Source organism: Peromyscus eremicus, chromosome 19, assembly GCF_949786415.1.
Source record: "Peromyscus eremicus chromosome 19, PerEre_H2_v1, whole genome shotgun sequence".
Lineage (NCBI taxonomy): Eukaryota > Metazoa > Chordata > Mammalia > Rodentia > Cricetidae > Peromyscus > Peromyscus eremicus.
The window spans coordinates 48,431,823-48,502,984 of NC_081435.1; the positions used below are offsets into that span (position 1 = coordinate 48,431,823).

The window sequence follows — 71,162 nt, forward strand, 5'->3', positions numbered from 1 at the left end:
TTTTCCCAACAACCCCACAAGGAAGGTTTATCCGGCTCTTTGTTCTAGAAGACTCTGACTCATCCAGGGTCACACAGCTATTGTGGAGAAGAGCTGGATAAGAACCCAGGTCCTTCAGGGCACCTGAAGCTGGCTCTGTGCCACTGACTCATTTTCCCACCACACCACCCTCTGCGGCAGGATGCTCTCGCTGGCTTTAGAGGATATGGAGTCTTGGAGAGGGTAGGTGGTCACCCCGGTTATTCAGCAGGGAGGAGTCTAGTCCACCCGTGTTCCTGCCTCCCCAGAACCCTCTGCCTTCTACCTCACCTCAGCAGTTCATCACACCAGAAAACACCACACAAGCTCTCTCCCCTGCATGGCACAGTGGTGCCTTTCCTCCAGACTCAGCCTTGCCCTGTGTAAGGAAGGGCACCTCTCTGCTGGGTTTAACATTGAAGGGCCTGTCTGGCTTGGGAGCACAGTATAGCATGAGGGATCCATTGTCCCAGAGAGCTCCTGTTGTGGACCTAGTCCCACCCACGGAAGGTGCTGATCCTGCTTGGTCAGGATCCAAAATCACTGTGTATGCCTAGCCTCAGGCTGCAAGATCACTTAGAATAGGATCTGCATGCCTGAGAAACCAGGGCGATTTCTGGGGCTAAGCTCTGAACTGGAAGGGTCTAGGTGCAGCCAGGCCTGTGGTCAGGGCAGGCTGCGGTCTGGCTTAACCACCCACCCCTTCCGGTGGGGGCCTCAGCACCAGGGGAGGCAGCCCTGTGAACAAATGTCTCACTGTGTTCTTGGCTAATTCAGCTACACCTTACACCACTCCCTACTCACCCCCATGAATCACATGGGCTCCCAGGCAACCTCCGAGCTCCCTGCCACAACACAGAGGTCAGGACAGGGGGTCCTGAGCCTGGAGATGAGGGCTGGTGTGTCAGCAGAGCTGCTGCAAGCATCCACCTAACCTTCTCCTCAGCCAGTAGAGTGCCACCTTGGTTCAGCCACTTCGAACAGGTCCCAGTCATGGTATGGGGAATAATGAGAGAGGGCTCAGAGAAGATGACCAGCTTGCCTTTTGTCAAACAGCCTGGGAGCAACCCAAGCAGAAACAAGGCCAGATCCGTGTGTACCCAAAGCCCACGGCATTATCCACTGCACCCAAATGCCCTTTAAAGTCCTGAAGAAATCATAAAGGCAGGGGCTTCTGGGGTGCTGTGTGGAGATCTCAACATACACATACACACCCATTCCTGGGAACCAGAGCCTGCCCACAGTCTGCCTTTTCCAGACAGCTTTGGAGAGGCCCCTGCAAGGTCCTGAGGTATTCTAAGCCCAGGGCTCCACCTTCACCTGGAGAGGGCCCCTGTCTCCCACAACCCAGCCTGACCCCAAGAGCCCAGCTCAGGGTCCCATTGGTATGCGTCAGGGGGTAGGAGTTCCAGTCCTGTCCCAGTGCATTCTCGGCCTGATAGGCCCGTGGGTCACCAGCCCCTTCCCCCAGCCCTCAGAGCCTCAGGCCCCAGGCCAGGCCTGGTTTCCGGAGCTGCCGCCAGCAGGGCCAGCCATACCACACATGGTTTCAATCAGTAGCCTGCCTGAATGAATAGTGCCTTGTGCAAACGCCACGGGGCTCACCTCCAGGGCAGGGCAGGCCAGGTAGGCCGCCTCAGGGAGGAGGGTGGAGTGTGAGGAGACCTCAGGCGAGGAAGGGAGGGAGGTTGGCGTTGGAGGCAAAGTTACTGTGCAGCACAAGACTTACGCGCCAGAGCCTGTGTTCAGACAGAGGGGTGAAGTTCCGGCCCTGCCACCCACAGTCTGGGTCTAGGCAGCTCAGGAAACCTCTGAGCCTCGGCCCCACCCTGGCACCCAGGACTGAAGAGAGCGCCTGGCAGGGCTGTGAGAACTGTGAGAAGTGACACAAGGCACAGAGCAAGCACTTCACACCTGGAGTCCAGGCCAACATGTTGGGGGACAGGGGTTGGGGACTCACAGGCTTGCTTTACTACGGGAAGTGGTGCTTAGAGCAAGGTCAGGGAGGTAAAGCAGCATTTGTGAGCAGAGGGGCTCCAGCTACCTCTATGGTTCCACTGTCCCACCCACCCCCACCCCCACCCCCACCCCCGTCCCTGAAGCTCCCTGCTCACTTCCAAAGCCTGGTAAAAAGTGACTTCAGTCAGTGACAGGCCAGCTACCCTCCTCTGCTGCAGCCCGAGCTTAAGTGACAGGAGCTAATGTCTGTGACTACTTCCTGGGTGCAGTATTTTCACTCATGCTATCCTGCTGGTTAGTCTTTTGTCAGCTTGATGCGGCTGAAGTTACCTAAGAGGAGAAACTTCAATTAAGGAAACACTTCCATCAGACTGGCCTATAAGCAAGCCTGTGCAGCATTTTCTTGATTAATGATTGATGTGCAAAGGCCCCGCCCACTGTGGGTGGTGCCACCCCTAGGCAGGTGGTCCTAGGTTACATAAAAAAAAGCAAACTGAGCAAACCATGGGGACCAAGGCGGTAATATTCCTTTGCTCCTCCTATTGGCATCTGTTTCGGTTCCTGCCTCCAGGTCCCTGCCTTGAGTTCCTGCCTTGGCATCCCTCAGTGGATTGCAACCTGGGATATCTAAATGAAATAAACCCTTTCTTCCCGGTGTCACATTTGGTCATGACATTTTATCACACTAGAAAGTGAACTAAGACCCACGTTAGGCCCTTGTCTCGGGTCACCTTACATCTTTGACCACTGGCTCTTCTTGCATATGATAAAGCAGAAAAAGGTAAGCAACTTGGTCACAGCCTGGATGGCAGCTCCAGAGCACCACCCACCCGTCAGGGAGCATCAAATCTGCACCCCCACCCCCACACACATGGGAGTATAGAATGCCTTTTCTATGGACCTCCAATGGCTGACTGTTTACTCACTGAGACCCCCTGCCTAACCCCCTTTCTGTGCACAGGGCTTCCGATGGAAAGGCCAAGGGCCGTGGATTTGTACTTTTCTTCCCATCTCACCCTAGCACCCCACAGCCTGGTAGAGAAGGGAGTCCTGGGCATTAAAAAGGGAGTCCTGGGCATTAAAAAGGAAAAGGCTCTGGAAGATTCAAACCTCACGCATCACTCCTTACCGGGCCAGGGTTGGAAGAGGACATACAGGCTCTGTGCCCCCCTCGACCCACAGGCTCAGCAAGTCCCCAGCTCCTCATGTCCTTCTCTGCCTTCCCATAGTTACCGCTATGCGGCTAAGCCATGATGCCGAGCTCACACCTCCAGCTTGGCTCAGTGGGCCCCACTAGCTCCCCCCACCCCGCCCTTGCTAACTGTCCTTCGAGGCCCAGCCAAGCACATCATGCAATGTGATTCCTGATGGTCAAGGTTGTGGAATACTGTTGTAGGACGTGCTACATTGGTTTGCGTTGTGGAACATGTGCTTTAATGATGCAAAGATGTGTTACGTTCTTTTATGGTGCAGTTGTTTAACTCTGTGAAGCTGTGTTACTATGCTTGTCTAAAACACCTGATTGGTCTAATACAGAGCTGAATGGCCAATAGCTAGGCAGGAGAAAGGATAGGCGGGGGCTGGCGGGCAGAGAGAATAAATAGGAGAAAAAGGAGGCTTGAGGAGCAAGAGCAAGAGAAGGAAAGAGGCATCAGGGGTCAGCCACCCAGCTACACAGCAAGCCATGGGGTAAGAAGTAAAGAAAAGATATACAGAAATAGAGAAAGTTAACAGCCCAGAGGTAAAAGGTAGATGGGATAATTTGAGAAAAGCCAGCTAGAAATAAGCCAAGCTAAGGCCGGGCATTCATAAGAATAAGCCTCCATGTGTTTATTTGAGAGCTGGGTGGCAGGCCCCCCCAAAGAGTAAAGAGCAAAGAGTAAAATAAACAACCAACTACAATGTTCTGACTGGGTGAAGGCCCTCTGTGTTCCACAGGTTTCTCTTTCTGGTAGCAGAGCCCAAGGCTCCTCGGAGCTCCCTGGATTCAGAATCCATTTCTGCACAAGCAGGAGCTGTTCTTCCATCCAGTAGTGAAGAGATGCCACCTTTACAGAGTGGCCTCTCTTGTACCTGTTCTGACCCAGCAGCAGCCAAGCTGGGGGTGACATGCCCATGTCCCTTGAGTGTCAGCTAGGTCTTAGGCTCTCAGGGATCTCTAAGCTCAGTGAGAAACTATTTAAAGAATAAAGTGTGTCACTCTCTTCTACATGATTTGGACATCCCTCTGGTCATGGTGGCCCTGTAAGAATGGGACACATACAGCTCTTCTGGGGCCCCAGAGTCACCCCCAAGTTGCCTGGCTCTTGATGCGATGGGTCAGTGAAAGCCAGGAAAGAAAGCATCTCTGGAAATAGCTGCAGACACACTCAAGGGCTTGACCACAAGAATGTTCAGCATGCCTTTGTTTACAATCCAGAAAAATCTAAATTCACCCACACAGTCAATGGTTAAAGTCTGGTGCCTTCACAAAACCTAATCCCACAAAGAGGGTGTTACATGACATTAAGAGATGGTCACAATGTGTCTCCAAGTTGGGGGGGGGGGGAGTAAGAATATAAAGTTCATGGGAAAAGCTGACTCCAGGCGATTCTGTAAAGGAAGCAAAGGGTGAAGAGAGGGGTGAGAGGGGGTTGGGTGGGGGATGGAGGCCACAGGCAGATCCACCACCTCACGGCCAGGGACTCTGGGAGATCTACCCAGATGCAAAAGTCCAGGGACCACCTGCAATATGGGGAGAGCACAAATGCCTGGTTGGTGTGTGCACACCAGCCATAACGAGCAGTGTGGGAGGCATGAACTAACCCAATTCGCACACCAGTGTGAGCAGCTCTGATCCCACACGGTGGGTCATTTTTATCTCCTTATGTTTGTGTCCTTGGACTTCCAGAATTATCTGCAGTGAAGGTGTAGCACTTTTATATAAACTGTGTTTCCAGACTACAGGTTGACAACAGGTGTCCCCCTCAATCACTCTCCACCTTTTGTTTTTGTTTGATTTTTTTTTTTTTTTGAAACATTGTCTCTAACTGATACTGGGATTCACCAGTTCCAGCAAGCCCCGGGGGATCCGGGGATCCATCTGTTTTCTCTGGGATTTGGGGTGCATACAGCCATGCCTAGCTCCGTCTGTTTTCTCTGGGATTTGGGGTGCATACAGCCATGCCTAGCTTTTACCTCAGTGGTCATGGGTGGTGGGGATCCAAGCGGGCCTTCACGCTATGCAGCAAGCGAGACATCTCTCCAGCCCTCTTATACTTGAGATTTAGAACTGACGTAGTTCTTTTACAAGCTTGTATTTCACTGAAATGGGAATAACATCATTTGATGAGGCAGAAAAAAAAATATTTAATGCTACGTAAAGATTTAGACAAGTATTCTGATTAAAGGGAAGCTTGCAAAACACAGTGGGTGGGCCAGTGAGAAGAAGGCTTGGCAGGTAAGTAAAGGCACCTGAGTTCTGTCCCTGGAACCTACATGATAGAAGGTAGAATCAGCTCCTGCAAGCTGTCCTGTTACCTCCACTTGCACACGACAGCACACTCATTCACACACATAACATAAATAAAGGAATAAACGTGTTATCTTAAAAAAGCTTTATTTAGGGGCTAGAGAGACGGCTCAGTGGTTAAGGACCTGAGTTTTAGTTCCCAGTACCCATGTCAGATGGCTTACAACCAACCACCTGTAACTCCAGCTCCAGAGGATCCAATCCCCTTTTCTGGCCTCCTCAGGCACCAGCACACACGTGGGCATATGCACGCACAGAGAAATAAATAATGATAAGCAATGTTTTTAAAAGCTTTATTTTTTTAAAAAAAAAAATACAGTGTATGTTCTCTTACAGAAACAACTCTCTGCCTCTGAGCAAAAGGCAGAGAACAGCGGTCATCTCAGGGCAGGAGGATCTGGACATTAACGTGGTCTTATTTGTCTGTATGTTTTACGTTTTCTACAACGGATATTTATAACTTTGGGGATTAACATGTACATATGTGAGCATGAATATTCTTAAAAGGAAGGAGTTGGCTCAAGTTTTTGCTTGTGCTAAAAGTGCCTCAGTTATGGCAGACTGCATTTCCAGGTTCCTCCTTGCCTCCACGCTCTCGCTCACTTATGTTCACACCTGCTTTCAATTTACGCCATCTTGCTGTCCTTCCCAAGTCCTTATAAAAGATCTGAAGTCCGTGTTGGAACCAGACAAACAGGCCTTGGGCCCAATCCACCGTTCCTATCCAGTGGGCGCCCACCACCCCACATGGCCTCCTGGGATACTGTTCCAATTACTGAAGACTCAAAGCAGATCCAAAGACAGAACTATAAACACACAGGCAGAGGCCCATAAACATCTGGGTAAGTGACTCCAGCTGTGCAGATGGGCCCTGGCCCTCATTCACACTGGGACCAGAGGGAACTGGCTGGTCATGACAAATGCCCTTTGCCTCCTCCTTAGACCATGAACTACCAAGAGTCACAGACTTGGAGGGCTAAACTAGGTGAAATCACATCCAAGGGAGCAGAAGTATGGAGTCCATAATTTGAGCTGCATTACCTATGTACTGGGGCCACAATTTACCTGTCAATAAAATGGGGAAGCAAGGACGTAACAGACTAGACGGTCATGAGCTCTAGTACATTATGAATAATTCATAAGTCAATGACCTAGGCATAAATGCTCACAATTTCTTTGTCCATACTATACTAAGTATATATGAGAATTTGGCAACATAAACATATGCTATCTGTTTAAAATAAATTATTTAAAAAAATTTTTTGAGACAGCATCTCTACCTCCCAAGTGCTGCAATTATGGGTATGCAGCATCACAGCCTAGCTTACTCTTATTATTTTTCTACGTTGATATAATAAGCATCTCCATGTATGTGATGGAAGGGTATATACACACAAGCCAGGAGGACTTCCTGTAGGAAGGGAGTTATAAGGCCTATGAGTGACAGGCAGATAAAACCTTCAAAAGCTCCTAGTGTCAGGTAACAGAGATCTAAGGGTTAGAGTCTTCCTAGGACTCTTTGGGAGAGATTCATCAAGCACCCTGGACTAAAATGACCTTGACTCACCAGCCCTGGGAGCTCCTAATCTTGCCTATACAACAGAACCCTTGGGGAGTGAAGTAAAAACCTAACTCACTGCATGCAACCTGGAACATCTGAGCCCAGCCAGCAGGACCTGAATTTCTGACTGTGTAGCAGTCGCGTGCTGGGTTCTGAGGAGAGATGTCTGGCATGGTGGGCATTTGGGAACCTCTGATCTGTGGATAGCTTGTGGAGTAGAGGGCTACCCATGATTCCTGCCCAAGTCAGATCCTCTGACCTCAGGGAACAGCGAATGTCAGGCAGCTGGAAACTGTCCCATGTTTGGGGCCTGATGGAGCTGGGAGCCCCTGGGAAGCTCACTAGGTAACCAGGGTTCCAGGACAGCCTTCTGAGTTCAATGCTAGAGGCTGGAAGTTTCTCAGCAGTGCAGCCCAAGAGTGGGTACAAGGGACCTCAGAGCAATGAAATGGCAGCTAGGGGCCCAGGCAGAGCTCACAGATTCAGTGTTTGCCTAGAAGCACAAGGCCCTGCATTCCATCCTCAGCCGTAAAATCAAATAGCATCAGCCAGGCAGTGGTGGTGCACACCTTTAATCCCAGCACTCGGGAGGCAGAAGCAGAAGGATTTCTGTGAGTTTGAGGCCAGCCTCATCTACAGAGTGAGTTCCAGGACAGGCTCCAGAGCTACACAGAGAAATTCTGTTTCGAAAAACCAAAAACAAACAAAACCAAAACAAACAAACGAAAAAAAAAGATGGGGGGGTTCTACTGTCTCTGGCTTCCAAGCGCTGGGATTAAAGATATGCGTGACCATGTCTGGCAAAAAACAAAACAAAACAAAACTTTATTTTAAAAACTATATTAAAATGAGAATTTGGAAGATGCTACAAAATAAATGAACTTTAAAAACACCATGGGTGTTTGCCATGCAAGCCTGATGACTTCAGTTCGATCCGTGGAACCTAAGGAAGGAGAGGACCAACTTCACAAAGTTGTACCGTGATGGCCACATACATGTGGTGGCATGCCTGTGCCTGCACTTAAACATACATCATGCACACACAAACTAAGTTTAAAAACTAAAAACTTAAAAAAAAAAAAACTTAAAAAAAATATGCCACATCAGATAGAATTCCACTCATGTGAAATGTCCAGTGTCAACAACCCACACACACACAGCAAGTGCTGGCCATGGTGGTACACTCCTGCCTCAGTTCTCTGGAGGCAGAAGAATCCCAAGTTCAAAGTCCACCTGGGCTCTATGGACAGACCCTGTCTCCAGAAGGAAGAAAAAGAGGAAGGAAAGAGGGGGGAGGGTGTGTGTGGGGGAGTGTGGAAGGGAGGGCGGAGGGAAGGAATAGTTTCATGTTGGGAGGAGAGAACAGACGTGGAATTAGAGATGATGGGACACGGCTCTTAGCACATGCTGGAGAAGCACTCTAATAACTGCGCTCCATTCCCAGCCCCACTAGTCTTTGTCTGGCCTTACTATTAAACGGTGCTGACCTCGGGGCACGAGTCCATTCCTGTTCCTACCGCTTCCATCCTCTCTAAGAGTTCATCAGGGATCGGTACTGCTGCCTCCTCGGATGCTGGGGAGAATCCGAGGTGACGTGTCACCTTAGCACTCAGCGGCTCTTTGCTGGGAGGTTTTAGGATGTTTTGCTGGGTTTGAGTGTGAACTGGGGATGGAACTCCGCTGGTAGAGCCCTCTGGAGCACGAAGCCCTGGGTTCAATTCCTTAGCATGACAAAGTCCAAGTGAGATGGGGCACACCGGCAATCCCAGAGGTGGAGGTAGGTAGATCAGAGGGACGAGGTCATCCTAAGACAGTCAGCTCAAGGACAAATCAAGAATCGTGAGACTCTATCTAAAAGAAAAATGAAACAATCTCTTCTCCGCCTTCTGGCCAAGACCAAGTGTTTGTCTGGTTGGTTGGTCATCTGGCCAGCCAGATGGATGACAGATTTAGGAGGAGAGGGAGAAGGTCTTGCCATCTAGCCCAAGTGGGCCTCAAACTCATGGGAATTTTCCTGCCTCTGTTTCCGGGGTATATGCCAGCGTGCCTGGCTCCGGCTGGGAGTATTTTGATCTCTGGTTCTCTTTCCTGGCTCTGTCTACTGGCTGACCCACTGCTTCTGGGCATCTCTAGGAATCTGTCCCCTTCACCTGAGTCCTCCAGTGCGTTGGTGAGCAGCTGTCGTATTCCTGCAGACTCCCAAGCTCCTTTTCGGTGTCTGTGCTGGTCAGCAGCTGCATCTGTATCTTAAGGATTATTCTCAGAGGCCCAGATCACCAAACCCTTCCATTCCAAGGGCCCTGGGGAAAGCACTCAAATGTGGTGTTCCTGTGCGGGACGGGCTCTCGGGACAAAAGTGGCAGTCTGCTTCAGGCTCAGACATGGGGCCGTGTGGACTGGACAGCAAGAACTAGAAAAGGCTCGCTCTGGCACACTTCCTACACGGCAGGCTTCTACAACGAGTTCTTCAGGTTCAGAAGCCTCACCCTTCCCAGAAGGCTATTTCAGCTTCTCTTACCCAAGACACATTTTACGGATGGGGGGGGGCCCAAGTCACCTGCCCTAAGCTACGTGGCCAACATTTGCCCAGATTTGAGATCAGATCTACCCTCCTGGAATGTTTTGATGGCTACGCTAGAAGCTTACCCTCCACAGGATTGAGTAGCATCCCCTAAACGGGGCAAAGGCTGGGGGGGGGGGGGAGGTTCCAGCTTCTCCATGCTCCTAAAGGTGGAGAGAGCAGGGCCTCCCCGGGTACCTCCAGTACAGGAGCCCCTCCACCTGCCTCCATGCCCGGAAGCAGACTGCCCTGCACTCGTGCCCAGGGGCTCTGTGAAAAAGAACGGAAAATACCACGAAGAACACAGACCAGTGGGGGATGTCTGTTGACTTCGCTCTTCCCACGTGCCAAATAATTCTGGAAAGATCTACAAAAGCCAGGAGTGGTGGTGGGCTTGCACTGAAGCAGGGGTCTGGGGATGAGGATTGGTACATCCTGCTAAGCTTTTGGTGGTTTTATTTTAGGCTCCAGAATGTATATACTTCTAAGGACCCGAGGCAGCTGGCCCATCCCAGGACTGCCTGGCCAGCCCTGGGAGGAACAGAGCCAAGCACAGGGGATTGTTCCACTCTGTCCCAAGGACACTGCACAGCACTGTTTCCCAGCCTCAGCCCCAGGAGGCAGGGCCAGAGGGGACTCCATCCTGTTAGCCATCCTTGCAGTTACCTAACCTCAGATTTTGGATCTGCCATAGAAAGGTGAGAACATCCTCCCCAAGGCCTCCTTACTGAGAGGATAGCTCCCAGGAGCAGAGTGCCTGGCCAGCAATCGGGAAGCATCTTTTCTTATTTTCCTACTTGCTTAATGTCATGTCGGCCTTAGTGTCATGCTGCTTCGCCTCACATTAACCACAAGCCCCATCTGGTGAGGAGCGCAAAACAGTCTTCAAGAAACTGAGCTGAGAGTGCCCCCTGGTGGGTATATTATAGACTGCACCCTACATGTATCAAAATTCAGCTTGCTTTCTTCCTGTTACTCCTAAATGCGAAATATTTCAGTGTGTACTTACTATGTAGCCCAGGCCGGCCTCAAACTCACGACAATCCTCCTGCCTCAGCTCCCAGGTGCAGTGTGACAGATATGAGTCACCACGTCCAGCTTCAGTGTGTACTCTTAACAATGACCAACTCCTGAATACCAGCATAAGAGCCAAACTCAAGAGAGCTTAACTTTGAGAGAACACTATTCCCTTGAGTGCACAGTCCAGACTCACAAATTCTCCTTCATAGCTAATTATCTAATGGTCCAGGTTCATTTCTGGGGTCGTCTGTGGCATCTGAACGCCAGGTCAGTAGCCCTGAGTCCCCGAGCCATTACTCAGCCTTGCCATGATTAGTTTCAGATAGTTACTTGGCAAAATGTCCTGATAAGGACCTATCTCTGGTTTCCTCTTGGAATCCACAACGCTGACTTCACAGGTGGATAGCCAGGTCCCCAGGGCAGCTCACCAGGAGCCACACAATGTCAGCCTTTTCAATGTTGGTGACTCTAATGCCCCTGTAAGAGTGGGGTCAATGCCAAGGGGAGCTGGCTTGCCTGCACTTAGTCAGGCTCTTAGCCTAGGGGACTCGGCAAGTATTCAGGACCAATGATTTAAGTCCTCCACCAGCACTCTGGACCTGCTCAGAACCTTCCTAGAAGGAGCCTGAGGGCCGAGGGGAGAGCAACATTGGCCCCCAACGCACCATCCCCAGTCAAGCTGTCTCGAGCCCCTTTTCCTGCTTCTGCTGGGGTTTTGATTGTGCAAGTGACATCTCGGCAGAAGCTAAGGTCCCCTTAGGAAATGCTCGTCTCCCAAGTTTATTCTCTCCCTCCTCCAGAAGCAGCCACTGTGGTTGTCTTGGTAGGGCACACATTTAATATTCCCAGGAAAAACACTCGTGACACTCACGTTACACAAACGGTCACAAAGAAATTGCCCAAGACTTGGGGCTGAGGCAGTTAGTGTGCACGTGTGCCAATGTGTATGCAGATGCGTGTGTACGGTGACCAATGTGTATGCAGATGCGTGTGTACGGTGACCAGACACAATACCAGTGTTCTCCAGCTGCTAGCCACCCTGTCTTTGGGGGAGTCTCTCATTAGTCTCATGGCCAAATAGGCGAGAACGGCTGGTCTGCAAGCCCCTGGGACCCGCCTGTCTGTGTCCCCATCACTGGGACCGCAAGCATATGCCACCATGAGGGTCTTTGTGTTTTTTTGTTCGCTTTAAATCGTGGGTTCCGAGGATCAATCTCAGGTCCCAGCGCTTGCCTGTAACATCATACGGATCCTCTATCAAGGACTGTTCCTGATATGCTCTTATGAAACACATTACCTGTGCTGTTAGTTTTTTGTCAATTTGACACAAGCTAGAGTTATCTAAGGACAGGAACCTCTTTTTTTTTTTTTTTTGAGAGAGAGACTTTGGGTCTTTTAAAGAGACTGAACTTTTAAAGACTCTGAGACTTTTAAACGTTGAAACGTTTTTATACTGTGGTATGAATATTAACATGACATCTTCGGGACAAGAAAGGAAAGGCTATGACTGAACAGGGATGTGTCTGTGTGTCAAGTTTTCAAGGGGTCAGTTGTGTTGGTTGGCTAGCTCTTTTGCCAACTTGACACAAACTAGAATCATCTGAGAAAAGGGAACCGCAACTGAGAAAGTGCCCCTCTCAGACTGGCCTGAGTGGGGCCAGCCTGTGGGACGTTTTCTTTATTGACGTTCGATGTGGAAGGGCCTAGCCTGCTGTGGGTCCTGCCCCTAGGCCAGTGGTCCTGGGGCATGTACGTAGACCGAGCAAGCCTGGAAGACCACTCCTCTATCATCTCCACTTTACTTCTTGCCCTGCTTCCCTCAGTGATGGACTATAAGGTGTGCTGACATGAACACTTCCCTTCAAAGTTGCTTTTGGTCATGGGGTTTATCGAAGCAAAAGAAACCAAACTAGAAGGCTTTTTTGGTTTTTCAAGACAGGGTTTCTCTGTGTAGCTTTGCACCTTTCCTGGAACTCACTTTGGAGACCAGGCTGGCCTCGAACTCACAGAGATCGGCCTGCCTCTGCCTCCCGAGTGCTGGGATTAAAGGCGTGCGCCACCACCGCCTGGCCCCGAAGGCTTTTCTAAGGACTTGTGTCCTGTAGAAGCTTGGGGCACCTGGTTAACTGGTATCCCGAGTGGGTGCCTCACAGTCAAGGGTAGAGGATCTGAGGGACTTCCACTCACTGGGCTGTTGGTATTGTACAACTCTTGGTTACTCTGCCAACAGCTGGGCAAGGTTTTTCTATTTCAAGGGATCTTAGAATTCCAGAATAACATGAGGAGGAGCCGAGCTGCTCAGAATCAACCTCACCCTTGCTCCCAGCAGGGCACACCTGCCTTGAGCCGCCTCCATCTGCACCATCCCTTCTGGGTGTGCTCCTGGTAGCACAGACTCCAGCAGTTCCGGACCGTGGTGTCTCATGGCCCAGGCTACGCTTGCTGCTGGCCAACCCAAGGAGTTTCTACAGGTTGGAGCTTGATGTGCTCACCTGGGACCTGGGCTCTCTTCTCCCCACAAGTGTGCCCAGAACATCTGTCCTCTTTCCAAGGTGTGTGGGGGAGGCAGGGAGGCCTCTGGCATACACTTGAGAGCTTGAATTAATGTTCCCAAAGCTTTCTGAGCATCAGAGAGTTTCTTTTCTTTTCTTTTTTTTTAATTTTCCGAGACAGGGTTTCTCTGTGTCGCTTTGCGCCTTTCCTGGAACTCACTTTGTAGACCAGGCTGGCCTCGAACTCACAGAGATCCGCCTGCCTCTGCCTCCCAAGTACTGGGATTAAAGGTGTGCGCCGCCGCCGCCGCCACCACCCGGCCCCAGAGAGTTTCTTGAATACACACTGCTTGATCTTACTCCTGGAAGTTCTGGGTGAGTGGTTTGGACAAGGCACCTGGAATGCCCACTTCCCAAAAGGATTCTGGGATTGGGCCTAGACTTCTTTCTGCCTTGCAGACATCAAGACAAAATCTCTCTGCTAGTTAGACTCTGGTCCTCACTAGGATGTTCTCAAGGCATGTTCTTAGTAAGCTGATAGGGGTTACGTGGTGGTGGTGGGGGCTTGACAGTTTGACAATCGGTCACTCATTTTACCTAGGGTTTTCTTGGATAGTGAGAAACTTATAAAACCTGTCTAAGCCTGAATCCCTAGAAGAGTTTGCTCAAAATGTCCTGTCCATACCTGTTGGAGGTCAATCTCTAAAGCCAGGGCCTGGGAATCTGCATTCCAAGCACATTCTCTAGGTAAGGCCACTAAGTCCAACTCATTTCACATCCTAAAAGACAAGGGAACTGCCAATCAAAAAGTCAGAGTGGCGTGTCCCCAGTCATGAAAGCAGAAAATGGCAGAAACATCTCTAGCCTCGGAGGGTCCTCTGGGGACAGTGCCACACCTAGCACTGACAACCCTGTGCTCACAGGCTCTTGGTCATCTGAGACACCCCAGGGCTGCCCTGGGGCAGGCCTCCACAGCACTGAAAAGACTTCAATCTAGAATGCCGGGGAAAGGGTCTGTCTTGACCAAACCAAGATGCAAACTGAGCACATGTGGGCCATGATGAAAGCCTATCTCCACCTTCCCTAGCAGGGAAAGGTCAGACACAAACACAGCACCAATATGTACAAACAGAATCCCATTTTATTAGCAGTTAGTTCGAGATTGTACATTAATGGAGGAAAGTTCCCACATTTAACACAACCCAAAACGGCTGGTTCAAGAGCCCTCTTCAGGTGAGCTGGGTAGCATGCCCTCTGCCCTCTGCCCTCTGCAACCCCTTCCCACCCCCCAGGGAAGGAAACTCTGCCTGCTTCCCAAACGTGCCCCCCACCCCACTCAGTCGGCCCTCTTCTCTCCCCGGGAAAGAACATGAATTTCATGCACAAATTATAAAAGAGCCCTCTCGCCCATAAGAAAAGCTAGCTCAGTCATAGAAAACCCCTTCCTCTGGCGGCCTCCTCCGGGCCAGGGAGAGAAGAGGGAGGAGAAGTGAACTTCTTAAGCAGAAACACTGTGGGGAGTCTCCCCTGGCCTTCACACTGGCCCTCAGCAGAGTCGACACACACAGTCAGTACCCAGCCTGCTCAGCGCTGGCAAAGGCCAAGCCCAGAGCCAGACAACCTTGACCCCAGCACTGCATGGAAGGCCTGGGGGTGAGGGGTGAGGGACAAACTCCTAACCTCATTTCACACACACTGAGGCCTGGGGAGGAAGACGGTCACATGACCACCCACTGTACCCCGTGCTCCTCATACCGCAGCCTAGAGGAGGCACTTCTCCATCTTCCCGTCATAGCCTGAGGTCTTATTTCTGCTCCAGTGCACACGGACCATCTAAAAAGTGAAGACCCCAGAACCACAGAACAGAAGCAGGGAAGCCAGAACAAAGACAGAGAAGGGAAGAGGTGGAGAAACATGGATGCTGTGTTCGGCACGGGGCAGCCTAGCTCCTCAAAGCTGTATACACTCATTCTGACAACTCCATGCCCAGCCTGGCCTCCCTGGGGCAGTTCAACGGTCCACTCCACCCCGTAGTACCCTCAGACCCTCCCAACGTGATGCTGCCTCTTCAGGGAGCCCTCTCCCTTCCTCCAGGCTGGTCTGGCCCTTGCTACAGGTGGTAGTGGAAGGAGCCACACCTTAGGCAGAGGGAAATGCCACATTAGCACAAAAAGCACAGTCACCCTTGAGGAAACACTGGATCTGGAATGTGGGACTTCTATATGACAACAGACCCTCTGGCCTTAAAAATAATACCTTTTGGGGGCTGGGAGTGGTGGCGCACACCTCTAATCCCAGCACTTGGGAGGCAGAGCCAGGTGGATCTCTGAGTTCAAAGCCAGGCTGGTTCATACAGCAATTTCCAGAACAGCCAGAGTTACATGGTGAGACTCTGTCTCAATAAAACAAACAAAATACTATTTTGGACTGGACCTGGTAAGTGCACACATTTAATCTCAGCTCTTGAGAGTCAAGTGGATCTCTATGAGTTCCAGGGCTAGCCTGGTCTACACAGAAAATTCCAGGCTAGCCGAGACTACATAATGAGACCTTGTCTCAAACAAACAAAAACCAAACATTAAAAAAAAAAAAATCAAATGGGCAAAGGGAGACCTTTTTAGCATTCAAAGGAACTTTGTAATAAGATACAATGTTCTTGCCCTGACTGGGTCCAATACTAAAAGCGGGTATAATTGCCAGGAGGTCGGGGGTGGGGGGTGGGAACCTTTGGGTACAGACTAGACAGCAGCTGTTAGTGGCTGTGTCGGCTGTGGCACTGGCTGGTCTGGCAGAAGGCCTTTATCTTTCAGGGCAACAGTAGGGATCAACAGTCCCATGGTACCTGCAACTTATAGGTTTTACAACACGTCCACGCACAGAGAACGAAGACAAGCTGGCAAATGCTGACCTCCTTCAGTCCAGATGGAGGGTGGCTGGCACTCACAGGCCAACACTGGGTGGGATGGTTCTGAACCCGCTCTTCCCACTGACATATCCCTGGGGCTCCAGGGTGGGACAGGCCAGCAGTTTTCCTCCGCTGGCCATCAGCAGACCCGGAAGCATTAACTGCTCATCCATCAGGCTGTGAAAAGGTCCATTTCAACCTCATGCTCTCTGAGGTGCCTGCCCCACAGAAAGCTCTAGAACCAGGAATGACTGAGGCAGTTGCAGATGATCTGCACCCATAAGGCAAAGGCTTCTGGTAGAGACTGCAGAAGGGACAGGGGAGTGGCCTAAACAACTGAAGCGAATTCCCTCAACCTTCTTTTGATTTTCCAAATGCTTCCAGTCATTCTAGTTGAGAGGTCCTAGGACAAACTGAGCTACTTTCCAAGACCCAGTATCTGCAAGCTGGGCCAGAGTCTGGGTCCAGTAACAAGAAGGGACAGAGTAGCAGCAATAACCTACAGGCTTAGAACAGACGGCAGCCCCCAGGGTCTTAGAAGGAAACAGACCCCAGAGTATCTCCTGTCTGCCAGGGTCTCCAACCTGCCTGCTTCCACCTGAGGCCAGAGGCAGAGGCTAATGGAGCTGCATGCTGTACAGGGGCCACTCCAAGCACCCTAACTCAGCTCTCACAGGGTCTCATATAGGAAGCAACTTTCAGAATACAAGAGCCACCCTCATGACAGGTGGGAAGTGAGGCTAAGGACACACACTCTGACCAACTCTGAGTCTGGTTACAGCTTGCTGGCAAGACGTTTGAGCATACCCAACCCTGTCCTCAGGTACTCCACAGGCTCCAAGACCCCAATGAGAAACATGACATGACATGGCTTTGCACCCCGAAACCACGCATGCAGGCTCCCCTGAGCACCCAACACTCTCCACAACAGTGGAGAACTCAAGGAGAGGCCAGCTCAGAATGAAGACAGCCCTAGCCACCAGGATGAATGAAGCAAGAGAACACAGCAGGAAGAGCGGCGTGCAGGTCTCGGAAGGGGAAGGCTCAAAGGCACCTGGCTGGGAAAGAGTGGTTTGTCCCCGTGTCCTGGAATGACCACAGCTGTGACTGAGGGAAAGACAGGAACCTGAAACACTGGAGGGTCCCGAGGACAGGCTCCGAGGCAGTGTGGTATTGGAAGAGCACAGGGCTCAGAATCAGGGGCCTGAACTTAGCTCTCGGTACTGTTTCCAATGCCTCGGTGACATTGACCAAGGCCACCTCCCATTCCTGGACCCACTTTGTGCCCATCTTGGGACCCTTCCAAGCCCAGAATGCCAGAATGTCCTGGACGCCTGGTGGACAGTTGAATTGGCAGTTGGGGGGCGGGGCAGAGAAAGGCAACCCAACCTCAGTCACTTCACATTGTTAAAAGGGGGGCAGGAACAGAAACCAAGCAGAAAACAGCCAGAGACCCTGTGTCTGCAGGGACTGGAGACAATTCTGTGGGTCCCTGTGGGCGTCCCACTCCAAGGCAGCTCCCAACCTAGCACCATGTGACGGGGGGAGGGCAGCCCAGGGGTCTCCCACCCCAGCCCAGCTTTTCCCTGTGGCCCAAACACCCCAGGGCCACTAGGCTTGTAAACCCAGACTTTCTGGAGAGAGTCGCTCTTCCTTTCCATCTTACCGTCTCTGTCCCCTCTGTGGGACAAGCCATCTCCCTGAGGCCTAGACTCTTACCGGAAACACTTGCCTTCCCTCCCAACTCCTTCTCTAGCATTAAGATATGACACCCTTTGAGGTTAGGGCTTGCCACCATTGTGTATGACTGAATTAAAAACAAACCCAACCAAAAAAAATATAATATATATATACACATTATATATATATATATATAAAACACAGTGCGACCCCAGCACCCAGGGTATAAACTCTGGCACCAAGAAAAAAAAACACAAAATATTAAAATACTTTAGCTTCTTAGTATTTGGGAGGTTAAGGGGTCTCTGGGGACCCTCGGCCACAGGTTGCTGGGCAAAGCAGTGGACAGCAGTCTTGCTAACTCTGCCATGTCTGCTGGGCCGAGGCAGTGGCTGTAAAATGATGTATGTACACGGGAGCATGGACACTGGCAGACTCCTGACTCGCCTCAGCCGTTACCACAGGAAACACCACAGTCACATCCAGGTGAATAGGACAGGGCTAAGGCCCAGATCTCTAGGCCCAGTGGCATGGCAGTGGCCCAGGGCCTACAAGAGACCATGAGCACTAGGTGGATACTATAGGGACCAGAGAGTCTCTCCCCCAAAGAAGAGATGAGATGTGATAATATTAACCCAAATACAGAGGTCATAAGTCCTCTCAAGATGGCCACCCTCACATCCAATCCAATGCGTGATTCCGGGTGCCCAGCTAAACCCTGGCAGAGCCTGGCTCAAAACCCTCACGGACATGCCCAGTCTTTCTCCCTAGTTGAGCGAAAGGCCCAGCTGCACTCTTCTCCCTTACTGTCTGGAGGACAGGGAAATATGGCAGCTAACACTGAGGGGACACCCTGCCGGAGCAGGGGTGGCGGTGTGACAGAGGGAAGGGCACGAGTGGGCAGCACACAGTGAGGGACAGGAGAGAGTCTCCAGGACTCCTCTCACCAGGGAACGACGTTCCACCAACAGGAAGTGGTCTCCCCAGGCAGGGAAGCTGCGAACGGAATGGACCTCCGGTATCAGAGAGGTCCCACAGGCCACACATCCAGCGGCGGATGCTCTGAGGCGCTTGCAGACCTGCCTGGGCTTCCGGCCCCACGGGCCTTCGCAGAGTATTGCTCGTTGCTTTTGGCTGGCCTGGCCCAGCACCCTTCGGCAGGTCAGTCTGGCTCAGTGTGAGGCAGGACATCCCTGCTAACACAAGCGTTCTGTCTGGCTGTGGTAGCCGAGGCTACCTGGTGTTCTGGAGGTCCTCCCGCAGCCAGGTGGGCAGTGTCTGGCCCATCTTATACAGCAGCTTAGAGAGCTCGATGTTGTGGTCCCGGTAGTAATCCTTTAGGAAGGCTCGGGACTGCAATGGCAAGAAAGCTCAGGTCAGGGGTGACGTGCCAGCATGAGCGTGACCCCCTCCATAACACCAGACTCTTTCTTATCCCAATGATCTTCTAAAAAGAAGCCTCCAGAGAAAATGCTCCCGAAGGAGGAGCACCAAAACACAGTACCCAAGGTCAAAACCCATGAGAGAGAAGAGAGCATTCGTCAAAACTAAAGGCAAAAAGGAAGAGGAGAACAAGGACATGCCAGCTGTGGCCATCCAGCTGTGGCTGTCCCGAACGTGCTTTCGTACAGTGTTCTCCCTGCAGGGTGGCCTACTTCTCCCTTTCACAGGTTCAGATCCTGGGGCATGGCCCCCAACTCTACGCCCTCTATCCCACAACCACACCCCTTGTGTCAGCACCCCTGCCTTGGACTCTGCTTCCTGTGTGTGGAGGCCATGCACAGCATCTGCTTTACCCATGGAACCCCCAGTGCGACCCTGGCTAAAAGGTGATAACACTTGACTAAAGTGATGCTGACCTCCAGGCCCAGCCTCTAGTTTCCTCTCTAGAGAATGACTACTGTGCAAGACGTCCCAAGACCAGTGCCATCGTCAAGAGGAAAGGTTTAAAGGCCTCCCCCGAGACGGACCCCTCCCACTTAGCCCACTGTCATGGGAACAGATCCCCCACTTACATCCAAGTCCATCTCTGGGTATTTCCGTCCCTTGCTTTTGCCCAGACACTTGGTTTTTCCGCCTTCAAGCAGTTGGCACCAAAATCCTTTCTTTGGGTCAAACCTGAAGAGGTTGGAAGGCCGTGGGTGAGTGGTCTGGCCTCCTTCCTCAAGGTCATGTCCTTGTCCTAGCGTGCAGGGAGTCTCCTCCACTCACACAGTGTGAATGTGCAGGCTGACACTTGCCATCTGTAGCTCAAGTGTTGCCTTGAGTACACTGCCTTTCTCCCAGAAAAGGCACCTCCATGTTCTAAGTCTCTGGTCCAGGCTGAGCAGCTCCAGTTCCTCCCAAAATCCCTGTGGACTCTTTCCAGTCCCACATAATCCTGCAAGACATTTTCTGAGCAATCCCTAATGACGTAGAATAGGGTTTTCTGTTTTTTTTTTGTTTTTTTTGTTTTTGGTTTTTTTTGGTTTTTCGAGACAGGGTTTCTTTGTGTAGCTTTGCGCCTTTCCTGGAACTCACTTGGTAGCCCAGACTGGCCTCGAACTCACAGAGATCCGCCTGGCTCTGCCTCCCGAGTGCTGAGATTAAAGGCTTGCGCCACCACCACCCGGCTCTGTTTTGTTTTGTGTTGAACCCAAGATTTCTTTAAGTCCCAAATTTCAAGATGGTAGCAGCCACACAGAAAACACATGCTCCATCCTAAGAACGGAGCCCAGAGCACCACACAGTTTCTCATTCAATCCGTCAATCTTAGGAGGCAGGAGTAATCCTCCTTATCTCCACCCCTAGAATTGTAAGTGGAGGCTCCAAGACCCAGAGGATTTATCAAGTCACAGAACTCAGAGATGAAGCAAACAAAACAAGATGGTCCTAATTGGTCCTAAGCAAACACCAGTGATCAAGCAGCCTACGCTCATGAGTGTTGTGGTTTCCTGCTCCACAAGAGGCACCGCCTTCTGCTCCATCTCCAATATCCTTGACAGTGAGGAGGGGACACTCCCAAGAAAACAGCCAGTGAGGATACATTTACTCCCCCTACTCTTGGGACTCTGGGACTGAACCTGCCACCTGTGTGTGTCACAGCGCTGAAAGGCAGCCTCTCCAGTCCCAAGTCCCCGCAACCCAGGCTGGCGCTTACTGTGGGAGCTCCCTCATGTAGACAAGAGCCAAGACTGCACTGAGGAGAATCCCCCAAGGCGGGCTGCGCAGAGGAGATCCATCACTCCCTTTTCCTAAGGCCGAAGCGTTCTGACAGGACTGAAAACCTTTAACCTCTGCTTTCTGCCAAAGAGTCACCGTCAAGAAGAGCTGCATGCTTTCTTACTAACTCAAATCAACCCTAGGTCTGTCCTAGTCATTCAAGCCTTTGTTCCCCTGGCCCAGAATCTGGCCAAAGACCAAGACAACACTTACGCCAAGGTTTTGTGGTAGTCAACAGTGCTGGTCACCCCGAGGAATTTCTGCACCGTGTCCATCACTTTGGCAGGTTCTGTTCGCAGCAGTTTGCCATCCAGGACCAGGATCTGGAGAAAGGAAAGGAAAACAAGGCTGTCTGGACTTGCTTTCATCCCAGTGGCCAACTGTCCATGCCCACTGCAGCAGGAATGGCCTGGCTGGAAGCACAGGGCCCTGAGCACCCAGAGTTCACCCCCTACTCCTCTACCAAAGGTATCCCTGCTCAATCCCTGCTCACGGCCAGCTCCCCATCTTACTCTCTCCCAGAGTTTAAGCTATCAGAAAGCTGACATCCCTGCTCCTCACATCCCCACAGTGCACCTACTGCAGCCTCCTGCAAAGCCTCCAGCCCACACTGCTCTGCTTCAGTCAAGGCTTCTCTAAAAGACGTCCTGTGAGCTAACCCTGCTGACCCTCCATGCAGGCTTCCTCTCCACCACCACACCCCGGCTCCCCCTCCTTCCTCGTCCCTCACATGACTTTCCAGGTCCCCTTAAACTACAGCCACTCCTTTCTCCGAGAGGCAGGGTGGATAGCTACCTGGTTGGCATGGAAGGCGCTGAGCCAGCGTTCAATGTGAGTGGCATACCAGCCAGGGACCAGGCAACGGTTCTGGAGGGCACGCAGCTTTGAGGACGCATCAGGGCCAGCTGTGATCACCTCATGGAAGGTGTACTTTAGGGCCACTGGGTCATCGTGGGCTCGCTGGTGCTGTGGCGAGGGAAGAGGATGGGTACATCACAGGGGGAAGAGAAGCAAGTGGGGGGCCTAGGCTGATGTCCTGCTTCTGCCTCATCGCTTTAGCCTCAAAGAGGCATCAACTCCAGAGCCCCAGGTTCCACATCTCTGCAAGGTAGGGTACACTACACCAGCTTTCCAAATGCTCTTCACTGGCACAGTCTCTGAGACTCCTGACACTCCAGGGACCTGCTAGCCAGCAAGTGCCAACATCAATGTGGCTTTCTTCACACTGACTCCCATTTCCTGAGACAGTCTCCTATAATCCAGGCTGGCATCAAATTCACTATGTACAGTGGAGGATGGCCTTGTGACCTTGAACTTGTGATTCTCCTATCTCTACATTCTAAGCACTAAGATTACAGGGATGTGTCACCACATCGAGATTTGTGCAGTGCAGAGATCAAACCCAGAGCCTTGTGCATGCTAGGCAAGCATTCTACAACTGAGATCGACCCCAGCCCTCATTTTTTCCTTTTTACAACAATTTCCTAAAACCCAGACGACAAGAAAACCGACTACATCACCTTTATAACATGGAAAACCAGAATCAGCTACTACATAGAGAAAATGGCTGTCGATAAATAAAATAAAAATGCAACGACATTCTCAAATGCCAGCTAGATGGAAATACCTGCTCCAAGCCCTGCATTCAAAGCCCCTGTCCTTGCTGAAAGAGTGTTACCTACTAGAAAGGACATGAGCGTCTCTTCTACCAAAAGCAACACTGTCCTTGATAGACACTGGATGGACTGACAGAAATCACAGATGGAGGAAATGTCAGGTTGACCAACCTGTAATGCCATAAGCCACCAGCAGATCTTAGAGGTCAGAGGCCAGGGACTTGCCCATGCTAACTGACCCTGCTCATCACTGAGGATCATGCATTGCCCAGGCCAGGGCAGGCAGGGCAGTAATGTATATAAATGTATAGGACAATCTCTGCTCCTCCTGACTTTCTGAAGACAGCCCAGCTCCCTTCTTCTCTTCCCAGTACCTTCTTAAATCCTCCTGGAATAAAGCAGCCTTTCTCCTTATGGCACCGACTCCCCTGATCATGGACAGGACAAAGAATAAGGCCTTAGGTTTGTAAGACCTGCATTCAAAATGCCACGTGTGATGGTGAGCCTTAGCTGTCAACTTGACTGTAATCTGTAATCAACTAACAGGCAAGGCGCAAGGAATACCCAAGAGGGATCTTCTTGATCAGGTTATCTGAAGTGGGGAGACCCACCCTAAATGTGGACAGCACCCCCCAGTGGCAGTCTTGATAAAAAGAGGTGCAAGAACCAAGTTTGGCTTTTGCCTGTTTTTCACTCTCATTGCTAAGTTCATCTACCCTGCTGCTGCTACTGCTGCTGCTGCTGCTGCTGCTGCTGCATTCCTTCCCTTAGATCAGAATTAACTTCTTCTGGCTTCCAAATGTGAACTGAAGACTAGCAGCTCTCTAGGAACCCGCAGGCCTTCAGGGACAGACTGGGACTGCAAGAGCTCTCAGCCTCTCCAGTGTGCAACAGTCATTATTAGACTACTCAGACTCTACCGTGTAGCCAATCCAATAAACCCTGTATATGCATATTCATTCTATAGGTTCTGTCCCTTTAGAGAACTCCATCACACCACATGAAACCTGTGTAAAGGAGACACACACACACACACACACACACACACACACACACCCTTGTCTGCTTTCTAGAAAACTGCTGTGCAGTTCAAGAGATGACTACCAGACAGGACTGACTGAACTCCCAAGAGCATCCTCCGCCCCTGCATGTCCCCACATGAGAGCAGTCCTCTGGCCATCCATGCTTTGCTGGAGCAGGTGTACCCAGAGGAGAGAGACGCGGCCTGCTGCACTCTGGGCTTCCCATAAAGATGGAGCCCCTGGGACGGCAAGACAAGGTATAAACCAGTATCCTACAGAACAAGAGAAAGGGCTCCTTCCACCGCAGGCTCAAGGTGAGAGTCCTAAGGGAGCAGAGAAAGGAGGAACCCTGCACACTACACAAGACTCAGCGAGGCCCCAGGAAGCAGCCACTGCACCATTAGGTGAGGAGGTTCAGAAGGTGGCAAAGAGCCACGCAAAGTGGCTAGGCCTCCCAGGCTGGGACAGTATGTACTTCTCAGGTAACCTAAGGCAGAGGACTAGCTGTCCCACAGCATGAAGGTCAGACCCAGTCTGATGGCTTGATGCAGGCAGCCAGAAAAGTAGCCTCATGCACCAAGGCCACTCAGACACAGTGCTTGCAGCATGGCATACTCCCAAGAAGGACCAGAAAACAGGAGAGGAAACCCCTCCTAGCCCAGGCCAGGGTGAATAGCATTCCCACAAGCACAGACACGCAGAAGTCAAGTCAGGCCCAGAAACCCAGGAAGCCCTGAAGTACTGCACAGCTGCAACAGCAACAGGAAGGTCTCTATCTGCAGCTCTTGCTGCAGACAGGTGGGAGCCGCCTTCTTAGATCCTTGCAGGAGGGTCGCCTCCTGCCTGAGTCCCTGCTGCCAGCTACCCCTCACGGGAAGGAAACCATAAAAAGATAACCCAGATGGCTGCTTTGGGAATCTAGGCTCTCTCTAAGTCCACTCCGAGTCTGCCTCTTATGGCTATCAGAGTCCAAGGCAGGACCCATGTGAAGCCTCGAGTGGGCAGGTACATAGAAGATGACATTCTGCCTGTCACCACCACCATGCCAGAAGTGCCACAGAGCCAAGACTACTCTCAGCCATCACACACCAGGTGACGAGCCCAGGGCCAAACACAGTGGTGCTTGGTCAGTGCTGGTTGAGTAAATGTCATACAGATCCACACCCTACTCACCTGGTACCAGGAGTAAGCTCGGTCGGCTGGATTGATGAGGATGGTGAGGATCTTGGCCTTGGGCAACAGGGTAGCTGCCCGCCGTGGTGCCACTTCTGAATCAAAGTAGTTGGCACTTTTCTCAAAGTAGAAGTCAGAGGTGGTGTTGGAGGGAATAGGGAAGAACTCCATGTACCTGTAGGAAGCCCAAAGGCAGGGCTCAAGGCCAAATCTCAGAAGCCAGAGGCCCCAGGAATGCAGTGTGACAGGCTGGGGGTCCCTGGAGGTGGAATTTCCTAAAAAACGAAGCAAGGTGTACTGCCCCAACCAGCAAGGACTCGCCTCCGATGGGGATTCAGGGAGGAACTGCCACCTGGCAGACTCCTATTCCAAATTCCTCTCTTTCCTGGTGGGCATCATAGAATCAAAAACCTGGAGAGTCTTAGGAGTGTGCTGTAGGTTGTGGGGCCTGGGGAGGGGACTGTGTGGCTCCACAGATAACCTACTGGCCCTGACCTCTGTCTCTGGGGACAAGCCAGGCTCAGAGTGACTCCCATTCAAAAAGGACAAGTCCAAGGAGATGGATGTCCACTGCCACCTCTGGACCTAGGGTAGTGTTCTCCAGTCACCTTCTGCCACCCAGACCCTCTCCCTAGACTGCCGTGGATGAGCCCTGCCCTACCTCCCACCCAACAGAACACAGACCCTCTCCCTAGACTGCTGTGAATGGCCCTGTCCCACCTCCCACCCAGCAGAGCAGAACCCCTTAGAGACAATGAAAGGAAACAAAGCACACCCTAACTCAAAGTTTCTTCAGTGGTCCCAATGACCTTTAAACAGAATCCCCCAGGACCTATCAAACCTTCACACCCCACCTCAGACCTACATAAAACCAAAGTCATGCCGGGCGGTGGTGGTGCACGCCTTTAATCCCAGCACTCGGGAGGCAGAGGCAGGCAGATCTCTGTGAGTTCGAGGCCAGCCTGGTCTCCAAAGTGAGTTCCAGGAAAGGCGCAAAGCTACACAAAGAAACCCTGTCTCAAAAAACCAAAAAAGGGCTGGAGAGATGGCTGAGAGGTTAAGAGCACCGGCTGTTCTTCCAGAGGTCCTGAGTTCAATTCCCAGCAACCACATGGCAGCCCTCAACCACCTAATGAAATCTGGCTCCCTCTTCTGGTGTGTAAGCAGAACAATGTATATACAATAAATGAATAAAAAAATAAAATAAAAGAGTGTTTGTTACTTTAAAAAAAAAAAAAAACAACCCAAAGTCTTGGGAATGGGGCCAAGAAATCAGCCTCTCTCACTTGAGACCGACTTTCTCCATCTGTAATTCCTGAGCTGAGGAAGCTCAGAGAACGTGTTTCCTAAGCTTGTAGTGTCCAGCAACCAATTCCTTAACCTTCCTGGCAAAAGTATCCCCACAGCTGCCCGCTACCCACATGTGCGGCGGGGCACCCTGAAACCCAGGCAGAAGGGGGTGTACTGCTACAGGGATAGCTCATCCACATTTCCTTTCTAAAATCCCAAACACACTGGCTTGCACTAAGACATCTGGCCACAAGGGGCGTTAGGTAAGAGGATACACTTGTTAAAAATATAGACTGAACGATGGAGAGACATGGACAGATGATATAAGGGGCGTTAGGTAAGAGGATACACTTGTTAAAAATATAGACTGAACGATGGAGAGACATGGACAGATGATATATGGCAAGTGAAAGAAAACAATGTGAAGACACAGCAATCGGCAAACACAGAGGCCCATAACCTCTGTACCCGGGGAATCCACTAATGAATAATGCAGAATGATAGAACATGCTCACACAGGTTTATAAAGGTAGGAAAGATACAAATGGAAAAACTGAGGGTAACAGCAGCCCAGGCTAGCCCCCTATACGGTGCCCTCTTGGGAAAGTTCTGGTGGGAAGTACGATTCTACCGCCCCCCCCCCCCCAGAGAGCTCTTAGAGGCCCACAGGAACCCCTCTCCCTGCAGTTGGCCATGGGTGGAGGAAAAGCCACTCAGAGCATGCTGCTGTCACTGGCGACCTGTCACGGGGTGCAACCCTCGCTCCTTGAGAACTCTATGATTCTGTGGAGTCAGGGAGGGGCTGGATGCCCACTCCAGCTAGCTCTGACCCTGGGCAAAGGGCTTCCTCATCCAGTGTCCTGTTTGTCACAACACTGTTACGACATGACTCAACAGTCACTGCGCCTTGTCCCTGTTTACAGGAATTTCAGCTGCGTGTGAGCAAGCACCAGCTGCTTCCTGCTGCGGCCACAGTGGCCACCCCAGCTGGCTCCACAATGGCCTTCCTGCCCTGCTGGAGACAGAAGGCCACTTACCAGTCGATGCCTTTGTGATAGTTGTGACCATTAAAAAACTGGATCTCCTCAAAGGTCTCGGAGCTGGGGTAGTTGCTGCTGAGGTCCGGGTGCATGCCCAGGAACAGGTAGAGGGCCGTGGTGCCTACGAGGGGGGGAGCAGCTGAGACCTCAGCCCAGCCCCCAACAAGACAAGAATACATTCTGGGCCTGTCTTCCCTAGTCATTGGGAGGGGCTAGGAAAATCCCTTCCCTTCTGGAGTCTTAGTTCCCTCATGAGTATATTAAAGATGCACTAAATGCAGACCATAAGGTCTACACACGACCACTGGTTCCTGTAACCCTTCCAGATACCACGCATCTTATCACAGCCTTCTTCATGACTAGACAAGGACTCGACCTCAGAGGCTTTCTTGCCACCACACTACCAGCCCAGTTACCTGCTGTCTCCTCAGAGTCTCAGAACTAGGCGCTTCCTGGCCCTCTTTTCTAGCTCTGGGCCTCTGTCCAAATGGGAACCTGGGAACAGCCCAGGGATAAGGACCCTCCAGGTCCGTTCATGGGAAAGGGAAATTCTCGTTCTCTTCGCTTCTTTTTACTGCTGTTCTGTGTTGGATCGCTTTGCTTTTTGACAGTGTCCTGACACGTATCACAGACTACTTCAAACTCTTCCTGAGTGCTGGGATTTATAGGCATGTAGCACGTGCAGCCCGTATGAAATGCTCCAGGAGCTAGGAAGCCCAGGCCCACCAGCTCTCCTTGTTGGTGCCTCCCTGTCTTGGTCCTTCCTCCTCTTTGAGGGGATCTTTTGTTCATTCTTGAGTGCTCTCTGTATAACAGCACACCCAGGGAGACTGTAACTAACATTCGGTGACTGTGAGGCTTCAGGGTCGCAGGTCAGGTCTCCAGACCTGGAACTATCACTTCCCAACTATGTTGCCGAAAGTCACTTAACTTCCCTGACCCTCTGTTCTTGGCTATAAAAAGGAACACCTACCTATCCTTATAGAACTGAGTGGATGGCAAATGTTTAGCAATCCTGCCCGTGCATCTTCCTGACAGACATGACTAATTGATCACAGACCTCTTTGTGCTGATCCAGTTTTGCCTGGCTCTGCTCAAATTTGCCAAGTGAGTGATCTAGACATCCTTCCTGCCTTGTCTCGGAGACTCTCAGGAGGGTGTCGGGGTGCTCTCTGAGGCTATGGTTCAAAATAAATGCCACTTCTCCCTCTGCTTTCCACCCCCACAATGACAGGCAATTCCTATTGGTCCCTATGTCGCTCCCATTTCTGGTAAAAGGAGTTAGAATATTTAAGACTGAGACCTGATCAAGATGGTCCCCAGAATTCTGTGGCTGAGATAACAGGCAGTGGGGGAAGCTGGGTCAAGGGTCAAGAGACCTGCCTGTTTTCTGGGGGCCAATGATGAGAAGCTTTGGAAAGCGGTCACATGTCTTCTCCTTAGACCAGATGTCTTTGTGGCGTTTGTCCTCACAAGGATCCTAAAACAGCAATGGAAAGGATGTGAGGGAGGCCTAAGATGCATGAGTGAACTCCCTCCATATGTGGCTATGTCTGTTTGTTAGTTCGTTTGTTTTAAACCAGGGTCTCACTGGCTGGCCTGAAAGTCACTATGTAAACTGGGCTGGCGTTGAACTCACAGAGATCTACCTGACTCTGCTCCCAGGTGTTGAGCTAAAGGCATGCACTACCACGCCCATCAGTTACCTGGCTCTTAACCACTCTGTGCTCTTGCTGCATCCTCACCTCCCAACACCACTCTGTGACAGATAGGGACCATTTCTGGTTAGTGTTATAATCCCATTGAGCCTGGCAAACGGCCAGCTCTATGCTCATCACTAACAGGAACTCACAAGGATTTGTTGACTTTAACTGCACAAGCTATGCCTGAATCCAGAGTTCAGCAAACTTCCCCCGTGGAGCAAGAGAAACCTCTTGGGAAATGTTAGTAAACACTGTAGGCTTACAGTACTCTCTGGTCTCTGCTGTAGTCATACCAAAGTGGCCCAGACAGACACACAAGAAGTGTGACTGGGTGCCAACAAAATTTTCTTTACAAAGACGGACCACATGTCAGACTTGGCCCAGGAGTAAGTGTGTGGATCTCTGGCCTGAGTCTAGCTTCTACCTCCAGTTTTTAGTAGTCCTGGTATAGATTTTCCCAAAGACTGCCCTAACCCTTCCCTCAGCCCCTTTACCAAGTAGCTCAGAGCCTGCTGCAGGTGAAGGGAATGGCATGACCCGCCACTAGGCAGGGCAGACACTCTCTATACTTTGCCTCCACTAGTCTTACCCCAAGTTTTTGGTTTGGTGTTTTTTTTTTTTAATTTGTATTGGTGTTTTGCCAGTATATATCTATCGATCGATCGATCGATCGATCGATAGATATAGATAGATAGATATATATATCTGTATGAGGGTGCCAGGTTCTCTGGAACTGGAGTCACAGACAGTTGTGAGCTGCCATGTGGATACTGAGAATTGAACCCGGGTCCTCTGGAAAAGCAGCCAGTGCTCTTAACCACTGAGCCATCGCTCTAGCCTTACCCACAGTTTCTAAAGGCTCTTTTCCAAGGCTGTGTATGAGTGTGCACACACACAAGCTTATGGGTGGGGGTAGGGACATATACAGCGTATACATATACTGCACCTATGCATGCCCAAGAGTATGCCCACACTGGCGAGGGAATGTGACGTGTAACGGCTGAGCCTGGAGCCCATGCCTGAGAAGAGAAAGCACATTGCTATAGCAAGGCACATGCCACTCTGCCCACCTGCCAAAGTGGGTCCTTCTCCTCAGAGAAGATCTGGAAGTACTTCTGGGCCAGCTGCACAGGGGGCAGTGTCTGCAGCCTCAGGTTGGTCCAAGAGTGCAGAAAGCGCACCAGGTGCTTGAAGGTGTACAGCCCCAGGCGGTCATTTCCATAGTTGGACAAGTGCGTCATGAAGATGCTGATCTGTTCCAGGGAAGGGAGAGGGAGGTGAGGCTGGGTCAGCTTCTGAGTCACCTGATCCCCACCTGTTACTGGCCACTGACACCCAGGGCAAGGTACATTGGGACCATTAACAAACTGAGTGACCTTGGGCTGTGTTCAGCCAAGGAAAACCCAGGTCTAACTGACTGCTAACATTACAGGCCTAGAGTAGGAAGCTGGCCTGGGCAGAAGCTATTTGCATTGTTTTATAAATCAGGACAGGGAGTGTACACAGAATATGAGGAGTATGCAGTTCACAAGGCTCAGAATAACATGCATGTTGCTCATTTTATAATGTTAGAATAGCTGGTTCCACCTTACAAACAAGAAAAGAGAGACCCAGAAAGGTTCAAGTGAAATGTGTGTGGTGTACACGTGAATGTGCACGTATACACACACGAAGACTAGAAAGAGAACATAAACAAGAAGTGCTAACATGTCTATACAGAAGTGCACACTTACAAAGAGAAAATACCACTGCTTTTGTCCGGGTCACACAGCCGAGGAGGCCAGTGCCACAAGTGGACAGTGGACCTCCCAGTTTCCAGGTCCCCATGCCAACCTGTCCACTCTTCCCCAGCTCAGGAAGCCACCTCGGTTACGGACAGGCTGTCAGCACCCCTCCTCATACCAGCCCTGGGATGCAGAGCACTCACAGGATTGAGGAGCACGGTGAGGAAGAGCTCTCCCCCATTGATGATCTTGTCCAGCTCACTGGAGCCTCCAGGGTACTCGTTGTAGAAGATGGTGTGTGTGAAGAGGCCACAGGTCTGCCGAGGGAGGACCTGGGAGGGAGCAGGAGAGGGGCCATGGCATCTCCAGCCATGGTCCAGAAAGGAAGGCCGCTTCCTCAGGAGAAGGGCTGGGACCTCCTCGGAAAGACGCTCCCCTAGGAGGTCCCACAGCCCCCACTCCCAGGAGTCCCTCCCAAGGGCTCTGCAGCCACAGTGGTCCCCGGGGAATCACTGCCCTCGTCCTGCACTTCACTGCTCTTCCCTACACAAAATAAACAGGTCCAAGAGTAGCATGGCAGTTTCTAAACACGTGTGCCATTTGCAGTGAGGGGCCCTGACCCTCTAACACAGCACTGCAATGTCACAGCCTCAGCTCGTCGTGCCCGTAGTCATGAACTCATGGAACCGCATGTTGTCTGTCTTCCTTCTGGAAACCAGGCTCTAGGAACAGGGAATGAGCTTGTCTCATGACTACCTCATGCCCAGAGTTAACATGAATCCCAGGGCCAGCCTGGGCTATGAGACCCTGTCTCAAAATAAATAAATAAAAGAAGGGAGGGAGGGAGGGGAAGGAGGGAAGAGGGGGAAGGAGGGAGGGAGGGAGGGAGGGAGGGAGGGAGGGAGGAAGGGAGGGAGGGAGGGAAGGAGGGAGAGAGAGAGAGAGAGAGAGAGAGAGAGAGAGAGAGAGAGAGAGAGAGAGAGAGAAGGCAGCAAGAAGCCTCAGCAGGCAAGGTACTCTTCACCAACCTGACGACCTCAGTTCAGTCCTCCTAGTGGAGGGAGAGAAGTGACTCTTACATGTTGTCCTCTGATCTACACACACACACACACACACACACACACACACACACACACACACGAATAAAAATAAATAAATGTAAAAAAACATAATGAAAAAAGAGTCCCAGGTACTAAAGAGGCAGGTAGGGAAGCGTGTGGGTAGGCAAATGGCTGGACGGATGGACGGACAGCAAAGTGCAAACCTTGCCTGTACCAGTCACAGCTGGTGACAATACATCCTTCTATGTATGTCAAGCCATGAAGCCGCATCACCCCCGACCTCTCTCCTCTCTCCTAGACCCTGTATCTAACTCAGCTCGACCTTCTACGTCCAGCATGTGACCATGTGCTAACCTTGTGCTGTGACCAAGGTACCCCACTCTCACGTGGAGACGTGCCATCCGTCCCTTGCTGGTCTGCCTGCTCCCACTTTTGGACCCTACACTCTGCTCCGCACCACAGGCAGAATGAACGGACTAGATCGTGCTCCACCCAAAGCCTTTCCATCTCTGCTTAAAGCTCCAGTCCGTCACGGCCAGCCTCCCACCTGGGAGCCACTGCCATCTGCCCCTGCTTGGTCCTCAATCACACCCTACCCTCGGGCCTTCGCACCCACTGCTTTCCCAGCCTTGAGTCCTGCAAGCTCAACCTGGGCAGATTATTACTAACTGCACCCCTTTCCTGCTGGGTTCTCTCCAGGGTGCTCTCACCATCTTTCCACTGTAAGCTTCACATACTCGTGACCACCTTGTCCGTCTCTCCCTACAGAATGTCAGGTCCACAAGGTCAGGGACTTGTCTGGGTTTTTCACTTCTGTGTCTCCTAGCCCCCAGAGTAGGGACAGACAAACACTCAGCAGAGATTCAAACATGCAAATGAGTGTGATAGAGCCCTGTCCCGTATCTTCATCTAACTCTCTTTAAATAATACTCTCCATGGCTGGAAGGGGGATGGCTCAGTGGTGAGGAGCAGTTACTGCTCTTCCAGAGGACCTGCACTTGATTCCCAGCACCCACATCAGATACCTCACAACCCTCACAACAACCTGTAACTCCAGCACCAGGGGGATCTGATACCTTTGACCTCTACAGGTACCTGCACCCTTGGGGGTGGGGGGGCACACTCACTCACATGCATACACACACACACACACACACACACACATACACAGTGAAAATACATTTTAAAAAAGAAAGAAAGAAAGCTTTCCTGATCCTGTCACCAAAGCTAAGAAGACCAATCTGCCCTCCCTATGATGGAGTCTCTGAGGCAGAACAGCAGCAGAAACTGGCCAACCCCTCAGTCGGCTGCCTTCAGTCACGCCTCCTAGCAGCGTGTGCAGCCCCATGACAACGCCCACCATGCCCCTCGCAGCCACTTGCCATGATGCCATTGTGGATGAAGCCACGGCGGTAGCGGGCAGGCTTCAGATGGGGGTACTCCTCTGTGCTGGTCACACGGATGTTCCACACCTGCTTCCAGGCCTCGTACAGCTGCACATGCACAGGGTACACACCGGAGTGGTGGGGCGCCACTGCGTACCCCATGTCTGTGGGAATGCCGTGCTCCTGGGGAGAGGATGACCCAGGCAGGATGAGAATGGGGTCTTTCCCTTTGGACCCTGTTCCTCTTTTTTAGAACACAAGACAAAAAACAAAGGCTAGAATGGTAGGGCATGTGGTCTAAGCCCATAGGTGCAGATGGGGAAACTGAGGCCTGGAACAGAAAGGGAGGGACTCAGAATCTCAAAGCAAGTGACTAGTAGAAACAAGCCGAGAACTAGTCTCCCAACTCTCCTTCAGTCCACATGCCTGGCACCGAGCTCAGAGGACTCACATCCCTGCTCTCTCCTGCTTGGCTAGTGTGTCCACACTGGGCTTTTCTTAAGTACCTCTGCCAGCTCTCCAGAGGTTCTACCCTGCCTGAAGGTAAGAGTTTGGGCCCAGGAAATGAAGAGGCCTCGGCATGAGTCCTTAGGTGACCTCCTGAGTCTCAGTGTCTTTAACTTGGGGTTTTGGTTTTTGTAGTTTTGAGACAGGGTCTCATGTAGCCCAGGCTGGCTGCAACTGATCCTCCAGCCTTTGCCCCCCAAAGGCTGGAACTCCAGGCATGTACCACCAGGCCCAGTGAGCTTTCATTTTTGTCTGTACAGAGGGACAGCCCTCTTGAGGAGACAGTGGCTATCAAGGCAGCTTACCCCAGGCCCTAGCCCAGAAACAGATTTATCAGATGAAGCTCATCTATCAGTGAAGCCCAGCCCAGCCCCTGACACACCCCCCCCCCCCAGTTCTGTCCCATGGGGAATCTTACTCACGACAGCGAACTTCTTGTTCAGGGCCATCTGCTCAGCCAGCACAGACTGGTTGTGGAATAGGTGGGGCTGCATGTGGCTCCACATGTGGGGGAACCACCAGAACTCTTTCACGTAGGACAGCAGCAGATCATCCCCAGCATCCTCAGCGTCGGTACCTACGGCAGCGGCAGAGAGAGTTCGGCACAGCTGGCTGGCCACGCAGCCCTCCTTCCAACCTGGCCCGACTACAGATGGAATATTCAGCCACGGGCCACCTAGCTGCGTGGAAGAGTCAACCGAACTTTGGCCCAGAGAGACCCAAGTCTAGTCTGGACTGCCCTTGCCTCAGCAAGTGGCTTGGCCACACCATCTCCTCTGTGGGCTCTTGGTGTTTGAAGTCAACAACCCCAAGTGTTCTGCCACCTCTCACATGCTTACTCTTGTCCTATTCCACTGATCCAAACTGGGTCATATGCCCTTTCGCCCACTAGCCTGCAGAAGTTCTGGGTGGATTCAGGACACTCAAACCTCTGTCTCAGCCACCTCCAGATCTGCTAAGGGCTAAGGACACAAATGCAGACACCACCACCAGCACGCTCGGGTACCTTTGGGCCATCTTGCACACTCTCAACCTCAACCTATTGCTGACACGGTGGCCCTGCCTAGAACTCCAGAAGCCATCCTCACCGAGGACCGCGGCCCCCCAGTTCAGGGCTGGTTCCCTTTCACTTGCCCAGCATGGGAGGAACGTGGAAGAACCCTCAACCTCATCCCTGCTACTGCAGACAAAACACAGGACAGTGGTGGCCGTGGTGGGGAGGGACGGTCATTTGTGCTGTCACTTTCTATGCTGTGTACTTCTATAACAGTCTTAAAACTCAGCCCATTTCTGAAATAGCTCAGCAACGAAATGGCCAAGCCTGAGAACCTGAGTTCAATCCCCGGGACCCACACAGGGGAAGCAGAAAACCACCCCCAAGTTGTCCTCTGACCTCCACACACACATTATGGCATATAAACACAAACATGTATACACACAGTAATAAAAACCTTTTTTTTTTTGGTTTTTTTTTTTTTTTTTTGGTTTTTTTTTTGGTTTTTCGAGACAGGGTTTCTCTGTGTAGCTCTGGCTGTCCTGGAACTCACTCTGTAGACCAGGCTGGCCTCGAACTCACAGAGATCTGCCTGCCTCTGCCTCCCAAGTGCTGGGATTAAGGCATGAGCCACCACCATCTGGCTAAGCATTTTTTAATTCAACTAACAGCTGTTATAAGTGTAAATCACTTTGAAAGTGATTTTGAAAGGTAAGAGTGAGGAGGAGATAGGAGAAGAACCTAACCTAGGACCGTACAGGCTGCCAGGCATATGGAAACCTTGTTGCTGTTACTATTGTCCCCAAATGCCCTCTGCTGGGATGTCCCTTGTAGACCATGAACTCTGGAGTCACTCCCCACCCCCACCTAGTATATATATATATATCTGGTGCCCTCATAACAGCAATCTGGGGGGCAGGTTGGGAGAAGTCTAAGAGGTTATTCAGAGGGCAGGGGCAAACCACCACCTACCTGTGTGGAAGAATTTCCCTGAGTAGCCCAGGTTGAAGGTGAAGTTTGGGATGTGTGTGCGAAGCTCGTTCTGTGTATCAAACAGGGCCTAGGACAGGCAGAGGAGAGGCAGCAGTGAGGGGAGGTCAGCTCAGACTCCTCCCACTGAGCATCTGAGGGGGTGTCCTGTATAAACAGGACCAGCTACAAAACTCTCAGGACCTGATACAAGGCTGGCAGTGTGGGTCTGGGATGAAGCATCTGCCGCACACCTGAGGCCCGGTTCCATCTCCAGCACAGCGCCCCAAGATGCAAATGTTGGGCCCTTGCTCCAATGCTAGCAACATCAAGCAGATGCCAGCAGGGCTCGGCCACATAGGGACTATCTCAGCATAAGGTCTGGGAGGCAGCCCAGGCTGCACCTAAGAAGCCAGCCCCCTGCCACCTCCTACACCAGATTCTCTCTGGCTTGAAAAGCCCCGAGCTCCAGCTCAGCTCAGCAATGCATGCCTGAGAAGCTTCCGAATTTCTCTAGGCCTTAACTGCAAAAGGGGACCAGAAGATCTCTGTCCTCGTGGAGCTCTTCAGACAAGCGAGACTCGGTCTAAAACTGCCTGACTGTGGTAGAAGAGTGACGAAGAATGGGACCTACAGTCACGTCCGCAGTCACTGACACCACAAGCACCAATGTCTTCCCGTGGAGGACTTTTCCTCCCGGGGGGAATGCAAGACTAGATCAAAGGATCCTGGCCCTGCCAAGGATGTCCTCTGTGCCCTGTGTGCCAGTGTTGCTGTGTGAACACATCTAGCACCCATGGAAGTCCAGGGAAGGGGCTAGCCCCTGGGTTAGGACTGCACTGCTCACAAGGCTCTGAGGAAAGATCCAGAAGCCCCCCTTTCAGGCAGTATGTCACCTCGGGCATCTAAGCAAGTCTAATCACTGCCTGACAGACACATGATCCAGCCATGTGGCCTCAGGCAAGCTGTTCCATCTCTCCGGGCCACAGTGGCCTCCTCTGTAGAAGAGGGCTCCTACCTCTTCACCAGCTGCTGTGAAGACCAGTGAGACAACACACAGAGATGGCTGAGCACAGAGCTAGCACTCACCAACCCCAGATGTGCAGACTCTGGTGGACGACGGGAAGTGTACTGCATGGCCAGAATGACACGTGCCAACGAGGTGACAGTCACGGCTCTGAAGGACAGTCAGTTGACAGCCATGTTTCGTACTAAATCGGATACTGCTTCCCCTTTTCCCCGGCTCAGGGCAAGGAAGGAGGACTGGCAAAGAAGCACCCCGCACTCTGCCCCGAGCTGATGCATGGAAGACCGGGTGTGTGTGTGTGTGTGTGTGTGTGTGTGTGTGTGTGTGTCCTTGATTTGTTTCCCGCAGGCAGGGCTCTTCGCGGCTGCACTGCCTCTTCTTCAGAAACAGGGAAGAGGAGTCAGGCCTGGTAACACATGTCTATAACCCCAGCATTCAGGAAGAAAGGGATGGAGGATCAAGAGTTCAAGGCCAACCTGGGCTACATGAGACTGTACCCAAAAGAAAACAAAAAGGGGGGATGGTAAAAGCTAGGCAGAGTATTCAGAAGGCTGAGGATAATGAAGCTCGGACTAGCCTGGGCTACAGGATGCAACCCCGGATCAATGGCTCACAAAGGGCATGGTGAACCTGGGTAGCTAGAGGCCTCGCCCTGGACCACAGTCTCTCAGGCATTCCCTTGCTCATGCAGTGAGGACCTAGACTACAAAGGACAGAAGCTTGGGCCACTGGAAGAGTGACCAAGCAAGCAACAGGGTCATCTGTTTTGCTGGGGTGGGTCACGGCACTGCATGAAGATGTTGGCGGGAAGGCTCAACTTGGAGTGGGCTTAAAATCTTCAACAGAGGGACGTTTGAAAACTCAAGTGTCAGGAGTAGCACTGTGCATAAAAGCGGATCAACACTGCCTAGGTCTGCTGTGGCAAGCAGGGGAGGGAGGAGCCTGACCACGTGGACATGCGCTTCCCACCCCAGGCAGGCACCACTGTGTACCCTAGCAAACAGCCTGAGTCCCTCCCTGGCCCTCCCCCTTCCTTCAGGCTCAGCGATGGGATGAGACTGTGCTCCTCTCTACAGAGTTCACTTCTGACAGGACAAGGCCACAACCCCGTGGAACCTTCCTTCTAGACCTTGGGCCAGCCCTGCCGGAGGTTTCAAGTTCAGGAAGACAACACCAGTGTGTCTGCACCGCTCAGGGAAGAGTGCCTGCCACAGTCTAAAGCCTCCTGCAGCATCAAAGAGGTCTGTGTCTGGTGCTAATACATCTCTAGCCCTGTTAATCTCCAGAGAGAGGACACCCAGTCAGCAGGCAGCAGCTCTGGGGACTTAATCCCCTGTTTTGTCTCCATCTGCTTTACTGTTGTGTTGGCCCTCTGTGGTGGCAACCCACACTGATGCCCTCGTTCCAGCACGCTGGCTCCTCTGCAGAGGCTCCAGTGACCGATGACTAATGGACAACTGCATCGTAAGGCTGTCCTCTGGCAGGCTTCTTTCTTGACAGCTCACATGTGGATGCAACCCCGTGTTTGCAAGGAGCTTCCACAAACAATTCGGTAAATAGTTTCAGAATTCAACGTAAGTATCCCACTATCCATACACAGCTGTTAAAGCATGCTGTGTATGTGACTTGGGATCTTATTCTGAAGAATCTTTGGGAGCTCTGATAATGACGAACATTTTCAAAGAGTTAAAATCACATCTAGGTTAAGAGGCAGATTACAACCCTGGCCAGATCCTTTTTATTTCTGCCTGGGTCTCTTCCTCCTGAGCTCCAGAACACACATGCAAAATCTCTCTGTATTTAACACTTCATAGATGCCTCTTGCACACAGCAAGACAGCAAATGGCTGAAGTGGGGGGGTCAATGGGTCTGCAGATACCAGCGCAGGAGACACAGATGGGGTGTGGCCCGATGAGGAATTCCGAGGCTCTCCTTACCTTCACATCCTCCACCTTCATGCGTGTGCCCTCCTTGCCCACAAAAATGTCATCGATGTCCACCAGGATGTATCGGTCCAAAGGCAGTGAGAGGCGCTTCCCTGTGAGGAAGGACACAGCATCCACGAAGACCAGCTTATGCAGCCAAAAGTTGAGGTTGTTGCCAAACAGCACACGCTGGATGCCGTCGTGGAGGCCCAGGTCCTGCACCACAGTAGCATGCAGTGCGGCATGCAGGCCCGCATCCGCACCCAGGTGCGGGATGGACTCGGAGGAGCGCGTCTTGGCCAGCAGTACTGGTTCATAGGTAGAGTGGTTGGACTGGAAGACAGTCCAATCCTCGCCGGGCAGCACGCCCTTCTCTACCTCACTGGGCCGTGTCACATAGAGCAGTGGGGACTTGGGGTTGATGCTGCAGTCCTTCAGGCCCAGGTTCGAATGCAGGAAAAGAGGGAAGCCTTTGAGCTGTGCACTCAGCAGGCTGTTCTCATTGGCCTACAGCAGTGTGGGGCAGGAGAACAGCTGTCAGGCACAGTCGAGAACAGTAACGTCAACATTTACAGCTTCACAAGAGCTGCCGTATCCCTCACTGAATACACACACACACACACACACACACAGACAACACGTGTGTACACACGCAACTATACACAGGCACAGATCCACATAGACACAGACAAACACATGCTCACAAACATGCACATACAGACAGACATATACAGATAGTCGCACACATACAGACAGACACACGTACATACACACACAGAGACAGACAGACAGAAAGACACACACACACACACACACACACACACACACACCACCCTCCTACACAGAAAGGCAGCTCTCTTGCCCACTAGCCACCACTGACAGGGATACAATCTTTATCTCCCCCCCCCCCCACCCCCTGACTTGCTGCTTCTCCCATTCCCTGTATTCATCTCCTCCTCCCTGGTCTCCCCACTCTGCCATGCTCCCCTCCTCCCTGGTCTCCCCACTCTGCCATGCTCCCCTCCTCCCTGGTCTCCCCACTCTGCCATGCTCCCCTCCTCCCTGGTCTCCCCACTCTGCCATGCCCCCCCTCCCTGGTCTCCCCACTCTGCCATGCTCCCCTCCTCCCTGGTCTCCCCACTCTGCCATGCTCCCCTCTTCCCTGGTCTCCCCACTCTGCCATGCTCTCCCTCACACTTCCAGACATCTGGCTCTAGATATAGTACATTTGTCCTTGTTCTTACACTGGTTCTATCATCTCTTCTGGGACTGGTAAACTCCTGTTCATCCTTCCAAACCAAATACATATACCTGCTTCTGGCAATGGCCTCCCTGGGATCCTGGCAAAGCCTCAGGGCTGCACTGGGTTCAGAGCCTCCCTCCTCCCAGCCTGGGCCTACTTGAAAACAAGGCTATATTTCTTACTTTGGATCCCTGACACCCAGCAGGGACACACATTCATTTGATGAGTAACTATTTTTAAGAATGAAAGAGGAACAGATAGCTGTTGGTACCTAGCACCTGATAGCTGTGGGTCCCAGGGCTAATTTATCAGTCTGCAGCGACTCACTGTACCAGACATTATAGTAAGTATTTAATGAGATATAGTGAGGAAAAGACAGACAGGGAACTGTGTAAAGTGAGAAAAGCAGATGTGACCCTCCCCTTGAGTCAAGCAGGACGGAGAGACAGCCATCGAAACCACATAAGAACAAAACATGGTACACCTACATGGGAAAGGTCACAGCTGTAGACTAGCACATGCTGGGCAGTCAGCTGCCTCAGGAGGCTCCTGGAGAAAGGGCCTTTGGAGCTTGTTACAGAATGAGTGATCAACTAGGAAGAGGTAGAGGTCAAGTCCTAAGAATAGCCAGTGAAAAGGCCCTGAGGCAGGAGAGAGCACAGCATGACCGAGAAAGAGCAAGGAGCCAGAGAATGATCAAGAACGGACAAGAGGCAGAAAAGGCCATTGGGGGCCAGACCCACAGGTCCCTGGAGCTGTCAAAGACTCTACCCAAGGATTCGGAATGAGGGCACAGGTTCCGGTTTGCATCTGGAGAAGCAAGGAGGGTCACCCACAGGATACCTGTGGGGCTGCCCTGGTGAGCACCATGCCTGGGCACGTGCTGAACAGAAAGCAGGTAGGTTTTAGTCCAAGCTCCGCCAGGTGCAGAGCTGAGCCTGCCCAGAGGAAGCTGTTTACTAATCTTCCCACCAACCCTCTGCAGGGGGCCTGGCTTTGTAAACTGTGATAAGGAGCCACTCTGGATCTCCAAATGCAGGGAGTGCCTGCCAAGTCCCTATCCTGAGCCAGCCTCAATGCTGAGGTGCAAGAGACTGAGACCCATCTTCAGAGACACCCTCCTCAGGCTCCCTGCTCCCCACCACCCTAAGTCAGCACTGACACAGAATGTGACCTATGAAGGGACCCACGACACATCAGGCCCTGCCTACCACTGCTGAGGCCTGGGAACCCACTAGACACTGGAGCTCACGGATCCCATTTCAAAGTCCTGGCCCTGAGCTTGCTGTGAGGTGCTGGTGATTGTCCAGACACAGCACCACTGAGGAAGAAGTCAGGCCAGGATAGCTTCTGCTATCACAGGCAGCCATGAAAGGGTCCAGCCAGGGAAGGGAACAGAGGGCCTAGGCACTGGAGACGCTAGCCCTGTCACAGGGTCCTTCTTCCTACTCCTGAGCACCAAGGAGACAGGGGTCACCCTGACTTAAGGAAGAGCCTGAGCAAGGACTGGGATATGGAGGCCTAGCACAGACTTCCTTATGAACGGTCAAGCCGCCCTGAGAAACCCTACATCCCTTCTACGGGGCTCTAGTCAGTTTGTTCCTATGCGGTCTTCAGAGGTCATCCAGTTAGAAGCAATACGCTGGGTTGTCAAATCTTGGCTGGGTGGCATACTATGTCACTCTGGTAAAGCCACTTGATTTTCGAGTCACGTTATCTGAAAACAAAGTGCCTACTCTATGTGTCAGAACATGCAATGCAACATGCTGGGCACTGGAAGGTCAGGTGGCCTTCGCCGGCCCTCCGAGTGCATTCAGACGCAGACTCTGCAAGGCTGAGGTGGGATTGTGTTAGGAATGGTACAGGTGAGGACCCGACCCCACCTCAAGGACTTCTCAGGGGCACAGCGTCAGAGCCACAGACCAAGTATAACTGCTGTGTTTGCTGAACTTGGAGTGGGCACGGCACCCCACCTGCCACTGATGGAGTGACTCCAGGTGCTGGCCTGGTCCTCGGTATATCCCTCAACTGTCACACTTCTAGCATGGTCTAGAGGCAGGAACTGTAACTAGTCTCACTGGTTGAACATCCTGGCCAAGGTCACATTGCTTCTAACTTTCACAAAGATTTGACCCAGGGTCTGGACTTTTCAGCTCGTGACCTCACCCTGCTTTGACGATCTGAAAGGGGCGGAGCTTGAGCCCTGGCACGGGCACTTGAGTCTGCCGAGTCCAAGGCACGGCACAGAAGGCAGCCTCTGCAGAAGAGCAGTGGCGTGCCTCAACCACCAGGGGGCGGCATTCTAACCGAACAGTCACAAGCCTAGCTCAGATCCAGGAGTCTTGACTTACGCAACAGTGTAGGGAGAGCTGGTTCGCCACCGACCCCAGAGACCGTAAGCATGTCCCTGCTCTTAACGGGCTTCATGTTCACTGTACGCAAGGAGCTGAGGTGACACAGGACCCGAGCTCTGATGTTTTAACTAAGCTTAACGTCCATGCCCCAGGCCTAGAGGAGTCTAGCACACACACAGGGCTTCGGCGGACACTGACGTCCATTAAGTAAAGAACAGTCAGCTCCTAGACTCCTCAAACCTTAGAAAGACCATGCCTATGGCTCAGGGCTTCTGGACTTGAATCCTGGATGATACTTGGTAGGGATGTGTGTGAGCTTGGAAACATTTCTTTTTGTTGTTGTTGTCTTGTTTGGTTTTTGTTTTTTTTTTTAAGAAGGGGTTTCTCTGTATAGCCCTGGCTTGTCCTGGAACTCACTTTGTGATCAGACTGCCCTTGAACTCAGAGATCCACCTGGTTCTGTCTCCCGAGTGCCGAGATTAAAGGCGTGCGCCAGGCATTGGATACATTTCTTAACCTCTCTCTGCCTCAGTTTCCCCTCTCTTAAATCACCATACCCTCTGCCTGCCTTGGAAAATGACTTATTAGTGTGAAGTAAGTTCATTTGTGAATCAGGCAGGCAGCACCCGCACTGAAGGAGCTCTCAATAAACGTCAGCCGTTCTGATGATTCTCAGGCCTGGGGCTCTGAATCTACCTTAATGAAGTTCATGCCAGGAAAGGGTAGAGAGTAGAGGAGAAAAGAAAAAAGCACAGAGACAATGGAGCCAGCCTAACTTTCTGCTTCTGTGAAGCCATAAACCAGGCCAGTGTTCCCCAGAGGGTGCTCTGTGAAAGAGATCAAGCTGGCTGAGAAACAAATCATACTGGGCCGCCCCGCGGCAGGATTTCTAAGGCCTTTGGTTTTTTGACTCACTCTCCCTTCTCAGTGATAGAGCCTCCTGCTGTATTAGTGCATGAAAGAGCAGGCTGTGGGAAGCCTGGGCTAAAGCAGCCTCTCCCAGCACCGAACAAAGGAACAATGTGTGCGGAGGCTTGGGACTGGCACCTTCTTGCTCTATGCAATAGCCCTGTGTCCCCCTCAGGCCACTCACAGGCGAAAACTTTCCTGGCTGACCACAGAGTCCAGGACTGGCCCCACACCCACTCTCAAATACCCTGCTCCCCTTCATTTTACATTTCTCACAGCCGCCACTGCCTCTGTTTCCAGTGGCCCACTCCATCCCCACTGTGTTAAAATGTCAGCTCTGTGAGAGCAGGGACTTGTCCGCTTCCACTACTCTATGCACTGGTACTTAGCAAGGGCCCAGGACACTGGAAGCATCCAGTAAACAAATATCCCCCAAGCCCCCAAGTCAAGTCCCCAGCTGGGGCCAGCATTCATCTTTCATGACCACATATCCATTGTCCCTGCCCCCTCCTCAAGGGCAGACCTTCCATAACAAGCTTTAAGCAATGAGGACTCCCCACCCCCATCCCAGGGGTGGTTCTGGGAACTCCACAAAGCCCAGAGCAGCTCCCCACCTGCAAACTGGGATTTCTTTCTCCTTACTTCTAGCGCAAAATGGCTCTGGTTTGAGAAGCCAAACTTCACCCCCCACTATTGATCTCCAGGAGGAAGACAATGGAAAGCCAATCTGCTTCAGATGAGTAACAACCCTCTTGGTTTTGTTTTGTTTGGTTTTTGGTTTTTGGTTTTTTGGTTTTTTTTTTTTGGTTTTTCGAGACAGGGTTTCTCTGTGTAGCTTGTGCCTTTCCTGGAACTCACTCTGTAGACCAGGCTGGCCTCGAACTCACAGAGATCCGCCTGGCTCTGCCTCCCGAGTGCTGGGATTAAAGGCGCGCGCCACCACCGCCCGGCCTAACCCTCTTGCACCTGCACTTGCTCATCTAAGATGACTGCCGTGGCAGGGTTCAGAGTCCCTGGCAGAGTATGCCTTTTCCTACCCTGCACCCACCCCCAAGGCTCCTTCAGGCAAGTGCCTGCTGTGCGCTGAGCCCCACGTGGAGTAGACAACACCTCCAAATACTTATTAAGCATTCGCCAGGGAGAAGCAGGAACCCACTTAACCTTCACTGGAAGCCTGGGAGCTTAGGGCTACCACTGCACTCATTTTACAATGCCAGCTGGTAGGTGCTTGGCTAACAAGCATAGAGACAGGCTGGAACTGCTCAGAAACCTGCTCCCTGAATACCTTGAAGAAGCCAATGATGCCCACGCCGTAGGCCACGCAGTACTTGTCCAGCAGCTCCCGGTTCCAGGCATCCAGGTTGACATACTTGAGGATGTTCTCATAGATGATGAGGGCAAAGCGGCCACGGCCCTTGTCAGTGAGCGTGGGCATGTCCCCCTTCCCGGGTGCAATCTCTGTTCGGTACTTGAAGCGGCTAGATTCCAGGATTGCCACCACCTCCTGGCCCAGCTGTGAATAGAGGCTCTCCACAAAGACCAGCACCAGGGGGTCTGTTCGGGAAGGGGCAACCGCCTGCACGGGCTTGATGGGCAGGAGACGGCTGGGGGCCACGGGTGGAGGGTCCCCACAGTCAGACTCCGAGGCATCTGCTGAGGGCTCGAGGCTCCGCTTCCAACCGTACAGGTAGTAGGCAGAGACAAAGACGCTGAACAGGCAGAAGGCGAACAGCAGGAAAAGGACAGCCTGCGGGGACATGTGCCGACACAGCCTCCGGAGGCACGCCAGGGCAGGCATCCTGGCCCCCGAGACCTCAACCCGCAGAGGCCCAGCCTGGCCTGGCCCCCCGCAAGGCCTCACACAGGAGGCCCAAGAGCTGTCCACTGACTGAGAGATTCAGACACTTAGAAGTAAGACGTTCAAAGGGCAGCGGAGAGAAGGATCCGGGCCCCTGGCCCTCTCTCCCAGCCAGGGGCACAGTCTACAGGCTGGTCTTGCTCCTTCCTTCCTCTACACCCCTTTATGTCACCATGGCAAACCCCAGCGTGGTCCTGTGCAGAGCGGAAGTGCCCCAGGGCGTCAGGGCCTCCTGGGGGTGGTCAACAGCAGGTCAGAAGACAGTGGGCCAGCCAGGGAGTGCCGCATGCCGCCGCTCTCTTGAGGTGCACCCGCAGGGTGAAGGCTGAGGAGCTGGGGAGAAAAGCAGAGAGTCAGAGGAGGGCTTTGAGAGCCAGGTGACCACAGAAACACGGGTCCTGACAAGGTGGGTTCATGTTCGAGAGCTGCCACCCAACCTGACACTCTTTTATCTCTGTGAGCCTCAGTCTCCCCGTGTGTGAAATGACGCAGACAGCAAAGGTAACCACACCGTAAGGAGCTGGAAAATGAGGGCCAACAATGTACAGAAATCACTAGGAGTGTACTTAAAGAAGCATCCACCAATGGTAGCTGCTAGTTTTCATTATTAGTAAGCCAAGCTAGGCCAAGAAAAATCCAGAAGCAGAGCTGGAGAGATGGCTCAGAATAACTTCAGTACTCGGGCTAAAAGTACTGGCTGTTCTTGCAGAGGACCCGGATTCAGTCCCCACCACCTACATGGAGGCTCATCACTACCTGCAGCTCCAGTTCCAGGGAATTCGGTGACTTCCACAGGCACCAGGTATGTTCATGGTACACATACATACATGCAGGCAAAACACTCATTCATACACACACACACAGTATCTTAAAAAACATCCAGAAACAAAATGTGACACTGAACAGTGGCGAGGCCTGGGAGGAAGAGAGAGTATCTGCATCAGGACCAAACAGCACATCCTCCTGTCCACTCCCCTCCTGCTTCCTACCTTCTGCTTTTCCTTCCCTCTGCCAGCCTTTCCTCTAAGTGACCCCAGCAATCCCAGTCACGAACAGAGGCAGCCAGAGCAGGACTCCAACCCAGAGCTGTGTACAGAAGCCTGCGCGAAGTCACTACCGCGGAAGCATCAGTGAACTCACCCTGTGAGGTTCCTTCCACGCTGGGCTGTGGTGAGGATTGATGGAACAAATGTGTCTGAGGGGTATGATGCAGGGACTCAGAAACAGGGGTGGTGAGCATCTCCCCAGATGCAACCACGAATCTCACTTCCTCAGGTACATGCTTGGCAACCTTGGGTACCAGGTGACCAAATGGGGCAGGTAAGGACTTCCTCTACACTGGGCCTTATCCACCCAGACAGACAGAACTCTAGATTCTAGCTCTTTCCCCAGCCTGAGCCCCACCAGGGGACCCAAGCCAGAATACCCGTCTCTGTCTGGAAAGGGTAAGCAGAGACCACACATACAGTACAAAGGCTCCAATTCCCATGTGTCCATAGCAGCCTACACACCACCCTCCAGCCCCCGTTACATGAGTGAAAACCACCAAACCAAGAAGCACCTTCCCACAGGGCACCCTGCAGACTAGAAAGCTCTCCATGTGGGTCAGCCGTCTCGGAAGTGAGACAGACTGGGCTGAGGCACCAGATGGAGAACTGGGAATCTGGGGGTTGGCCTTATGGGTAAAGATCGCTAATCTCCTCCTAGGCCCAAGACTCTGATGTGCTCAGCATGGGGACCATATGACAGACAGTAAGATGTGATCACTGCAGAAGCATTAAAGATGTCCCCATGGAAGAAGCAAGATGGAGTGGGGGATGGGGAAAGGAAAAGGAGGACAAATAAAATAAGTACAAGGGCTGGAGAGATGGCTGGGTGCACTAGCTGCTCTCCCAGAGGACCAGTGTTCTAGTCCCAGCACCCACACGGCAGCTCACAACCATCTGTAACTTCAGTTCCAGGGGTCCAATGCCCTCCTCTGGCCTCTCTGTGGGCACCAGGTACGCATGTGGTACAAAGGCATACATACAGGCAAAATGCCCACATGCATAATAAATTTAAAAATTAAATAAATCATGTACAATTTTTTCAAGAATAGAATCTAATATACAGATATATGAAACCCATATTTTGTATACACACTTAAAAGTCCTATGAAGGGACTGAGGAAACAGCTCAGTGGGTCAAAGTGCTTGATAATCGAGCCTGATCCCAGCACCCCTACACTGAGGGAGGGAGGGGGCTGTGGCAGCAGGGGCCCCAAGAAGCTGTGTGCCTAGAGTATGCTGCGAAGCAACAGCAACAACCAGACACCTGCCTCAAGGAAAGAAAGCAAGATGGAAGATGAGAACCAACTCCAGAAAGTTCTCTGACCTCCACATACATGCTCTGGCATGCACAAGCCTGCTTTCCCACATACTAGCATCCACACACACCATTATACAAACACAGAATGGCTTTTTAAAATTTTGTTTTGTTTTGTTTTTGTTTTTCGAGACAGGGTTCCTCTATGTATCCTTGGCTGTCCTGGATCTTGCTCTGTAGGCCAGGCTGGCCTTGAACTCACAGAGATCCGCCTGCCTCTGCCTCCCAAGTGCTGGGATTAAAGGCGTGCGCCACCACTGCCCAGCTAAATAAATATTTTTAAAAAAGATTTCTCTATAGGAATCCAAATCCCAGTGCAGCTTATAAAGGCAGGTGCCCTACATGGGGGTATTCTCTATACATGGGGGTAGTCTCTAGAAATCGTGATGCAAGCCAGGCATGGTGGCACATGCAGTCTTAGCACCCAAGAGGATGGAGCAGGATGACCACAAGTTTGAGACCAACCTTCTGTGTGTAGTGAGGTCAAGGCAGGCAGAGCTACACAGCTGAGCCCTGTCTCCAAACAAACCAGAACACCTAATGTGATGATGGGATCCGAGACAAACAGAACACATGAAGGATATTGACAGACATCTGCCAGTGTGTGTGTGTGTGTGTGTGTGTGTGTGTGTGTGTGTGTGTGTGTAAAAGCCAGCAGACCTCAGGTGTCATTCTCCAGATACTGTCTACCTTTTTCTGAGATAAAGATCTCTTACTGGGCTGGAACTCACCAAGCAGTCTATGCTGTCTGGCCAGTGAACCCAAGGACGTACCTGTTTCCACCTCCCCAGTGCTGGGATTTAAAGCACACACACACACACACACACACACACACACACACACCCGCCGCTGCCCACGTATTGTTAGGAGGGAACTCAGATACTCATGCTTACAAGACTTACTTCACTGGCTGAGCTATCTCCCCAGCCCCTGACCACATATACTATTGAGACAATCTGTACGAATGTCTTTTTTTTTTTTTCCAGAGCTGAGGACCGAACCCAGGGCCATGCACTTGCTAGGCAAGCACTCTACCACTGAGCTAAATCCCCAACCCCATTTGTCTTTATTTTTGCTAAATATTTTTATGTACAGGATAGAAACTGATACTAAACACAAACACACAAACAATGTTAACACTGGTATCGCTGGTGATTTTCATGTTCTGCTTTTTTGTCGTAAATTGAGGAGTTGGTCCCCTCTGTGCTATGATGCACCGTGATCCTGAGCGTATACCTTGTCCCTCCCTGGGTTTCCTGCCTGTTAGAGGAGGCTTGGGGGCTCTTCTATCTCTGATATTCTGCACTACATGCAGCTGGGAAAGAGGCTGCCCATCCAAAGCAGACCTCTGCAATGCCAGGGAGTAAGCAAGTGTGGGTGGTGGAGAAGGAACAGGGTATCCGGAAGACAGACTGGGAGGATGGAGGAAGGCTTCCTGGGGCTAGTGGTACTTGAGCAGGCTAGAGCAAGAAGGACTAGCCAAGAATGGGAGAAAGAACGGCATGCGCAGCCACCTGGAGATAAGAAGTGTGTGATGCTTTCCAAGACTCCCTGAGTTCTAGAGAGCAGAACAAGAAAGGGCAGGTGTCCTGGCAGAGGCAGGAAGGCTAGAGTGACCAGCATCTCACTTACCAGTGACAGGCACTATCTACAGCCACAGCCATGGCCAGGCCTGACCCCACACCATGCCAACAGGAGCACAAAGCCGGGGGGGTGGAGTCTGCCCTGATGGTCCCTGCCCATACCATCCATCTGGCCCCACAGAAGGGGAAGTGGCAAGCTCAGGTGTGTGGCACTGGCCTCTATCTATCCCAGGAATAGCCTTTCTGCTTGTTAATAATGCAGTTCATGGTCTCAAGCATCTCAGGGTCAAGGGACCTGGTGAGAATCTGACAACATTTTTCAGATATAAAAACCACACACTTTAAATCAGGGCTCCGCACAGGCTCCTCAGCTGAAACACCGCACTACTCTAGTAGGGGTCATCGATAATGGGGGAGACTGTGTGGACAGTAGGGAACACTATTTTCCGATCAGCTTTACTGTGAAGGCAAAAATATCCTTTAAATAAAGGAGAGCCAGTTCAGCAGCTAAAAGCTCTTCCAGAGGACCTCAATTCAGTCCCCTCCACCCATGTTAGGTAGCTCACAACATCCTGTAACTCCAGCTCCTGGGAATCCAACACTCTCTTCTAGACCCCAGTGGCACTCCCACACACTCAAATACAAAATAAAAATCATTTTAACTTTGAAAAATACATACATGTACATCTATTGTGAATGTAATAGTTCCAGAGAACTCAGACCAGGTGCCCAAGTCCAAGCAAGGACCCAGAGTCCTACATCAAGGAACTTTCTGATTGTACACACAACTGTGCCAGGTGGCATTATATACAATCGAGCCCCACCATCTAGGAGCTGGGGAGTCTTGGACAATTAACTACTTGGGGCCTCAGTTACCTCATCTGTAAGCCAAGCGAGCACTTCCATACCATGTCTCGGGTTTGTGGAAATGGAGGAGCTCAGAAGCACGCTTGGCACGCCGCGCTGAACTGTCCGCTGCTGTTAGTACTCGCTCTTGCTGCCTCTTAACATGCTCACAACGATCCCTCACAGCATGGACAACAGCTTAGTTCACACGGCACCGCACAGCTCATCTCTCTGGCAGCCCTGGAATCTAGCCGGGGCAAGCCCTGATTTCACAGAGGGAGAGCAAGTGCAGAAGTGGGGTGCCTGTTCCATGCAGTAGGGGGCCTGGCCTAGTCCAGTGGCCTCTTCTTCTTCCTCCTCCTCCTCCTCCTCCAAGAATTCCCATCTGTGGAGTCTGTGGCTTTTCCCAGGCCAGAGAGAGCAAAATAACTGACTCCCTTGTAAACAAAGCACTGACTTCCCGACACCCTGGAAGGGAGGAGCGTCTGCACAGACTACACACAGTCACCCACCAGTACCTACTGAAAGCCCTACTCACCTTCTGCATTAGAGGGCACCAGTGGCCCAAGGGACTAAGAACTGGGGAACATCTATCTACTCTCTCTAGACTCACCAAGGCTTCAGGACAGCTGAGGCAATCCGGGCTCTTTCCCATAAACCACAGCCTTGCCCAGCCAGTCACCATATTAGTCAGGTAGCTCATGATGTTCCCATCCCCAGAAATGCCTCCCCCAACCTCTTGAGACACTTAATCATCCTTCACATGCCAATTCCAATGTCATGGCCTCTCTGAAGTCATTTCCAACCACCCCATTCTCACCCCAGGCCTATCCCTTAACATTCCCACCCCTTGCAGAGGGTGGGAAATACAGTTCTGGAACCAGGGAGTAGATGTGTGTTCTCTGGTTTCTCTTTCATTTAGGAGATTTCCTCTAATGGTCGGAACCTTCATAACTTCTCTTTTAAAAGGGTACACCCAGAACAGGAAGATGGATCAGTGGGTAAGGCACTTGTCACGTGAGCATGACGTAAGCGCCTACACAAATGTCAGGTGGCTGTGGCAGCCCACCTGTAATCCCAGTGCTCGGGAGGCAAAGACGGTAGAATCCCCAGAAGTCTTTCTAATTTGACTAGCCAACTAGGGAGTTCTGGGTTCAGGTGAGAGACCTTGCTTCAGTATGGAAGGTAGAAAGTTAACTAGGAAAAAAACCAGACATCAGCCTCTGGCCTGCACACCCAACATGTGCACTCACCCATATGTGCCCATCCACATGCCTACATATCTATACCCACACCACAACACAGGGGGCAGGGGGGAGAAGAGAGGAGAGAGGGAAGAGAGGAGAGAGCATGTTCTAGTAACAATTAGGTGCATATCCCTACATCTGCCATCCATCCGCTGAGACCCTGTCCACCTGGCTGACTTCTAAGAACCCTAGAAAATAAATTTTGGTTCCTTTCATCTCCCCAAGCCCTGGGTGTCACATAAAGGTGAGGACCAGGTACTAGCCATCATGGAGGCTCCCACTTCTTCTCAGATCCTGATGTTTCCAGATACAATAAATAGCTCCCAGGCAAGGTTCTTTAACAGTCACACGAAAATCACTAAATCTTGATTCAAAACTGCTTCTTCCTGACTTTGAGTTTGTCTTTCATTCCTTCAGAAGCCCAGAGGTTCCCCTAATAAAATCATGACAGTTACAATTATAATCATCACCATAACTGGTACTGACACTACTCGTGAAGTGTTTACTATGAGCATCACACTGTGCTTAGCACCTTTTATACCTTATCTCATGTAATCCTTACATTATATGTCAATATCCTCATTTACAGTTGAGAAAAATGAGGCTTAGAGACTGTCATTTTCCAAAAATCCACACAGCTAGTCCATTGCACAACTGAGATTTGAACTCAGACCCCATGAAAAGGAATGCTCCAGAGCCGCAGGAAACACTTAGCTGTGGAGATTGAGAAGGACCACAGCCACAGAAGCCTCTAGTCCTTAGCTGACTTTCACTGCACTCTCCCAGTCCCAGCCTTAGCTTTCCCTGCCAAGGTGCTGGAGATAATGAATGAGATGCTCTGGTCGTCATAGAGACACCATGGCAACCCAGCACTTTCGGGAAATACCACGGTAACTGTGGCCACTGCTCTAGAGTTGAAAGTCACTCTCTACCCTACATCCCTACCTCAAAGTGCTTCTCCTCCACAACCCTGGGACCCATAGGAAATGGAAGGTTTCTTATGGAGCAAGCTGTTCAGAGCATGGCAGCAGGAGAAGGGGCGAGCAACTTGGCTCGGATGAAAGGGTGGGCTCCAGGACTGAGACTGAGAGCTTCCAGAACAAACGAGGACCGGGTGAGCTGTACCCTGGCGGGTGAAGTGTGTCACCGTGTGCCGGCAGGTCCTGAAAAGCACTGTGTGCTCATCTTCCTTTACCCAAACACCATCAGAAACAGAAGCGAGCCAAGTGGCTGCTAGCCGCAGTCAAGGCTCAGGCTGACGGCGGTTTGCCAAGCTGGAGCCTTGGCTTCATTGTTTACCAGCCTGTGACCTTTATACAAATCTCTCAACTTCTCTGAACCTCAGTTTCCCTTCCTCTGCTGGGAAAAAAAAATGTAGTTGTGTTATATTCTTCTCTATGATATGGATGGCTGGGTGGAGTGACTTGGATTTATACCTGTGATTTCAGCACACAAAAGACTGAAGCAGGAGGATTGCTGAGAGTTTGAGTCTAGCTTGATCTACAGAGAGACTTTTGTTTTGTTCTGTTTTGTTTTTTCAAGACAGGGTTTACTCTGTGTAACGGCCCTTGGCTGTCCTGGAACTCACTCTGTAGACCAGACTGGCCTTGAACTCAGAGACCCACCTGCCTCTGCCTCTCAAGTGCTGGGATTAAACTCTTGAGTGCTGTTACTAAAGGGGTGCACCACCACCACCTGGCTCAAGACTTTTTTTTTTAAGTTGCACTAGCACACACACAGGTGTGTGTTTTGTACAGTTTATGGGTATGTGCACATGTCAATGCTCACAATCAAGATGTGACAGAAGGACAGAAGATGCTGGCTATCCTCCTCTATAACTCTCCACCTTATTCCCTTGAGATGGTCCCTCACTGAACCGGAAATCTGCCATTTTTCAACTAGGCTGACAGCCAGCAAGCCCCAGCTCTCCTCCTGTTTCTGCCCCACCCACTCTCCAACACGCAGAGCTATGCCTGGCTACTGGCCACGCCTACCTTTCCACATGGGCGCTGGGGCTCCAAATTCCCTCACCCTGCTGAGCCATCTCTCCAGCCCCAGACCTTATCTCAAAAATAAAGAGCAAAATAAATAAATAAATAAATAAATAAATAAATAAATAAATGGGAAAAAAAACTCTCACAAGCAAGATTATGAACCATATCACAGTCATCAAAACATACATCTTAACTTCCCTGTGAACTTTGCAAAGGATTCTTTTGATCCATCTTTTTAACCGATGTTTTTAATATTAGCCTATAAACCTATACAACACATTTCAAAAGAAAAAAAAAAAGGGCTGGAAAGATGGCTCAACAATTAAGAGCACTGGCTGCTCTTCCAGAGGATTTGGGTTCAGGTCCCAGCAACCACCTGGCAGCTCACAGCTGTCTGTTACTTAGTTCCAGAGCCTCTGATGTCCTCTCTGGACTCCACAGACACCAGGCATGCACTTGGTGCACAGACATTCATGCAGCAGAACACTCATTCACATAAATTTAAAAATTAATAGAATTATCAAAAATTAATTGATTAAATTTTAAAATAACTCCAAATTAGCTTTAAAAAAAAAATGAAGCCAGGCACAGTGGCACACACCTTTAATCCTAGCATTCAGGAGGCAGAGGCAGAGGCAGGTGGATCTCTGCAAATTCCAGGCCAGACTGATCTATAATAAACTTCAAGCTAGCAAGGGCAACACACTGATATTTTGTCTCAAAATAAAACAAATCAGGATCTGTGGTCTAGAAGATGGGGACAAGAGAATGGAGCCAGAAAGGAGAAGCAGGGACAGAGCTTTCAGGAATGAGCAGCAGTTTGACATCACCTTCGGAGCTGGAAGTGCGCAGATGACCTGTCTTCTCCCTCAGTCTGTCTGTCACATACCATGAGGTGCCAGGCACAGCACCAGGCACGGATGAGGCAGTGGTGACCCAGAGCTTCAGTGAAGGTTTCTGGGAGCTTCAGAAATCGTGGTTTTTAGTCTCCAGTGTAATGGTCACTTCAGGGTGAGTGAGGGAAGGTCCACATAGCCCAGCACATATTTTATTTCCTATCTGAGCCATTCCTGCTAACACTGGGGCACCCACCTTCCCATACACACATCCGAGCTCCCGTGTACCTGGATGCATCAGGGCACTCACACACAGGCATGCTAAAAGGAGCACTGTTGGCATCCAGGCCACACAGACGCTGAGAGCTGAGGAGGAGGTCTGCATGGTATGACTTAGCCAAGGACTGGGGAGGGCAGGGTGGTGGCAGCTGTAGGCCTAGACACTAGTCCCACATGCATCCAGGGCCATGCCCCACAGCTGGTCCAGCTCCTCCCAGCCATTACACCCTCAACCCAGTCACACTACCACCCACCACCCAGACACACCCTGCAGCTGAGACACACCCCACCGCCACCCAGCCTGGCCGGCCCCACCCTCCAGAGCCAAAGCAGAAAGTCTTCACATTTGCTCTCCAGCTGTGGGGAGCCTTGTTCCATATTCTAAGTCCTCCCCAAGACGGGAGCAATCCCTTCCTGGTGGAATCTGCAGCATTCCCATCCCCCAGGATCCCACAGTGCTGATTGGCCTGTGGTCAAGCTGCTGCCTATCAGTCACCTCACCATTATCACAGTCACTACCAGCCAGAGACTATGCGTGGTTCAGATTGGACTCACAGGGCCACGAGGGCAGAGTCCACCTGCAGTGAGTACACAGGGCACCGAGGACCAGAGAGGGGGAAAAGACGGGATTCTTTGAATTGTACCAACCAGGAGTGCCCTGCCCCCACCTACTCTGACCCCTTTTCTCTTCCTGCCCACCCTCCTACAAAGCCAGGTCCTGCTAGGAGTCCGACGCGGCTGCTGCGGGGTTTGCAAGCACTTGATGGGTGCTCCTCTACTTCTCCACAGCCTCCCAAGGCACAGAGGTCTCCCGTCAAGGAAGCCTTGGCTTCCTCTTCAGTCTGTGGCAGGCGTCTCAAGCCCAGCTACATCAATTACAGCCACTTCCCTTTCCTGGACACCACATGGTGAGATTACCCCACGGCAACTGTACTGGTGGCCTCTCTTCCCGAGACGTCCAGATGAGGAGCTGAAGCCCCAGAGGCTCTCAGTCCGTGGAGCCGGCTGGGAATGTCAGCACCGAGCCTAGGCTCTTCTTCGGCAGCTTAATTCTCCTGGGGCAGCTGGTGTTTGCCTAGTGCCCATCACTGTGTGCATCTCCACTCTTTCTGCTGCATTAACCACTGTGTTTCACATGCAGGGACCCCCCTCTCTAGAAGGAGCCCCACAAACCCTCCCTCCATCAGCAAGCACACCAAACAGCCCTGCTCACCCTGCTTCTTAGCCTGGGAACTTGTTCTAGGTCCCCTCCTGGCAGGCAAAGGCAGGCCCAAGACTGTGGGTGGCTAATGCCTTACTTCCAGCCGGGCCTGAGTTGAAAATTTATCTCCGTACCAGCTCTGAAAAAAGGTTTACCAAGCAAGCAAACAGCAGGTGGGGGATGGGCACTGTGGATAACAAGCCAAGGCAGGACCAGCTATGCAGGACTAGGGCTCCCTTCCCCAAAACAGGGCTCTCTGCTCACCCTGACATTCCTAAGACCATCAAAGCCATCGCAGTTATTTCCTTAGGCTCTGATCACAGGCACTCAAAGGAAAAGGACATTTCCGCACAAGGACAGCCTCTCCTGCTGACATCCACTAACCGAGGGAGCTCCTGGAAGCTCACTGGAGCTGTGCTGAATACCCCTGCTGTGTCCCCACACTGGGTGGGGTCACTGGGGTGCACTTCACAGAAAGGAAGTGCAGATTCAGAGAAGGCAAGTGACTGAGTGGACATGGAGCTAGAATGACCCTTCCCAGCCCACTCTGGCGTCCACTCATAAGCTCCTTAGAGTGCCCTGCTCAGCATTCCATACCATTCCTCAGCCAGGTCCACAGCCAGAGGAACCTTATCTTTCCCCATCACCATAGGAGCCCTACTAAGAAACATGAAATTCGAAGGGCAGGCGTGGTGGCGCCCGCCTTTAATCCCAGCACTTGGGAGGCAGAGGCTGGAGAATCTCTGAGTTTGAGGCCAGTCTGCTCTACAAAGTGAGTTCCAGGGCAGCCAGAGCTACACAGAGAAACCCTGTCTCGGAAAAAAAAAAAAAAGGAGGAGGAGGAGGAGGAGGAGAAGAGGAGGAGGAAGAAAGGAAGAAACAAGGAATCCATGCACACTCTAGTCAGAGGCCTCCTGCTAAAGAACAAAAAGGGAAGAAGGGTCCAGGTCAAAGCAGGCCATCTGTCACTTGTTCCCAGTGGAAATCAGTCTGTGCCTTGAACTTCTCGGGTCTGCCTTCCTTTTGAGAAAGAAGGAAGTGCCATCTCCTTCTACATTTCCACTCCAGGCTGCTAAACATTCCCCTATGGTTTTGAGACAGAGGCTCACACACTAATGTGTGAGCCACATCAGCACCCAGCCCTCCCCAGGTGTTAAACTTGGGGGATAAGAGGGCAGGGTCCCCTCCACCAACTAGAAGGTCAGGGACAACAACAGCAAAGCAGGAAGAGATCTGGACAGTCCCCGAGCTGAGCCCGCTGCCCCAGCTGCACACCATGACATGGTGTGTGCACCAGAGCAGAAGCAGTCTGCTAACGACAGTCGCTAGCAGACTCTCACCAGATCCTCAACTTCACGGTGGTCACGACCAGGGCCCACCAAAGGGCCTTGTCTTTGGCACGCCCCAGTGTGGTGGACTAGATAAGAATGTCCCCCATAGGCTCACATACTCGTTAGTTACCAGGCTGTGGAACTGTTTGAGAGGATTAGATTAGGAGGTGTGGCCTTGTTGGAGGAGGTGTGGCCTTGCTGGAGGAGGTGTGGCCTTGCTGGAGGAGGTGTGGCCTTGATAGAGGAGGTGTGGCCTTGCTGGAGGAAGTGTCACTAGGTATAGGCTTTGAGGATTCAAAAGCCCACACCAGGACCAGTGTATGTCTGTCTGTCTGCTATCCATGGATCAGGATATAAAGTTCTCACCTACTTCTCCGGAGTTATGTGTGCCACCATGCTCCCCACCATAACAATAATGGACTAAGCTCCGAAACTGTAAGCCAACCAATTAAATGTTTTCCTTTACTGATCACAGTGTTTCTTCCCAGCAACAGAGCAGTGACTAAGTCACCTAGCTCTTATGGTTTGACAGAACTAAAGCCACATATCTAACAATTGAGTGACCTTAGAGATCACCATTCCAGGGTCCCCACTGCCCTGAAGGAAACCTTCAGCTCCTCAGTCTGCCTGCCTCAGGTGTTGCCTCCCCTAGCTATTCCAGGAAGCTGCAGGAGAACTAAACCCTTCCCCCTCACACCCTCAACCACCGTCTCCTCCCACTCCTCTATCTCCTCCACCAGGACAGTCCTGACCATGTTGCCAGGATACACATGGAACCTGCTTCTCCTCCTGACTGTTGGTAGACAGAACCCCATGCCAGCCTCAGGAGCCTGCTGCACACCCAGGCCCCAGCTGTGTGGCTCTACACACAGACACACAGACACACACACACACACACACACACACACACACACACACACACTGCACATTAACACACATTCAGACTGGACAGGGCAGGGGACTGAGGACAATAGTCAAGAGGACCATGAAGGCCAGCACAGACAGGGGAACCAGGGAAGAAAAGACAGGACACACCAGAGCTTCAGGAGTCCAGCCAGTGGCTGCTCTGAGGCTCTGCATCTGGCTGTACCTCTCGAGGGTGTCACACTCACTTCACACAGCTGCACCTAACCCCAGAGCCAGGACAAATGGTATTCCTGTCTGCCTGGTTCCCTTCTGGAAAGGAGGAAAGGAACGAGGGAGGGAGAGGGCCCTAGGGCACCCAGGGCCAACAACCCTGTTCCAGGAAGGCTCTCACTACCTCCCTCACAAGGCAGCCAGCCTGGACTCCTGGACCTCCCAGGTCCAGCAAGGCTCATGGGCACCCACAGCAAGCAGAAGCTACCTGGAAGTACCCTCCATATGAGAAGAAAAGCATGTCCCCAACTCTAGGAGAGTCTGGCTTCTCTGGTCCCTCTCAGGAAAGGTGGCAGTGAGCAATGGAAAGAATCCTTGCAAGCAACAAGTGTAAAAGGGGTCCCAGCTGTCCTTGACTTCCCATGTGACCTTCCCAGCCAGCCTCAGTTTTCTTACCTGTCCTGAGAAAAGGAGGAAAGATTGATATTTCCTCTTGGTACCATCTGGAAGTCAAAGTATCCATGACGTTGGCTTTTGGCTCCTGACCCCGCCCTGGCTGAGCTGACAGGCCCTTCCCATTGTCCCGCCCCACAGAGGAGGAAGAAAGGTGACTGGGGGAAGTGTGGAGGGTGACAGAGTCCCTGTGAGTGTCCACATGCTGGAGCAGCAAAGCTCGCACACGGCCACGGCCCAGAGAGAAGCAGCAACTTGGCTCTGGTCACACAGCAAGCTGGGAAAGGTCAGGCCAGCTGGGGATAGCTTCGTGGCAGCCAACACTCAGAAGTGTCCACCAGAAAAGGGACTTGGATGTGGCTTCTGAAAGGACACCAAAAAAGTACTAACGGCAGAAGCTCAGGCCCAAGAGCATCAGTGGTGCTATACTTGTGGGGCCCCAGGATGGACACTGGGCTAACTTCCGGCCTCTCGGGTCACAGCACAGGACAACAGGGGTCCTGCCAGCTAGAGGTAAATCCTAGAAACCCCTACAAGGGATGAACAGCCTTAGCCATCTCTTAGGAAGGGAGGACGAGGGAAGAGGATGGAGAGCTGGATTTCAGCGTGAGTTACAGACACACACCTGGGCAGCAATGACAGAATTGCCAGAGGAACCTCCTAAAACCAGCCAGCCCAAAGGACGCCAAAGCCCTGGCTGGGGACGCTAAAAAGCCTGCAGGCCCTAAAACCAGCACAGAGGAGAGCCAGTGGCTAGAACGACTCCGGACAGATGAGAAAAGCTGGGAGACGGGGAGCCACAGAAGCCTCTAATCTCCCAAAGGCCTGGTGGGCAGAACCCAGGCCTGCTGAGACAAAGGGTGTTTCCTGAAGGCCCACATGAAAGCAGTCTGTCCCTTCAGACTTGCTGGAGCTTGTCACCATGACAGGAGCCTGCTGCCAATACACCTGGGGCCTGAGGGGGCTCAGTGCAGTCCCTGGGAGACAAAGCTAGGGAGAGGGTGGGGAGGCACTGGCGAAGGAGGACATGGCTTCTCTGGAGAGCAGAGACCAGAGCAAAGGGTACACCCAACCTACTTCAGACAGAATCCATTTGAAGAGGTTTGAGGGCACTCTAGACGGGGGTCACCAGGTACCCCAAAAGGCTCCTGGTAAATACACCACACACTACTCCCAGGGCTCTGCTCAGGGAAGCAGGCACAGGCGTGGGTGAGGGCGGCTCCTCAGTACCTCACTGGAGGCCCAGCTTCAGAATAACCAGCCTGGGACCTCAGGCAAGCACCTCCTCTTTCTAGGCTTTCTCTTCCATCTGTAAAGGAAATGTTACTAGATGGTCTCAGGGACTCTCTTGACCCCTGACTGTGAGATTCAAGAGGCACAACTGACATCCACCTCATCTCCCTAAAGGCACAATGACCCAGCTCACCACAGCCCAGAATCCCCCTGCCTCCCCTATGCCAACGGCTGAGCCTCTGCATCTTCAGGGCCTGACCTCGCAAACGAGGAAACTTTGGTTCAGAAGGTTAAGCTAACTGCTCACACTCCCAGTGGGGAAATACTGAGCTGACATTCAAACCAGTGCCTGTCTTGGCTCTTAATTCCTGACTCTGAGGCACTGGCCCCAGGTAACCCCAACCCCACAAAGTCCTGGGAAACGCTGTGGGATCTTCGCGCCTCCCATGTTTCCTGGTACACAACGCTGAAACTAAAGTGCAAGGTGACTGAGAACAGGCAGGTGGAGAGGGGAATCCATGTGGGCACTGGAAACCCAGCAGATTGGCCAGCCTGCCACTCAGCCAGCTGTCCACCACTATGGTTAACATCCTCCTCGCCACCAGCCAACACACACAGGCAACCCTTCCTCACACCATTGCTTTAGTATCACATGACAGCTTTGGGAAAATATAATAAAGAGTTTTTGCTCCATCCTCAGAAGAAGGAAATTGGACTCTCAAGGACATACAACTTCCCCTAAAGGTACACAGGAGATGGCCAACTCAAAGCCCACTCCTCGTGCAGAGTTGAGTCCACCACACACCCAACTTGCCAAGCCAACCAGCCAACCGGCCTGGCCTCCGTGATAGCCACGAACACATGTGAGAGCTTAAGTCTTGCTGGCACGCCACCTGTTGTCTCAGCTGCCCATCCCCCAACAGCCCTGCACGCTAAGGCCTCTGCTGCTCTTACGGCGTAGACAGAATGCCGAGGCTTCCGGGGGGCCGTTATGCCCACTATGCCGATGCTACATACAAAGAAAAGAGCTGAATGGTTCAAACCCAGGCTGCACGGCTCGAGAGCCTGAGGCCTGGAGCTCACAGCTCTGCACAGCTCTGTCTAGCAGGCTCCATCACAAGCAGACACGAGACGGGAACAGGGGGTCAGACGTATCAAGCAGGGTGAGTGCCTGGCAGGGCATGGCAAAATTATGATAACAGGACAAACAAAGCTTGTGGGGAGCTACACAAGGGAGGTTGAAATAAACGTCTGTCTGGGCACCATGCCAGGAGTCTGAGCAAGGGACACAGGACAGAAGGAGGTGACAGACATGAGGGGAGGCCATGTGAGGTCTCGGTCAAGTGTCCTGCTTTCTCTGGACTCCAATTCACCCAGATGCTAAGGAAAGTTGCTGGAGTACCTCCAGACCCTTTCCCACAGACCTAAAGACCCTTGGACCCTGAGAAAACAAGCACTGCCCAGTGTCGCCCCAGGGACTTTGAAATGTCCTTGGCTGTCCTGGCGCAACCCAACTGCTGGAAAAGGTCTACAGAGCAAAGGGCTTGACTAGCATGCCTGGGCCAGTGAAGTGTGTGTGGGTCCTTGGGGGGCCGCATTCCATTCATTATCAACCTCTCCATGGCTCCACTGAAGCAGGCACCACCCTGCCTGGACCCAGACCAGGAGCTAAGGCCACATCCAAGTGCACAGAGGAATGCCACTCCAGCCCAGCCTGCCCCACAGCCAGGCCTGTTTACAGCCTAACTGGTTGGTTTGTTTTAGTCAAGGTCTTATTATGTAGCCCAGGTGGGCCTCAAATGCTGTGGTGCCCACACTTGGACTCCTAGGATCAAGTGATCCTCCTGCCTCAACCTCTAGAGTACTTAGCACTGCAGGTATGCACCGCCACACCTAACTCAATGTCTGGAATGTCCCTTAAGTCCCCGCAATGTCACCTGCCCTTCAAGCCTCTCACTCACACTTCCCTAAGGCTGAGCACTGAACGGTAGAGACAAGGAGTTCCCAGGAAAAGGAAAAGTACCACCCTCCTCCCTGAGACCTGTACTGCCATGCCCAGCAACAAAGACCCTCAGCTAGGGAAGGAACAGAGGTACAAGGGGAAGGAACAGAGCCAAGGACCTTTCACCGGGCCAGCCCTGTTCTCACTATGCGGCAAATGTTAGCAGGGGCTTGCTAAGATTCTGAGCGAGACACTTGGGAACTAAAGGAGGTGGCACATAGGGCCCCTTCCAAGACTCTGCTTAAGCATCTTGCCTCCCCATACCACAATTCACTCAGCTACAAAGGGAATCCCTGGAACAATCCAGAGCCCGCTACCCCAAACCTCAACAACTACAGCTGCCCCCCACCAAACCACAAGTACATGTGTTCTTGCTCGAAAACCCGGCACGGCTCTCATAACCTACTAGGCAAAATCTCTTCTTATCCTGATGGATCACGCAGGTCACTCACTGCTACTAACAGCTTCTTCTAAATAGTGAATGTCAGATCCTGGCTTAGTGTTTTCTGCATATCTCTCATTAACTCTCAAAGAAACCCGTGAAGCAGGTGTTAGGATTGGCCTGTTTTACATGGAGGACAAAATAGAGGATCAGAGATGTTCTTTCATTTGCCCAAATCTCACAGCCAGGCAGCAGAGGGAGGACGTACTGTCCACCTGCCTGACTCCAAGCCCAAATTCTTAATCACTGTACTGTGCTATCTCCTCCAATGCTCCTGCTGCTACCCTCGGAACTCAAACCAAAACAGAGAGCTGTGGAGCAGAGTCAGAGCCCGCGCCTCCTCCTAGCTCCCCTAGGCTCACCAAAACCAAAACTCCTTCCCGTGGGGCATGCCACACAAAGGGCCTGGGACCTCCCCAGGACCTACTGTCCTCTCGGTCAGGAGGAAGGGGAAGGCAGGTTTGCAGACAGAACTGAGGGAGCTAAGGCATTTGTCTCAGGGCAGACTCTTGGAGCAGGGGAGGACAAGGCACACCTCACATCCCGACAGCACTCAGGCCCCCAGGTACTTGCCATCAGTGTGTGCCGCACTCCAACACAACTGACCAGAAATCACCATTTCTCTCTCCGAGCCTGCATGTCCTCTGCCTTCCCCGTCTGTTAGTGTCAACAATGTCCTTCCGGTTCCTCCAGCCAGCGACACTCTCCTCTCACACCCACATCTAATCCCTCAGCAAATCTGTCAGCTCATCTACAAGATAAATCCCGAGGCCACTCCTGGTGCCCCTACCTTCCCTGCCACTGAACCACCACCGCTTTTCATCTGGGGGCTACGGTCACCTCCTGACATCATCCTGCATACCCCTGACCTTCCCGTTTCCTCTCCAGGAGGTAGCCACATGATCCCTCTGCAGGAAGGGTTAAACAGGCCAATCCTCTGCCCCAAGCCTTCCAGCAACTTCCCCTTTACTCAGACCTAAACAGTGAAGTCCTCCCTCCTAAGGGACAAGAAGCCCTTCCCCACCCACCCTCCCCCCTTCTGCCTGCCCAGGCGCCTTGCTGCTCCTCCTATGTGCCCAAGCCTAACCCCCAGACTTGGCGCTCCCTCTGCCAGGAATGCTCCTCTCCAAACTTGTACCAGCATCCTGCCTCCCTCCTGAGACACCCTCCTGCCATGGCATAGCCAGGCCCTTCAGTCACACCTGCTAGCCCCAGGCCAGCTAGACTCCTCTCCTAGGGACTTCTTACCACTTGGCACAAACAACGTTTGTATTGATTTGCTGGCTCTGCCCCACTGGTGGCGTGAGAGGAAAACAGAGTTCTGGCCTATTCTGGGCACTGTTGTATCAGTTCCTAGAAAAGGGCCCAAATGAAGCAGGTGCTTTGTAAAAAAGTGTTGACTGTGACTACTACCTCCCTCAGAGACCTGAAGGGTGGTACCACACCTGGGCCTTAATGAAACCTCTAGGGTTTCATGTGACCAGCTCTGGCCAAATTTCCGATGGCGACCACTGGATACAACATTCCATTTCTCTCTGCCTATTGCCTTTGGCCCCTGGGGAGAAGCTCTAGGTCCTGACACTTGGGCTACCAGAAGCAGCCTTGACACGGCTGGCTACCGCTGGCCTTCCCAACAGCCCACAATACTCTCAGCAGGTGCAGGGGGAAGCCAGGGCCTCGCCTGCCTGTCTCTGTCAGCAGGAAGACCGTCAAAAATTAGCTTTGTTCTCAGAAGAAAGAGCACAAAGCCAGTGCCAGGCAGAAGTGGGCACAGGGACAGCAGGCCCATCGAAGACAGTGCGAGGGAAAACCAAGCAACAGGATGCAGGATGTGTAAGGGGGCACTCACACACCCAGCCTATTTCATGCCTCCAGGGCGCTGTTGCTCTGCTCAGGCTTCAGGCCCCAACCTTCTTCCCCTCAGACAATCCGTTGATTGTCCCCACTGGATCGTCTGCCACTGGCTGTACAGAGGGAGCTGAGGACAGAGAGGCAAAGCCTAGCTTGGAGTACTGCGAAGATCTGAGGCTGCAGCCCCACTCCTCATATACTCATGGCTAACACTGGAGAGGCTCCTCCCTTCAGAACCTCAGTTCACTCAGCTGGAAATGGCTTGTTCAGACTTGTACTTAATGTCTCAGCCTATGTGCCACAGGCCCTCAGCAGACCAGCCATTTCTTACAAGGCCTGAGAGCAGAGGCCTAGCACCTACCTGCTAAGGGCCAGACTTCCAGCTTCTTTCGCTTCTGGATCAGACAGAACACACCTCTCTCAGCGTACCCTTCTCCTGAGCGGCCAGCCCGTGTGAAGTGAAACCCTCTGGGCCTGGCCAAGGCGGGAACAGGCCTCTACCCCACCCCACGAAGCTGCCTAATGTGCTATCCTCGAAGACTTGCTCAAGAAGCATGAAAAGCCAGGACGAGAGGGAGGAGCCCTGAGTGCTGGCCCCGAGGATGAAAGAGAAGCCAGGGTGGGGCAGGGGAGGTGTTCCTGTTAAAGTCACTCTGGGGTCCTCTGCTAGCCCTGGAACCTAAGACATAGATAGTATAGTGCTCAAAGTGTGGCCTGAAGCTCTCCGTGTCTGGATATTTTAGAGAGGAAAAGCCTAGAACAGAGGCACGGGACAGAAATCTTTAGGCAATTTTTCTAAGTTTCTCAGAGTTTTCTTGCCTACAGGCTAATTGTGATCTATCAGCAAAGGTGCCAATATTCATTTTGAAGGTGCCATATTCATTGGCATGGAAGTCCACATCTTTAATCCCATTTCTCAGGAGCAGAGACAAGCAGATTTCTGTTGAGTTTGAGGCCAGCTTGATCTACATAGCAAGTCCCAGGCCATCCAGGGCTAAACAGTAAAAACTTTTCTCAAAAAACAAAACCAAAAACAAAAAACAAGAGGCTGGAGAGATGGCTCAGTGGTTAAGAGCACTGACTGCTCTTCTAGAAGACCTGGGTTCAGTTCCCAGCACCCACATGGCAGCTCACAACTGTCTGTAATTCCAAGATCTGACACCCTCACACAGGGATACATGCAGGCAAAACACCAATGCACATAAAAAGTATTTTAAAAAATCATAAAAACAAGTCCAATAAACCTTGACTGGACAGACAGCTGGACAAGGGGCTGCAGGCTCAATAAAATAGCATACTCAGCCAGAGCACGGGGCGACCAGAAGAGCCTAGCGTAACAGATACCAGAACTGCGCACACTGGCTCCCACCCTCTGCCCCAGGATGCATACGGACAGACCTACACCTGGTACTGCTGAGAACTGCTGAGCCCCACGGGCTTCTGTGGGCATGTGATGGACCACTGTTAGGAAAAGGCACCCACTGTGGGCTGTGACCGGTGAAGTAGCACTCTCAGAGGCTGCTCCCTGCATCAGAAAGCCAGACACGGTGGTTCATGCTTATAACCGGCACTGAAGCCTGTGAGTTCCGGGACAGCCTGGTTATCGAAAACGAGCATCAGCTGCAGCCTGTCTGGAGGGAGGACCCCAGGGCCCAGGGCAGGCTGACTCACAGCTGGCAAAAGGATAGCATCTACCACTCCTTCAGTCCCACAGGGTATATTTATTATGCTCCTGCTGTATGCACAGTCCTGAGCCTAAGCTCATTTCCAGGACACAGATATGAACAGATAATACACCCTCACTGCCCATAAAGAGCCACAGGAGACAGGCCGGCAGCACTCTGCCGAGCAGGAGAGAAAGCAGCCCCTGCCTTAAGGACAGGGTGGCAAGATTAGGAGGCACATGAAATGACAGGCAGGGTCAGTGAAGAGCACAGGCCTCCTCCCCAGCCTGAGCCACTGGAGAATGCAGGCCTGAGGTTTTCAATCTTCTAATGGGGACCAGGGGAAGCTCTGAGACAGTCTCATATAACCAAGGCTGGCTCAACTCCTGATCCTCCTACCTCTACCTCCCAAACTCCGGGATTAATAGCATATATCACCATGCCCAGCCTGCTGTTCCAGTTTTTGCAGTAAAGCAAGAAGTATGATTTTTTTTTTTAATGTAAAATGTCCTATTGACTGCCGGCTCAATATTTGGCATGGACCAAACAAAATCTGCCCATAGGGCATATGTGGCCTGCCAGCTTATAACCTCTGTTCTCTTAAAAAGGACAGAAAACACAGTGTTGAGTTCACTGTAGAGTTCAGCAAAGGAGTTGTGACTAGCACTGTGGAGGCCAGTCAGAAAGGCCAATTCTCTGGACCAGGAAGGCTGCCTGGGAGAGGTGTTGGGCTGAAAAGTGAGGTGGGCGATGTTTAGAGAGGGAATGAACACAGAACTGGGACCACAGGAAACATGAGCCTTTGGCCTTATGGGCTGGCAGGTCACACCAGGGGCCCACGCCACCTAGGAGCCAACGTTTCCTCCAAAATCCAAGATGCCTGCCAGTCTCCAAAGCAAGCACAGGCCCTGGAGAGTGAAAGGAGGGGCTGCCAGCCTCCCAAACCTGCAGAAATCAATCAGACTAAATCAATTGGTAGAAGAACAGCAGGGTCCGATTTCAGACCTGCAGCTTGCGGAAGCGGCTAACAGCAGCTCCGTGGGGGAGGGGCGAGGAAGAGACAATGGAGGGACAAAATGAGGTTGAGAATCATGTCCCGCCAGGCCAGGCCAGGTTGTTACATAAGCCTGCCTCAGGACAAAGTGTGGGAGCGCCTGGGCTGGGAGTCCCACAATGCAGAAGGCTACCCTCACTGCCTACCCACCCCGTAACTCTACAACCCTGCCCTGTGGCCCAGGTGCCAGGTGAGCCCAGGGATAGGGAGGAGACCCAGACCTGGGGCAGGCATTTGGAAGGCCAAACTACAGACCTGCAGCAAGGACAGCCAGGTACCAAAGTCTTCTCAAACGACAGTTCTGTACCAGGCACTGGGGGAGTCCCCCCGCAATGCACATTCTGATTAGACAGATAAGCATCCTTGTATTGTCATTTTATATATGTGGAAGCTGAAACACCAAGTCACCAAGGTCATACAGATCCTAACTGGAGAAGCTGGCTGCAGACCTGACAGCGACCTCTGTGACCACACTTGAAACATCAGGGTGACATGTCCCCTTCTCTCCAGCCTATAGTGCATGTGGCCCTTGCTCATCACAGGAATACCCTGTGCCAATCTGCCAAAACCGACAGGACTCTCTCTTAAACACAGTACAGAGGGCTGGAGATGGCTCAGCACTTTAGAGCACTTGGCCAGTCTTTCAGAAGTCTTGAGTTCAATTCCCAGCACTCACAGGGTGGCTCAGGACTACTTGTAACTGTTGTATCATGGGATGAGATGACCTCTTCTGATGTACAGATAGATGTATATGCAGACAAAACATCCATATAAAGTTTATATAAATAACAATACAGGGGCTAGAGAGAAGCTTAGAGATTAAAAGCACTTGCTTAAGGAGACCCAAATTCAGTTCCTAGCACCCACATGGTGGCTCACAACTATCCCTAACTTCAGTTCCAGGGAATCCGACACCCTCTTCTGCATTCCACAAATACCAGGCATGCATGTGGTGCTTAGACATACATTCAAGCAAAACACCCATACGCATAAAATAGGTTTAAAAAATTTATGTTAAAAAAAAAAAAAAGATAAAAACAGTATACAGAAATGCTTCAAAATGCCACATCAGATTTCAGGGACTCACAAACCCCTGTACTGGGGAGAACAGGTGGGTCATGCCCACAGAGTACCCTGCAGACAGGAGACCAGGAGCAGAAGGAAAGGATGCTCACAGCTCTTTGAGGTCCCTCATATCTGTAGGCACTGAGATAATAATAATCCCCTTCACCCACAGTTATTGGCACAATCAGGGCCAGGGAGGGCCTAGTCATTCCTGAAGAACTGGGAGATGAGAATAAATCAGGATACACAATGGCCTGTGACTCTGTACCCCACTGTGACTCAGAATCCCTAGCTGCTGGGTAGGCGGTGTACAGCTAGGCCCAGCATCTGGACAGGGTGGTCTCAGCCAGTACTCCATCCAGCCTTCTGCCCACCACCTCGCTGCAGACCAGCATGGCTTTCTCCAACCCCAGTAGCGATGAGTTTCCAAAGCCCACCCCCCATGTCCTTTGCCATCGCCAACACATCAGAGATCTGAGGGTGGCAAGGCCATGAAGACCCCATTCTGGCCCAAGTTCTTTGCTGCCTCCCGCTGGGCGACTTCTGAGAGGCCCTCCCACCTCTCAATCTGCCAGTCAGATGGGAAGGCTCCCTAATGGAAGTCTTGCCCAGCTCCAAGGGCCTGAATCTATAAACAACGGGCCTGACAGCTTCACAGAGCTCTGGATCTAGCCTTCGGGAAATTACATAAACATCCTTCAGAGAAACAAAAGTCAAACCTACAGACTCAACTTTTTTTTTAAGGATATTAAGAAACCTTTTTCCAGTCCAGCCTCCCCCATCCTACCGCCATTGTTCCAAATATCCTCTCAGGACCTAGAAAATACACTTGGTTTCCGCCTGGGGTTTGGGCTTCTTGGGGATCTTCCTCGTGGAAACCGCCCCACCCCTTCTTGGCAGCTGCCTTCCAGGGCACCCCCATCTCTCTTCCCAGAATCGCCCCAGGCCACCCTGAGGATATGGCCACATAGCCTGCCAAGGACTAGGCGGTGGGACTGTTTAAAGGAGAAGCCTTTCCTTCCCTGGTTAGGAAGGACAGCGACAGTTCTGAGCTCCGGTCCTCACAGTGACTGACATCTTACGCAGCCCGAGTGAGCCCCTGCTCCTGGTTGAGCCTTAGTCCTTCAACTGCGAGACCAAAGGTTCCTATGCCTTCAGGGAAAACCTGGGGCTCCTAGAAAGTGCATTGGGGACACAGGCAGGGAAAACAGGGTAGATGGTAGACAGACTTTTAAATTTTATTTTATATATGTGTGTGTGTGTGTGTGTGCGTGCGTGCATGTGTACGTGCATGCATGTGTGCGTGTGCGTGTGCGTGCCTGTGTGTGTGTGTGTGTACGTGCGTGCATGTGTGCGTGTGCGTGTGCGTGTGCGTGTGCGTGTGCGTGTGCGTGTGTTCCCTTGCAGAGACCAGAAGCAGACTTCAGCCCCTTTGGAGCTGAGTGAGTATGTGTGTGTGTGTGTGTGTGTGTGTGTGTGTGTGTGTGTGTTCCCTTGCAGAGACCAGAAGCAGACTTCAGCCCCTTTGGAGCTGACGTTACAGGTGTTTGAAAGGGTGCTGAGATCTAGTCCTCTAACAGAACAGTCTCTCCAGCCCCTAGTAGGCTGATCTGACCCCTCCCACTTCTCCGATCAAAACCGAAGGAAACCCACTAAAGCCCTCAAATTTCACTTCTGGCCTACTCTGGGGCCTTGAGCTCAGGCAGCTAGCTCATGGACAGATCAGAGTAACAGTGTCTGTAGTAGAGGGCCCTGCTTGGAAGCAGAGGCAGGAGGATCTCTGTGAGTTCCAGGCCAGCCAGGGCTACACAGTGAGACTCTGTTTCAATGAATAAACAAACAAACATTTCTAAATCTAGTCCTCCTGGCTATGCATGGCCTAGGTACTTCCATCTATAAAACACAAGTGACTACAGCACCTAATTTAGAGGGATATTCTGAAGATTCCTTCTGAGATGACATGGAAATGTCTAGCAAGCATTGATAAACTGTCAATAGATGTGAGTAGCGATTATGATCATCATCAGAATTATTGAGATGCTGAAAACCACGGACTGGTGACAGCTACGGCTTCTCAGACCCGTATCTGGCCACTGAATCACACATAGGATACGCCCACACATCCCTAACACACACCATTCTCTAAAGCAGAACCCACCCTTTCTGACCCCGGGCAGAGAACACAGCTGGCTTGTTCCTGACACCCGTTTGTTTTTGTTTGTTTTCTGAGACACTGTCTCTCTGTGTCATTCTAGTGGTCCCGGAACTCACTCTGTAGACCAGGCTGGCCTCAAACTCACAGAGATCCTCCTGCCTCTGCCTCCCAAGTACTGGGATTAAAGGCACGCCACTCTGCCCAGCTTCTTGACACCCACTCCAGTCAACACAGTCTCCCTCACTCTTCCTACTCCCACCTCTCTCTTCCTCAAATTGTCCCAATATTCCTTCTTACACTCACAGGGTTCCGCTGTACCCCAATGGTCTTATGAGATTGTTTCTTGGGGTAAGAGGCACTCGTCCAAAATGGTAGCTTCTTCAAAACATGGTAGACAGTGGGCACAGTAGTGCACGCCTTTAATCACAGCACTCAGGAGGCAAAAGGGGTGGATCTCTGTACATTCAAGGTCAGCCTGGTCTACAGAGTATCAGACTAGCCAGGGTTACACAGTGAGAGTGAGACATCCTCCCCCAAAGAAGAAAAGAAAGAGAAAGAGAGAAAGTGAGTAAGTGGAGAGACACTAGGCTTTCCATGGATGCCCCCACAGTTGTTCCATGTCTGAATATGCTGAAAACAGAGTCCAAGGAAAGAAGCATCTGTTGTTTTAAATGACCTAGCCCAGGGGTCATTGAAAACATAGAAAGGAAGTGGGCTTTCCTGGGTTCCTCCGGGTGCTGGGAAGCTGAGTAACTGAAAACAGAAAAGAGGCACTGATCTTTGTGTGACCTAATCAGTGGTTCTTGAACATCAGAACCTGGAGAGCAACTGAACACAGACTGCTGGGCCCCAACCACCCCAGCATCTGACTCAGTAGGTCTGGATAGGGAGCCATCACCCATACATTTCACCAGTTCCCAGGGGACACAGATGCCAATGGTCCAACTTCGAGAGAACCGCTGGCTGAAACCTGCCGGGGGAGGCAGGGAGAGCACCTCACGGCTTCCACTCCTGTAACAGCATGAGCAGGATGCCACAAGGGTCAGGAGGAAGGGCATGCAGGCAGAGGGACACAACCTGAGTACAGGGCCTGCTACGACAACATTCACTTCTCACGGGCATCTGCCCGGGCAGGTAGCTATGTGCAAGCAAAGAGGGTACGAACCAGAGGTGTCTGCCACCGAGCAGGGACTACGACCAAGCTCCACCCTCTGCCACCTGGAGACCTGTCCAGACAAGCCAGTCCTTGGCCAGCCTGAGGGTGCTGAGAACCCAGGCTTTTCCTCACGGAGCCAAACCTCAGGCCTGAAAGACCAGAATCCCCACCATATTTTAATCACACGAGCTCTGGGTTGTTTTTGTTTTGTTTTAAGATTTTACCAATTTTTATTTTATGTGCATGAGTGCTTGCCTGAATGTAGGTCTGTATACTACTTATGCACAATACCCATGAAGGCTAGGAGACGGCAACAGATTCCCCTGGGACTGGAATTATAGTTGTGAGCCATCATGTGGATGCTGGAGATTGAACCTGGGTCCTCTGGAAGGGCAGCCAGTGCTCTTACCTGCTGAGCCATCTCTCCAGCCCTGAGCTGCACTCCCAGAAATATGGAGCTTTCTCCCTCAGAAAAAAATACTGCCATCTTGGCCTGCTGTGGTATGTTGCTTTCTTATTAGATAGTTGAGATCAGTCGCCTCTGGTATATCTACCCTTCAACCTATCAGTGCTTCACAAGGAGCTAGCCAGAGGAGCCCTTCAGCAATCAGCAAAAAAGAAA

At 51.8% G+C, this 71,162-nt stretch overlaps 1 protein-coding gene across 2 annotated transcripts; it reads right to left on the reverse strand.

The window, feature by feature from the left end:
• Positions 1 to 14,822: 14,822 nt before the first annotated feature.
• Positions 14,823 to 45,037, reverse strand: Ndst1 (N-deacetylase and N-sulfotransferase 1). Of its 2 annotated transcripts, XM_059246216.1 has the most exons (14): positions 44,135 to 45,037; positions 38,356 to 38,850; positions 35,395 to 35,482; positions 33,851 to 34,005; positions 32,919 to 33,104; positions 30,679 to 30,807; positions 29,822 to 30,004; positions 28,432 to 28,528; positions 27,046 to 27,169; positions 24,719 to 24,893; positions 21,703 to 21,873; positions 21,121 to 21,230; positions 19,722 to 19,824; positions 14,823 to 19,059 (listed from the first exon to the last, which is right to left on the reverse strand). In XM_059246216.1, the coding sequence occupies exons 1-14, from the start codon at positions 44,645 to 44,647 to the stop codon at positions 18,940 to 18,942; spliced, it is 2,649 nt and encodes an 882-aa protein (XP_059102199.1). In that variant the 5' UTR covers positions 44,648 to 45,037; the 3' UTR covers positions 14,823 to 18,939. The 2 variants fall into 2 exon arrangements, with proteins under 2 accessions (XP_059102199.1, XP_059102200.1); XM_059246217.1 differs by lacking the exons at positions 35,395 to 35,482; positions 38,356 to 38,850; positions 44,135 to 45,037 and having other exon boundaries at positions 33,847 to 33,958.
• Between the last annotated feature and the right edge of the window lie 26,125 nt (positions 45,038 to 71,162).

Coding starts and splice junctions, on each gene's coding strand:
- Ndst1 (XM_059246216.1), bottom strand. CDS start 44,647: ATGCCTGCCCTGGCGTGCCTCCGGAGGCTGTGTCGGCACATGTCCCCG. Junction 27,170..28,431: donor CATTGGCCCCCAGAAAACAG/GCAGGTCTCTTG, acceptor CCCCCCTCGTAG/GCACCACGGCCCTCTACCTG. Junction 24,894..27,045: donor TATCACAAAGGCATCGACTG/GTAAGTGGCCTT, acceptor GGCTTCCTACAG/GTACATGGAGTTCTTCCCTA.